Source organism: Sarcophilus harrisii, chromosome 3, assembly GCF_902635505.1.
Source record: "Sarcophilus harrisii chromosome 3, mSarHar1.11, whole genome shotgun sequence".
NCBI classification, from domain to species: Eukaryota; Metazoa; Chordata; class Mammalia; order Dasyuromorphia; family Dasyuridae; genus Sarcophilus; species Sarcophilus harrisii.
Window position 1 is genome coordinate 529,850,817 of NC_045428.1, and position 72,089 is coordinate 529,922,905.

The 72,089-nt window shown below is 35.2% G+C and overlaps 1 protein-coding gene across 1 annotated transcript; it reads right to left on the reverse strand.

Annotated features, from left to right (window-relative positions):
- Positions 1 to 8,437: 8,437 nt before the first annotated feature.
- Positions 8,438 to 38,507, reverse strand: SERTM1 (serine rich and transmembrane domain containing 1). Its single transcript, XM_031961995.1, has 2 exons — positions 38,247 to 38,507; positions 8,438 to 11,298 (listed from the first exon to the last, which is right to left on the reverse strand). Exon 2 carries the CDS (start codon positions 11,106 to 11,108, stop codon positions 10,785 to 10,787), a length of 324 nt encoding a protein of 107 aa, XP_031817855.1. The 5' UTR covers positions 11,109 to 11,298; positions 38,247 to 38,507; the 3' UTR covers positions 8,438 to 10,784.
- Positions 38,508 to 72,089: the final 33,582 nt, after the last annotated feature.

The following is a 72,089-nucleotide window of genomic DNA, read 5'->3' on the forward strand; positions in this document are numbered from 1 at the left end:
ACCTACCTTCTTTCAAAGCACATTATCAGATGGCACTTTATACAGGAAACTTCTCCTGAGCTCTCACTGAGAGGAAAAGTATTTAATACTTTTTTGTCAGCAAAATTACTTTCTATGAGTATTGGAGCACATACTGTTTGTTTATTTTCAGTAAAATCTATTTTTTTTGGCTGAGGCATTTGGAATTAAGTGACTTGCCCAGGGTCACACAGCTAGGAAGTGCTAAGTGTCTGAGACCAGATTGAACTCAGGTCCTCCTAACTTCAGGGCTGGTGCTCTAACCACTGTGCCACCTAGCTACCCTAAATCTAAAATTTTAAAGATCAGGAATTCTTTCTTTTTTGCCTTGGTATTCCCAATGCCTAGTACAGTGTCTGACCCATAGTAAGCATTTAATAAATTCTCGTTAGATTGAACTGAAGTGGAATGAGATATTAATGTAATGATTAAAAGATGTAAAAGAGACTTAGGTAATCAAGGGATCAGATAGCCCATAAGGTCCTTTTGGGTTTTGAAATTTTTAAGTTTTGTTGTAGTTATTGTTGCAATTGTTCTTCAAGTATAGGACTCTTTTATGACCCCATTTGGGGTTTTCTTTCCAAATATACAAGAATAGCTTATCATTTCCTTGCCGAGTTAATTTGACAGATGAGGAAACTGAAGCAAACAGGGTCAAGTGACTTGCCAAGGGTCACAAAAATATGTGTCTAAGTCAGACTTGAACTCAGAAAGATCAGACTACCTGACTCTAGGGCAAGAGCTTTATTAATTTCATCACTTATTGGCCTCTTGTTCCAATTAGCATTACAATAAATTCTTTTACCTGGCATTCTAATAATCAAAGCTTTCCATTATTTGCTGAGTGACAATATCATATATTCCTTAATCTCTCTGGATTTTAGCTCCCCTATATGCAAAATAAAGAGATTGGACTATATTACTGCTGCTACTTACTAGAAAAAAAATCTTTGTATTAAATAACATTTCTGCAGTACCTTGCTAAGTAATGTTTACGAAAATGAATCAGGAAAATTCTATAACACTGCTTGAGTCATTAGTGGAAAATTAAATGATGTTCAGTACAGTTTCAGTGTTTTGTGATTTTTGAGTTCTTTAAAATTTGGTCATCCATGTATGATATATAGAGTAACCTTTAATTAACCAGAATATTTAATTAACTGGAACAACTTCTTCACTAACAGTCCTAGAGAACAGCATTTATGTCATTAGAATTCAATAAAGATTGCCATCATTTTCTATGATTATTGAGAAAACAGAGACAGCCTTGGTGTAATGCATGGTGCTGTGGATAATGTGGAAGCAAACTAAGGCTCTTCTCCTTTCTCTTTTAGAAAAAAAGAAATAAATATTTCTTTACTTTTGATCCCATCCTAATGAGAAATCCTATAAATAATCAAACTTCTGGGAAAACAATGTCCTACAGTAAATTTCTTTTTTTATATCAAGAGCCCAACTATTTTCTTTGAGAAAACAGGATGGCATTTCAAGTTCTCTCTAAGGATAAAATGAGATACCCACCTAGGACAGAGGCCTTTGATTGATCTATTTAAGGCAGTACCAACTTTTCTCGTTTTGATTATATTAAGGTAATGATGAAACTGAGAGAAGAAAGATATCTTTAATTTCTTCAGTCAATGGAAGTATCTCTAAAGTTCATGTTTGTAGAGGTGTTAGGGAGAATTCTTTGAGAAAGGGTTTCTTTGTGTGTGTGTGTGTGTGTGTGTGTGAGAGAGAGAGAGAGAGAGAGAGAGAGAGAGACAGAGACAGAGACAGAGACAGAGACACAGAGAGAGACAGAGACAGAGATACAAGGAGTGCGGGAAGCAGTGAATGAGAAAGGGAACAAGGGAGGGCTGAAAGAAGAGGAAGGAGAGAGGGAAGAAAGTAGAAAAGAGGAAGGGAAGAAAAGAAGGAGAAAAAAGGAAGGAAGGAGGGAGAAAGGGATGAAGAATGGAAGGAGAACAGTAAGGAGAAAAAGAGAGAAGTGGGAGGGAGGAAGGGGTGAATAGAAGGAGGGAAAGAGAAAAAGAGGGAAGGAGGGAGGGAAGAAAAAAGGGAGGAAGGGCAGAAGGAAGGAAGGAAGATATGGATCTCTTTAACAATATACAGGATTCTTCAAAATAATTATTGTTGCCTCCATTCATAATTGAAAGAACTGATAAATTTCAGTTAGAGGTTAATGAAAATAAAGAATGTACATTTCTTCCCATCCAAATTCAAAATTTGGGGAGTTCCCCAAAATTTATCCATGGACCCCTTGGGGAAAGGAGATATCCATGGGACTCAGGTTAAGAATTCCCACTTTGAGGATATCGTTAAAGCCATCTTTCACTATTTGAATTTTTTGAATTGTTGATTTGAATGTTGATTGAATTGAATAGTTTAGAAAAAAAGATTCTCTATGATTAATTAATATTTTAAGTTGTTATTTTTCTAAGTTTGTTACTTAACCTCTGAATCCTTGCTTAATATTGATTGTGAAATTTTGCCTTGTTTATATGCATCATAAATTGTAGCTCTAAATTTGTGTTAGATTTTCAAATGCATGTAGAAATTCAATTTCTCTGTCTTTTGTCTCTCTTCTCCCTCTTTATTTTGAATTAATATAATATGAATGAATAAATATTTTTTTCTGGCTGGCTTGTGCCTTAAATTAAGAGCACAGAATTTTCTTTTACATATGGTATCTGAATGATCCTGGGCAAATAACATAACCTCTCAGTGATTCAGGCAATCTTCTAAGCACTGATCTTTATTGGTAGAGAGAGTTTCCTCTCTTTCATTTGCTAATGAAACCAGAGGGCTGAGAAAAAACTTTGGAAAAGTCTAATAAATATCTCCATCATTGGATATAATAGCTTAAACATTTTGGTCATCAGGTATACTTACACTCTGGAATGTTTTTACTAGCATTTCTTACAGTTCACATACTAACATGATGCTTTCCCACCAAAACCACAAGGCCTAATAGCTTTTTACATTATATAAGAATTAATAGAAGACAACCATTAGATTGATAGGGATTTATGATTCAACTCTAAAAGGTCACATTATTAAAAAGGTAAAGAATAAAAGAAGATGACATTCATGACTATGAATTGAGGATAGAAACTTCCCAAAACAAGCTTGTAATAAAAGGAGTGATCATAAAGAACAAAATACAAAATTTCAATTAAAAACTTTTTGCATAGATAAAATCTATGCAACTAGATCAAGAAGAAAAATGTTCAAATAAGGAAAAAATACCTTTGCATTAAAAGTACAAAATTGATACAAATACATAAGACCAATAGCTATTCCCCTGGATGTGTTTAAAAGATATGAACAAAGTTTTTAGAATACTTGCAAATTATTAACAATGAAAAGTGTTCTTGATTACTACTAATAGTGTTTGTAGATTAAAACAATCTGTAAGGCTGCCCTTACAGTTGTAAAGATAATAAAAAAGGAAACAGACTATGCTATGGTGATAATAACAATAATAAGCTGTTGGAATTGTGAGTTAGTCCAACCTTTCTACAAACAATTCCTAATTGTGGAAGTCAAGTCATTTAACTGTTTTTACCATATGACTCATCTATCCTACTGCTTACTGGGCATAGGCCTTGAGGAAGTCAAAGAAAGAAACAAAGATCCCATGTATTTCAAAATATTCATAATAGCAGGCTATTATTCATAATAACCAAAAAAATGGAAACAAAGTAGATGCTTGTCAAATGCGGGGAATAAACAAGTTGTGATATGTAATGAATCCAGAATGCAGAAAGCAGAAACAAAAAATATGTCCAAGGCTACAAAAATGCAAATGTAAACTTCACTAAAAGGCAGTCAAAAATGGGATGATCTGTGAGATGTTCAGTTTTGATCCAGGAGAACTGACAAATATTTCCTTCCTCTTGGTAGAGAGAGGTCATATGATCATAGCTTTAGAACTAGAAAGGACTTTAGAAGACACTTAGTCTACCTACCTTACTTTTACATTGATGGGAACTAAGATCTAATATTATAATGGAAGTATTTCTGACTTCAAGTACAGGGGTCTGTTCTTGGTACAGTGGAAGAACTGTCAGATATAGTTTCTTTGCATGTAGTTTGGTTTTGTTTAAATATTCTTCTTTGTTACAAGGGAATATAATGGATGTTATTTAATAGTAAATAACCAGAGTGTGCTCTAAAGGGAGATAAGTAAGGGAAAATTTGGGGCCACACAGGAGATACTATACAGTAGTGTAGCAAATACTAAAATTATAGCAATTCAATGTACCTTGAATTGGATTCTCTCCAGGACAGTGGGGCACATGCCAAGAAACTTCAGCTTGGCAAATTTGGAAGATTTACTTTTATAGTCTAATACCATTATCACCTGGAATTTCTAGGAACTTGCCAATCTTGCCAGAATATCTGTTGAAGAAAAAATGAATGGAAAGGGGAATGAAATATACATATGACAGAAAAAAAAAACAGGGAAATGAGTGAAAAAATGTAGACTTAAGTCTGGAGAATCTCTAAATGATGTCTGTGACCAAAATTTTAGAGAATTACAGAGGGATGATATAGAAGACTGGAATAAAACTACCAACAATATGCCAAATATTAAAAAAATAGGTTCATAAATAAGAAATTATTTAGTTTTATAAAGAATATATGCCCAATATCTTTGTTAGTTTTTTTAGGTGGTAATGTTTTAAAATGAAGTAATCATTTAATGCTTAAATTTTAACAGAGAGGTATTTGACTTTCATTTAAGTATCATATGAATTTATTGGGATAAATATACAGTCAATCCTCAACTTTTGTGGGAATAAGTTTCCTAGAAAATGATATGAAAGTCAAAAGTAGGAATGTTGATATATTGAACCTATGGGAAAGAGAAAATTAGGTTCCTGGGACTGCCAAAAACTGTAATCTTTCACTAGAGAATACTGAAAATACATTTTTCTGATATAGTTTTTATAACAAAACATGAATTCTGATAATATGTATTTTTTCTAGCAGAGTAACCATGAAATACCCCAGAAAATTCAAGGGAGAGGAGAGATGATACTGAACAAGAAGGGAAGGGACAGGGACAGAGATATCAGAACTCTAGATAAAGAAGTTAAAAGGGCAACCTGACATCTCTAATCTTCCTTTCTGTTTTGAGTTTGAACTCTTCCCCCATGAAAAGCACATGCCTTGGGCTGAATCCATGGCCCTGGTTTAGCTTAGAACTTCTCCCATGGCTCTTCGTGATTTGGATGCAATGATGGGAGTAACCTCCTTTGCTTCCCCAATTCCAGTCTACCTGGCTGGGATGCTCAGGATTGAGCCCAGGTGCAGCAGGGTAGGTGGGATATTTGCTCTGCCGTGAATATCTACAAGAGAGTGGGGTGATACCATTTCATTTACCCACAAATTTATCCATTTTTCCATTTTTTCAATTCCCTTATTACATACAAAAGGTTATTTTAGCATTTTCTAGGGCAGATTCATTGTGCATCACACCTCTTTCATTTTTTCTTTACTGTGCATAGAGGCAAATATGCTCAGTTGCCACCATGAAAGTGAAAATGAGGTTACTAATAAAATCACACAAATATTTGAAGTTGCAGAAGCTAAATGTTTGAATGTTAAGGATTGACTATATGTAGGTGTGAATATATATCTATATATTTATCTGAATAAATATGCTTACATATATATGTAGAGAGAGAAAATGCTAGTACCCCATTTTGGGGTTTCTTTGGCAAAGATATAGATATGGTTTACCATTTCCTTCTCTAGTTGATTTTACAGATGATGAAACTGAGGCAAACAAGTGACTTGTTCAGGGTCACACAGCTGGGAAGTGTTTGAGGCCAGATTTGAACTCAGAAAGATGAAGCTTCCTGACTTCAGGCCCAGCACTGTCCACCTAGCTCTCTATAGACAAATTTGTGTACATTTCTGTCTCTGTGTGTTTGATCTAGACACGTGATTGTGTCAGTGCAGGTAACTTCCAGTTTGGAAGTTCCTTTTACAGGTAACTTATAGTCTTAACAATTTGCTTGAAGTACTGAGAAGTTAAGGGTTTTGCTTATGGTTATAGCCAGTGTCGATCAGAGATAAGATTTAGGCTTAGTCATTCTATGGACTTAAAAACAAATGATTAACTGAAAATAAAATGCAAAAGTTTTGAAATATGAAGCAGAAGGCAGGATTGCAATACAAATTTACTTGGGGATAGAGACTAAAGGAAGAGTTGGAGAAAGGCCATGGGGTTCATTCTAGTATAGTTTTCTCCATTAGAAATTGGACAATTCTATTACTTTTTCTACTCTGTTATTTATAATTTATATTTTATTATAAATTATAATAATTTATAAATATATATATATATTTATACTTATATAAATATATAAATAAATTATATATAATTTATAAAGGGATAACAGAAACAGAGTGGCTAGGTGACATAGTTGATCATATGTCTGGCCTGGAGTCAGGAAGACTCATTTTCTTGGGTTCAAATCTGGCCTCAGATACTTACTAGCTGTGTGATCCTAAACAAGTCACTTGAACCTGTTTGTCTCAGTTTCTTTATCTTTAAAATGAACTGGAGAAGGATATGGCAAACCACTTCAGTATTTGCCAAGAAAACCCCAAAATGGGATTGTAAAAAGTCAGACACACCTGAAATAAGTGAACAATAGAAACAGAATTTCTTATTCCCCAAGTCACAAACTAAGCCTCAATGTGGGGTATTTGAACAGGGAGTTGGACTTGGGAGTCACGGAGATCTGGATGAGAATCTTGCTTTCCATTTTGACTAGCTTAGTTACTGTGTGCAATTCTCTTAGCTTCTCTGAATCTGTTGGAGACACTAATACTTTGAAGCATGTCTTTTGTAGGGCTGATGTGAAGATCAAATGAAATAGTATATGTAAAGCACTCCACAGTGCTTTCTTGGGGGGATTCTTGGGGAAAAAATGCAAAGGTATATGTTTGTTGCTTCTGTGTTACAAACTTCTTGGTGTCTGTTCTCTCTGCATTTCAGACTCCTACTTGAAACAGGGAATGCATGGGCAACATTAGCCTTGGGAACATAAGTTGGAGCTAATTCTAAGAAGAATTAATCTTATTAAAAAGGAGAGGGATTTCCTGAGAAGTCTAGTTTTTAGGGAGAGAAGATAATGCCTGATAGATCCTGCTATTAGAAGGACCAGAAGTAAGAGATTAAAATCTTTGATGCGGCAGATCTGGACTTTGTATCTTTCTACCCTAGTATTTATTCAAATGGTGTAGATGATAATGATATTTATTAAATGCCTAACATGTGCCAAGCACTTCACAAATATTATGTCATTTAATTTTCAAAACAACTCTAGGTGGTAGATGCTATTTTCCCTATTTTACAATTGATGAAACTGAGGTAGAGGTTAAGTGACTTAGCCAAGATTACAGAACTATTAAGTCTCTGAGAGTGGATTTGAATTTAAACCTTCCTGACTCCAAGTCCAGGCCCCTATCCACAATACCATGTAGCTGCCTGTAGATGGGAAATAGTAGCAGAGGGAGATTGCCTGTCTTAGACCCAAAATGTGTCTCTCTGGGGTGAAAGAGAGATTCACTAGAATATTGATTTGTTGTCTCTCTAGTGTATCCAAGTTAGGTTTTCCTCTGTTTGGAGTCCAAAACATTGGGTGGTCCTGAGTCTGGAGAAACTTAGAACCATGGCAGGGGGACATTATATTTGATGAAGAATTAATGGAATTTTATTATGTATATTTAAGAGGTTTTTGTGTTTTCTATTTTTATTTATGAGCTTCTTTGAGTTCCCTGAATTTTCTATATTTTGTTTTCCCTGCTTTGGGAGGGGGAGGCCCTTTTGTACCTGATAAATATATTATCTTTCATATTTGTATATGAACTGGAGTTGGATAGGAAAGGGTGGCCCTTTCATCCATATCTATGGACCCCATATTTGAACTATCTATAAGCAGATTGAGATTCCCCGAAGTAGTTCCAGGGGAGGACATAACAAGTCAAATATTTAGTGATATCCTTTTTAGGTCACCCCCATCAAATAGACACACTTGTAATATTATTAGTGGGCAGCTAGGTGGTGCAATGAATAGAGCTTTGAACTTGGAGGCAAGAAGATCCAATTCAAATCTAGCATCAGTTACTAGCTATATGACTGAAAAAGTCACTTAATTCTTTTTGCCTTAATTTCCTCATCTCTAAAATGAGCTGGAAAAGGAAATGGCAAACCACTCCATTATCTTTGCCAAAAAAAAAACAAAAAAAAAACAAAAAAAAACAAACAAAAAAAAACAACCCCTCTAAAATGGAGACTCAAAAAGTTGGGTATGACTAAAATGATTGAACAACAAATTAGTGGCAGTAGTGGTAGTCATAGTGGCAATAAACAGAATGAGTCAGATTTTAGATGGGCTCCAGTTTTTTATTTTATTATTGTTGTTTATCAGGTAAATGTCCAACCCTTTTGAATACAATCAATAATGTGAAAACAAACCCATCTCAAGTTGTATTGGTGCCTTGGCAAATGTGGCAAGAACAAATAGAAATTATTTTCTAATTATGCACAAATGTGCTGCTATTTATCACTAATGATGTTGACTGCAATGAACCATCATTATTGCTGACCACACTTCCTTCAGGATAGGTTCTGGCAATTCAAGACTTTCTTTGAACAGTAGTTTCTTTCTGTGAATAGCTCTTCCAATAGGAACTTTTTATCTATCTTTTGAGAAGGAAAAAGCAACATAGATTACTTTTAGATGACACTAAAAAAATTGAAAAAAAATGAGCTACTTAATTTAATCTTATTCCTCAGTAATTAAAATTGTCCCTTTGACATCTGCATGATCCTATGCCATAGAGATAACTTTGCCATATGGTAAACACATATGTTTGTGTGTTTCATCTAACTTAGATGAATTCATAAGTGGAGAGTCACAAAATTTGCATAAAACATTTTTTCTGTAACTTGAATCCCTCATTCATGGATTTTATGTGGTGATAGAGGTAACTTCTGTACAAGCTTATAAGATCCAAGGTAGCAACTATGTACAACTCATGGGTTATTTATGAAAATGTAGTCAGTTAAAGATAGCCTTGCCTGATTTATCCTTAGCTATATTTAAAATTAGGAACTTAATGGACCTCTATTTTAACAAGTTCTCTAAGTTTCCCATACTTACCCACATACAAGGTGTGTCTATGCCATGAAAATCTTGAATTGAACAAATTTTGGGGGCTATTCTCTTGACTAAATAGATTTGAGTGTCTAGCCAAACCAATGGTTGTGCTAGATTATAAAAATTCCTTTCAGATTAAAGTCTTAAAATTTTTTTAATGGGCAGGAATTGGTTGTGAAGAAGACTGTAAAAGTATCCATTGAGTAAGAAATGCCCATTTGAGTTGTCATGTACACACACATTACCTTCACAATGAGGTACCTGATAACAGTGATTAGTGGTAGTCCTGCATTTCTGAAAATCCTTATTCTCCTAAGAGCCAGATTTTGTTTTGGTGAAGTTTAATTTCTTTCATATATAAGACCTGTATTCACTGGCAGACTTCAGGGACACTGACTTGGATTGCATGATCTGACCATCATAGCCTAGACTTACTTCTGCCAGTACAACCTACACTTACAGACCTCATCTCACAATTCTGCTTCACAGTACTAGATAGTATATGACAACAGTAAAAAGGGAGGTAATACTCAATTTGAACTTTGAATGGGAATACATATATAACTTTTGTATTTCAGTTTCTAACATATTCAACTTAAAGTGAATCAGCATATACCTGATATCTTGTTGCCCTTACAGAATTCTGCATTAAGGTGTAAAGAATATAAAACTGAATACATGAGCACATGAGCACACTTCAATCAAATTGGTTGTTGCAAATCATGACAATATGATATGCTTACATTCTTCTCTATGTGCCTAATCACTGGTAGGAACAATAGGTATGAAACAAGAGTCCTTTTTTGATTTGTGCTGAAATATGCCTGAAATTGATAATTATCATTACAAACAATGGTAAAAATATGGAGCATTTGATCTGATACATATAAGTAGGGGAAAAACCCCCAAGAGTCTGAATACATTGAGAATGTGATGCATGGCTCACAGTCATTCCTATCTTGCTCTATGAGAAAATAATTTCTTCTCAATCCTTGCCAGTATAATTTTGACTCATCAAAATTAAATAAGCTATTTGGAGCCTTTCTTCAAAATTCTAGAAATTTCACAAGAGACATTCAAACTGAAATTGTTTTTCAGAATTATTTGGTTCATGGAAAAAGTTCTTTCAAATACTGGGGGGGGGGGGGAAACAGAACAATTCTAAATAGCAAAAAACACAGATTTCACTAGAAGGTTGGTTGGCTCTATTAGTCAGCTGGTTTTTCAGAAAAGATCCAGAAGCACAGAGTCCAATGTTCCACAGATGGAGTGAATTTCAGGTGAACATGTGAGTATCCAATGCCATGGAATTAATGGATCCCTCTACTAAAAGGCAGGTCTAGGTCTGCAAGGCAGCTTTGGGGTATGATAAACCCCATATCACTTCTAGATGCTTAAAGATGTTTGTATTAGCATTAGGTTCAAAGATGAAAAGCACTGCTAATTCAATGGGAGATTGAAACTAAGGGATGAGGGATAGTCTAAGAGCTCAGAGTCACCTCTTCCAGGTTGGCCTGAAAGAATCACCATAACATGCAACTAACCCCCTACAGCACCAAAGTGTTCTCTCTTCATTTTGATTCAGGAGGAAAGGTTGGAGAAAGTAGACCTCTGAGAGGAGATGCTACAGACTTCCAAGTTAGTGAATGAGCTCCCAGCATCACTAGGATACTCGGGATAGGACGAACTGGATGAGATGATGTTTTTAAGCCTCTGAAGAGCAATGATCAAGAGCAAGAGCAAAAATGCCAAAAGGCTGAGAAATATTGAAACATAGATGTACACGTTGGACAAATGGCCAGAAGATGAATCCACGGAGGTGGACAGGGAGGTGGGAAAGAGCTCCAGAAAAGTTCCATTCTCCACATTGCCCACAAGTCCAGATGAAGGGTCAGGGTCTGACATCTTTGTGGTGTGAGAGACAGAATGGGTGTACTGAAGATCAAAGCTAAAGTCAGACAGAGGTTAAAATGGGCAGATTCTATAGTTTTTCATCTTTTCCATGGAAATGCTGGTAGAATAGTGGATTGTTTTATCCAAGCTGAGGGTCTTGCTTTCCGGACAAGTACAGTGGAGGATTTGGTATCCGCTGGAACTGTAAGAAAACAAAAGGAATTGAGTACATGGCTCAGACAACATCTGAAGCAATTCTGAATTTGTGCTCCCCCTTTTTGGTGTTCCTAAATCAAACATGATTATTAAATCTAGTGGGAGAAAAACCAAAAGAAAACCCTTTGGGGGAACCTTTTCCCTAGGAGCAAGTATGATTTACCACATTATGAACAATGACATGACAATGAACTTTTATTATCTCTCTACAGTACACTAGGTGCTAGGTTTCTCCAAGTTGCTAAAGATAAACTTAAAATACATTTCTTATGTGTTCCATCTGTTGCAATTTCAACACATGCTGAATATGAATCTCTGTGCACAGGCCCCCAAAGATTCAAATCAAGGTCTAACTCCTCCAGGAAATTCAAATTTCACCAATTCTGAAACCCATCAACCCACCCCCAGACCAACTCTCCCCATCCACAAACTGGGGAAAATTGCATTTGCAATTTCTGTTGGGATCACAATTGCCCATCTTGTCTCTCTTATTAGACTGTAGTCTCCTTGAGAACAAAGACAATGTCTAAATGTTTCCACACTTTAATATGTGCCTCCAAACTACCAACTGATTTTAGAAAAAATCTAGGGGTAGCTAGATGGCACAGTACATAGAGAACTGGTCCTGGAATCAAAAGGCCTTGAGTTCAAATCTTGTTTCAGACACTTAATAATAGTGTGATCCTGAGCAAGCAACTTAACCTTGCCTTCTTGCCACAACAATGATAGGAGAAAAAAAAAAAAACAAAACAGAAAGAAGAGAATCTAAATTTCCTTTGTCATGTACTGGTTCTTCTAAACTCAAGGTATCCGAATCACTCAAAATTTCTCACCAATTCTATGAACCAGATTATCAGTTATCAACTTAACCTAAGGAAAATGTATACATCTTGCATCTTTTCATTGAGTCTATTTCCCATCTTCCTCTTCTTTCCCCTCTACACTTTAAAGGAAAAAAAGGATGATATTAGTGGTTTGAGCTTAAAGTATGGTGGAAATCAGGAGAAGAGAAATGATATGCAGTATTTCTTCTCATCTTGACCTTCCATAGGCCAGGACAAAGATGTCATAAATTGCTGGAAGAGACCTCAAAAGACATTGATTGCAATTTCATATTAGAAGTGAGGAAAATGAGTCTGGGAGATGCAAAGTGACTTGCCATGGGTCACTTAGATAGTAAATTTCTGAGACAAGATTTGAAGCCAAGTTTTTCTGATTCTAAGTCCAGAGCTCTTTCAGAATGCAATGGAGTAAAGCTGGTAATTATCTAGGTTTCTTCTAGGGACAGGATCTCTGGCATTCCTTAAAAGAGGGTACAAGAAACTCTCTGTTTACTTCAATGGTTCATTTAGGCCATTCGGACTAGAGAGTGAAGCTTAATATGCAAAGAGATACTTCTAGAGAAGATCAGTAGAAGACTCGTTTTTTCATATTCACAAAACATACTGGTTGGAATAAATTCAAAGGAGGGGACATACTAACACACTCAAGGGAGTTTTGGAAATTTTTGCAAATTATTTTAGATATTAAGAGAAAGGTAGATTTAGAGTATGTTGAAGGAAGAAAAAAAAGAGGTAGAGACAAATTATAATGAATTAAAAACAAGGAAAAGTAGAATGCAAGAAAGCAGTACATTATTATTCGTTTATTCTTGCCTAGAAGAATATGTTACATGTGATAGAAACTCAGATATCATCCTATAGAATATAGAAATGGAAATTCTGAGAAGAGCACACCTAAGATGATATAGAAGTTTGGAGCAATGAACATAGTCTCTTAAATGTTGGTTGGAGGTAATAATATCTGCATAAGAATCAGTAACAACAACAACAACAACAACAAAACAAAAAAACTTTAGGTAAAGGAGATTTGGAAGATGGGGCATGAAGAGTACCTTCAAGTATTTGAAGGACTCTCATATGGAAGCCATTCAACTATTTGACCCCAGAGAATAGAACTAGGAGAAACTGGTAGCAGTTGCAGAGTCAATTTTTAGATAGATATAAGTACAATCTTCCTAACAATTAAAATCAACCAAAAGTAGAATATATTTCTTTGAAAGGAGATCTCCATATGGGAGCTAGACCATTGATTGGCGATGTTGGAAAAAGAGATTCTTGCTTAGCTGTGAATAAAGCTAGACAAATTCTGAGGTCTCTTCCAAATCATACATTCTGTGATCCAGTGAGGCTATGGTCTCTGGTGCAAAGGAAAGAACTGAACTCATTAGAGAATTATATAATTTCAAAATAATTGTCTAACTCTCATCCCCTGAGGGACAATGCTAGAGGCAAAACAGCTCCTATGGCACCATTCATTTTTTCTCTGTCCTGCATTTTTCCTTTAAAACTTACATTTCCTTTCTGTTCTTCAAATCTAATTAAATATATGATTTTTCAAGAGTTTGACATTGACTGGTTATGACCAGAGCAGAGCTGTACTGATAATCCCCAGGAAGGAGCTGCCTCTAAAGGGGTCGTCCCTGTCAGGGCAGGCTAATGAGTCTTTGCAAGTTCCTCTGGGGAGGCCAGTGACAACATCTTGGTACTACCTAAAATAATTTGCCTCCTACAGCTCATTATGCTTTGCCTGGTGACTTAAATTCCATTCTACTGCCACAGGCCTCTAACAGTCCTAAATAAAGGAAGAATTATAGTTGGATATTGAATGTAATACTGACATGTGTGTGTGACAAGGATGCTTTACATGAGTGTAGCTGCTCAGCTGTCTAGTCTAGCTCAAACAGAACTGGGAGAAAACTGGGGGGAAATTTCTCTCAATCTTTTCATTTAACAAATGTGAAAAATGTGTTCCAGTGAAATGAAATCATTTGCTCAAGAGCATGTGTGTGTGTGTGTGTGTGTGTGTGTGTGTGTAACTTTAAATTACTTTAGAGAGAAAGGTTTGGGATTTAATATAATTTTCAAATCACCACTAAATTTAAAATTTCAGCAACATAAACTTCATTTCAATACATATATTATACATACACACAGACACACACACATATATATCAGAGTTTAGGATGAGAAGATTTGATTTCGAGTCCTTGCTAGCTACTTTATCTGTAAGGAAGTTATGATTCAGCTTCCCTCATATGATTGTCATGCTGAAAACAAATTGCAAATCTCAAAAGAATTATATGAACATCAGTTACTATATTATATTATTTAATACTATTATATATAATTCTTATACTATACTATATATTATTATATAATGCTATATCATATAGTATATATTATATAATGCTAAAACATATAGTATAAAGTATGTTATATATGTTGTTGTTGTTCAGTCTTGCCCAACTCTTCACGATCCCATTTTGAAGTTTCCTTGGCAAAGAGACTGGAGTTTGCCATTTCCTTTTCTAGTTCATTTTACAGATGAGGAAATTGAGGCCAATAAGGTTAAAGAACTTGCCCAGAGTATATGAGTACACACATCAATAAACAGACATACACACACACTCTAAATTTACACATCTTGTATGTATATACACATATATACACATACATGTACATATACATGTGTGTATAGATATAGATGCATAGATATATGCCTGCACACATACATAAGAAGTGCAGATTAAGCGAGTCCATCCCAAATATTCATATGGCCTATTTGTGCCTGACCTGTGATAGAGCCCAAGCCTGTATTGGTCTGATCAGTCATAATCAGACACACTGTAAATTGACTCTAACACAATGAAGTCATTTTGGTCCTCTTCAAGAACAAAGGAGACCAACTAATCAAACAACACTAACCAACCAACCAACCAACTATACATACTATATACATATATATAGTTTGAGTACATATATTATACACAATACTGTAAAATATACTATATTATATATTAGGTTATATCACATATATTGTACTATAATATATACTATGATATCTAATATAGTATATATGACATTATATATACTATACTATATTATCTTATGGTCTGTTAAACTTATCCTATACTTATCCTATAGTATATTACAATGTGATAATGAAAAACACTGCAACCTTAAAAGTGCAATATAAAATACAATATAAATAAATAATAAATTAAATAATAATGAAATGTATAAACTTTAAAATACAATATAAATATTAGTTATTTTAATTAATGATCTCTGTGGGGAAACCAAGACACAAAGAACTCTCATGCTATAAAGCAGTTAAGTTGCAGAGAACAAAGAAGCCTTATTATTTCTAGATTCTGAGAAAACTGACCAATAATAAAGTATTTTCTTCACAACAATAAATTCAAAGAGAATTTTCTGATTATCATTCAAAGGTTTATGAGAACAGCACATTATTAGTTAATGTTACCTAGGAAAATAGTATATGGGAAGCCCATAGAAAACGAAGATTTCCATAAAATGTTCTTTTTTCCAGATAACCTTAAAATGATACAGAATGAACACAGAAATATTGTGTCATGATTTTCCATTCTTTCCTTTAAATTACTTTAGAGAGAAAGGTTTGGGATTTAATATAATTTTCAAATCACTACTAAATTTAAAATGTCAGCAACATCAACTTCATTTCAATACTCTAGAAGAAAAGGATCCATGTATTATTAAAAATACATTTAATTTAGAAGAATTCAAAAACAGTTTTCTTTCCTTTTTCTTGCTCAAGTTGAAAATTGAATGTAGCTTCATTTTATTGTTTAAATATTATATCCTGCAGTGTATGGATAATAGGGATGTTCCAGAAATGAATAAAAATCTAATTTCCCATGTTTATGTGTAGGACTATATGAAGCACTGAGTTCAGGATGGTAGTGAAGAGGTGAAATGAAATCAATCTGCAGTTCCTGGGGATAAAGGACTCTTCAAATTGATCCTTTCTGCATGGTTCCTCCCAAGCAGACTGCATTTAAACCATGGATGAGACTTCATCTCAAATGCATATACTTGCCCTTTTTCTGCCCTGCTTCTCCAAATGTCTCTTTCCAGGTGACACATAACAGTCATGGCAGCAGGATTTTGATGCTATTTCCTAAGCAATCTTCAGAAACTATAGGTGTCAAGGTGATTGGGAAGGAGAAAGCTGCATCCCAACATTATAAATTGTAATCCATCTAAATGATTCATTACATGGTCAGCCAATTTTATTTTTTGTTCTGTATTCAACAAACTAACTCAGGAGCAAACAAGGTGTGGGAGAAATTAAGATCCTTTATTAAGTTTAGCTGGGGTGGCAGCAGGAACATGCTGCATCAGAGAGGAAATACAAAATTTTCTAAGGCAAATGACTATTCTGCTCCTCCTTCCATTAATAATCAGTGCCCCTTCTCCCTCAATTCCCTTATTGTAAGACAATAAATTATATCCTTTATGGAATTATTAAAAGGAAAACATTCCATACCATAGAAGAAAGTTGTATCCTCTTAAATTTAGGGATTAAAGCATAGAGAAAGGCAGAGACATTGCCAGCTCTTCTCAGAATAAGAAGTTGTCACAAAATTTTCTGGGACTCTACTGTTTAGGTACTACTGACAATCAACAATCAACAATGCAGAGATTGTAAAGAGAAAAACCTCTGCAGTTTATCATGCAGGATACTCTGAACACATACCAAAAAGCCCTGAGCTTTTGGTTCTAGGTTTTGGTTCTATAAGAAGGATGTGTATAATGGAATTTCAAGGAGGATTTGGGAAAGATAATGATTTGCATGTCAAACAACAGAAAGAGAAAATCTATATCAGGTAAAGCAGGAAACAAGCCAATGGTTGATAGCTCAGCTTGATTTTGTAAACTAGTTGTATGCAATTCTAATCTTAAGTAAATGGCAGCAAGAAAGTTAAGCCAGATATTCTCTTATCACAAAGTGAACAGAAAATGGCTGAAAGGCTGTGCCTTCTCTTGCAAAGTGATTCAGTCAAGAAATATAGCAATATGATTTTATATAGCAACAGCCAAGTATAGGTAAAGGAATCAGTTTGTGCTAATTGTAGGCAACAAGGAATTCTTTCACAATGTGAATTGTTTACTTTATTCTTTTTGCCTTCTTTTGTATTTTTTGGTTTATTTGACATGTCCTCTGGGTTATTCTCCTAACTCCCACTCCCACTAGTACTTTGGATACATCAGAGAACAGCTTACTATATCCCCTCCAATCAAGAGAGGGATAGGAGTAACCCCAAGGGTCAGGGCTTTTAGTACTGTTGCTCATAAACTTTTACCATTGTGCTCCCCTTTACCAATAAGCCAGTAAGAGAGTAAGAACAAATGATACATTGGTATATTCTGTCTCAGAAATACACATGGTCTCTCAAGAATTGTCTTAAGTTAGAATTAGTGAGAAAATGTGTAGGATACATGTGTGGCACAGGGGTAACTCATAATCCATATAGTTTTATAGCCTGGGATGCCTTTGTAAGTTCATGGCCAGCATCCTTCTCTGGTACAAAGGGCCATGTTCCTTTAAACTGCATTTTTCCTTGAACAGTCATCTTTCTATTTCCATGTTGATAATCTTCACACATTAAAAATATTATCTATGCCCTTACATTTCCAAGCATTTAATTTCTATTTGATTGATTAGCAGTTGATTAATTTTACCTTGGTATCTACACTCCCTCTCCTCATATTAATGAGAGAAAATGCTTTAGGCCCAACAACTTTATATATACAATTCCATTCCTGACACATAAGTGAAGATTCTACTCTATGGAAAACACCTGGCTAAGCTTGGAGGACCAAATAAAAAAAAAGCTCCTGCTTTCACAAAGCTAACTTTTTAATAAGACATGTAAGAGGCTAAGATAAGCCATCTGAACTCTTTCCCAAGTAGTAATTGAGGATCCATTCACATATTCTAGTCCTGTCGCTATTATGCATATACACTGACTGGAGTGAGGAATGTCATTTTTTGCTCTGAAACAGAATGAAGCTAAATGTTCCATATGGGAATTGACTTTAACATCCTGGCCAGGCCATTTTAGTAAGCTCTTCTAAAAGACAAAGCCAACATACATATCTGTCCTTTAAATTATCACAGTCATCCTCTTGCTTTGTGAGACTTGTTTCAGTTTATTTTCTATTGCTCCTTTCCTTTCAGTAGGAACTTGAAAGTCTTATTTTTTCAAAAGGAAATCTGGATGGACAGTTTGAAGAAATCCTTTAATGAAAGACTTTCTCCCAATAGATCTTCATTAAATATCCCCTACACTCAAGTGTTGTTTCTCCACACTCCAAATGAGCAGTGCTGGGAACATAAGTAAAGGTGAGCTAGAATTGAAAGAGATTAGATTGTATATATCTCAAAATATTTATAAAATGCTTTCCCCAGATGAACAAGTGGCACACCAAAGATAAGAAATTCTGTTACTTTAGTTCATTTCTGAGAGCTCTCATCTTGTAGAATTCAAAAAAGAAAATAGTTGAATTATAGTTGCTTATAGAATCTAGAAACCATGCTATGTACATGAGCGTTCCTGAATTTGGAGTAGGGATGCAAAGAAATCAAATTGAATTTGTTATCTAGGAGGTACATGTATTGTTTTTCTGATGTCACCCAAATTTTTTGGTGGGCTTACTTAGATTTCTTGTAGACCTTTGAGGAACTTATCTGAAAGAGACATCAAAGTGATATCACCCTATTACTCACTTTCTGAACATTCAACTTTATTTCAGCTCAACAGCATTCATTTAGTATTCCCTACATGCACAGGGCTGGGCTAAGTGCTGCAACAATTCTAAAAGGGTTTGCAGTCTGATTGGGAAAATAAAAAAAAAAAAAGCACAAACAACTATAATTCTTAGAATTGTAGCAAGAAAGGAAGAATACCAGACTTTGAGTCAAGAAGAGTGTAGGATTAGAACCCCACTTCAAATATTTATTGACTACAAGACCTTAGGCAAGTCCTAAAATCTCTCTCAATTTATTTTTCATTTGCAAAATGGGTATAATAACATCACTTATTTCTTAGGCTTGTTGTGAAGGTATAAATTACCTTGAAACCTGAAGTTATGTGAGAGCTCATAAGAAGGAGAGACCACTTCCATCTGAAGTCAAGAAAGACTTCATGGAGAATACAACCTTGAAATCTGGGAAGGACTCCAACAAACTGGGGATGTAAAAAAGGACAACCCATATGCAGAGGCAGCTTGAACAAAGGCACAGAGACATGAGAATATATGGAATATGAAACAGTAGATGGTCAAGTCTGGCCAGAATATATTTTCCTGAAAAAAAAAAAGATGGGTTTTCTTCAGAGACTTAATTAAGAAACATTAATGATATTTCTGAAGCATAGGAAAGATATAGAACAAAGGGAATTAATCTAATTGTTAACAATTGGAAGATTGGTGCCTTTAAATTCAAACTAAGAAGTTTAATGTTAATTCAGTGGCATTAGAAAGTCATAGTAAGCCATTAGGAGAGTTACATGATGGGAACTGGTCTTTTATCATGATTAATATGGCAGCAATGGAAACAATTAACTTAGTCTGAGTAAGAACCACTGAGAACCTGAACTAAGGTGGCCTAGTGGGAATGGAAAAGAGGGAACAGGAGGGACAGATGTTTCCAAAGTGGAAAAGATAAGACTTAATAACAAAGTGAGTGTGTCAGTGAGGGATAAGTGAAATGAAACCAAGATTTCCAGTCACATTTGTATCTGGGAGGATAGAGAAGTAAAAACATGGAAATGTTTTTGAAGAGATAATAATAATCATAGAATGATACAACTTCAGAGATTGGTTCATAGACTACATCTATAAAGACTCCTTTTTTCAATCCACCAGCAATGGAGTAAGCCAATACCTCACAAAATTCTCATTCTGCTTTAAGAAAAGTCCTAAGATATTTTTCCTCACATCAAAAAATTGGTCTCTTGTTACTTTAACCCAATGTTCTTGGCTCTACCCTTTGAGGCCAAACAGAACAAATTTAATCCTTCTTCCACATGAGGGCTTTTATTGATGACAATTATATCCCTTTTAAAGTCTGCTCATCTCCAGGCTAAACAAATGCAGTTCATATGACATTTATTCATAGTTCATCAGTGCCCTGATTGCTCACCTCGAGCCATATGTCAATAATCTTTCTAAAATGTGGCAAAGTGAACACAAAATTCATGATGTAAGCAGAGAGATGTTGCCTCCTCATTCCTAGACACTGTGCCTCTCATTCATTTTGCTATAATATCTAGGACTGTCAAAGTCCTTCTGAATCTTGATTCTATCATCTAATCTACTAGTTCTCCTTTTCTAGCTTTGTGTCATCTGCAAATTTTAAAAGCATGTATGCTATTTTTAATGCCTTTTTCAACATCATGTATAAAAATGTTATATAAAACCTATCATAAATCCCTAAGATACTCCACTAAACACTTGTTTCTAGGTTGCTATTTATTGATCAATTTAGTGACTACTCTGGGTTTGGTCAAATGGCCAGTTCTGAATCCGACTAATTGTATTATCTTTTAGCCCATGTCTATCCAATCTCATCAGCATGAATATCATGAGAGACTTTATTAAATGCTTTGTTAAAATTGAGCAATATAAATTATTCTATAAGGCTAACAATTCTTCTTAAAAAAGACTTAAGGTTAGCTTGCTATTAGCTTGGGCTTGAGGAAATCACCAGGCCTCTGTGCTCACTGCTTCATTTTCTGGATGTTTGTTAATCGTTTCTTTAATAACCCAGCCTTAATCAATGAATAAGTGTGACCCCAGTCAAACTGAGACATTGTGAAGACCTTAGCTTAAATAGGCTAAGGTCTCCCATTGCATCCAGGGCTATCTTCAGTCATCTTGATCTATATTTTGCCACTGGATCCAGATGGCTCTGGAAGGAAAAGTGAGGCAGGTGATCTTGTGATCACCTCCCTGATGTCATGGTCTTTTTTGAGAACAAAGGACAAACAACAATCTCTTTTAATAACACTTCCAAGAATTCTGTAGTGTACAGATTCTACAATGTATCGATTCCATTCTTTTCCTTTTCTCAAAAAAGTGAGATATTTATTGTATCCTAGTCCTATAATACCTCCTCCCTTTCCATAGCATTTCAAAGATCATTGATATTGGCTCAACAATTATATTTATCACTTTTATTAATACTCTAACATATATTTATGTCCAAGAGAGGAATTCATTAATGGCAGGTTACTGTTATTATCTCATTAGTTATCTCATGTTGTCAACCTTCCATTAGTCATTTTTGTTCTGTCCTTTCTAGTCCAAAGATTCCAAGTCCAAAAATGCCAAGTACCTATAGGAAAATAAGAAAATTAAGCAATTCTGCCTTCTTTTTGTCAATATTTCATCTGAGCAATTAAAGTCCTACTATTTAAAGAATTTTAAAAGCTGACATCATGAATTTCAATAGCTTAAGTTCAAATTGTATATAAGTGATCTTTTCCTGACTATTGAAATGTCTTTCCTTGGAACTGGATCAATAACTTTAAAAGGTAGATAGAAAGATTCTGCCTTTGTAAAATGTGAGGGGTGGAGATGGGGGGAAGAGAGGACAGTTTAATGCTCTATGACCTATAAAGTTTCTTCCAGCTCTAAATCTAGAATCCTATGGTACATAAAATTTCTTCCTCAAAAACACTATTGGGGTAGTATTTCTATCATGTGATTATGCCATTTTGGAGGAATCAGGGAGCTTTGGGCTCCAATTCAGGGAAAGACTGCTTTTTTCTGACTAATGTAATTACAATGGTTTCAATAAGAAATAAAATATAGAGCAATCTGAAGCTTACAGAAAAATACAAATTTGTAAGGGAAAGTCGGAGCGATGACCGTAACCTTTGGGCAAAACACAAGGTTGCTCCTTAAACACTTGAAAAATTATATTTAAAAAATAGCCCTACAATTATGATATAAAGATTTGTGGGCAAAAGCTATAATGAGTCTGTAGAAAGAAAGAAGGTAGGAAGTAATATTAGTCTTTCAAGATGTTATAGCATTTTTAATGAGAGCTTTCAGGCTCAATTTCCTCTTAGTCCTGAATCATACTCAATAATTTAGGAAGTGTATAAAGAGAAAAAATCTTTAATTTCTTACCAGTGAAATCTGATTATACAATAGCATAGTCTTCAAAAGGAAGTGTGATTATTTTGAACAAGATTGGACATGTCCCTGCTCTGGAAAAATGAACTGGTATTTGTCCAGTGACATTCTTTCTCTGCTACCTACCATTCAGGCTGCACAATTAAAAGTGAAATCATTTATACTAGCTATTTCCAGCAGAAACACAACTAGGAATTTTTGTACCTGATGCAAGAAGTAGAAAAAGGTATCTTCAATTAGGGACGAGGAAGGGTGTGGAGAAGATATATGGAGACTCTGGAACACCAGAATTAAGTAGAGAGAGGGAATAAGCATTTAAGCACCTATTGTATGTCAGGCACTGAGCTAAGCACTTTTACAAATATCATCTCATTCAATCCCTTATATAGTTCATCTGGGAGCTTCAAATTTAAGCTGATTCTATTAAGAATTTAATATGGATTTCAAAAAAAAGTGCAGTTTTAAGCTTTGTTTTCTAATCAAAGATTTCCAAGGGCAAGAAGAGCAAACATTAATAACACTTTCACTTTATGTTTTAAAGAACACTAAACAGACAAACTGCTTTCTGAGGTGCCTTAAGATTCTAGGCTGCTCAGTGCTAACTATAACTGGTTATTGTTTCTTGTTAGAATGTATCCTTTGTCCATTGGATAGCAACAGTCCATAATTCCAAAATTCATGGAAATTCAGGAATTTCTTAAACTTCCTGGGAGAGGGTTTAAATAAAGGTTAAATAGCTAGCACTGATACATTGCTTTACAACTGATAAAGAACTCTGTATCCACTATTGTGTTTTTTAATCATCATGAGAACTCTTGGAGGCAGGTAACACATATGCTATGATATCAATTATATAGATAAGGAAACTGAAATAACTTGGCCAAACTAACAAATGACAGAGCTAAAATAAAAACATAGATTTTCTGATTCTAAATCCAATGCCCTCTTAAATATATTACAGCTGCCTTTCAAGCTAGGTTCAACATTTTAATCTAATTTTAATAATCAATCTTGGGCATAGGTACAAATGAGTGTTATTCAGGGGCATTTGCCTTCCCATGGTCAGTACCATTCCACCACATTTTCAGCCTCTGAGTCATTCGTCAATTACTTGAACAAAATTCCAACTTTATTATCCCTCATTTCAAAAAATCATCAAATCATAAATTGGACGTGATGTTTTGTTTCTCTCTATATATGTGCATACAAGTACACATATGTGCATATATACATACACATAAAACATATCCATCCATCCATCCCACACATACATGGTGTTCCAAAAGTCTTAGAGTTGTTTTAAATATATAAGTATGGATAGATTAGATTGATATGTCTTGATATATGTGTATATGTGTATGTATAATTTTAAATATTATATAATCTTTACAATCTAAAAGCAAATGACCTTACATATGATCTTTTGTGCATATTATATCACATATATGGGATACATGTATAGATCATAACACATTTTAAATAAATATATTTAAATATATGTTAACTATACAAACAATGATTTCTTTGTGTCATGGAATTGTATCAATGATAAAAGTATTCTACTGGTGGGAAATAACATGTGCAAACATAATTAAATATAAAATCTATACAAAACAGATACAAAATAATTTGCAGGATGTGAGCATAGTGCCAACAAAGGCAGGGAGAGGGAAAGGAGAAGAATCAGGAAAGTTGAGTCTTGAAAAGTGCTAAGTGGTTATTCAAGAAATTAGGAGAAAGAGAATTCATTACAGGATTGGGGACAATCTGTAAAATAGCACCAAAGGGGAGATGGAACCCTGTGCATGGGGAAGAACAAATAGACCTGCTTGACTGAAATGTAGAATTCACGAGAGTGAGTATGGAAAATCAGTCTCCAAAGAAAAAGTACAACTAAAATGTGAAGGAGAATTAGGAGAGAATGTCTATTGTATATTTCTATCAGAAGAACCAGAAAAATAATTCCAGACAAGTTTTGCGGACTAAACTTCCTGGGAACAGCAGAGGGAGACATAAAAGAGGGTTTTTTGCTGAACTAAAATTAAGAATTACATAAAGAAGATCTCACAAATACAAGGCTTGATGAAACCAAGAGTGACTTAGTAGCAATAATATTGATCCTGGATTCAGAAGAACTCAGTTCCAGTCTAGACTGAAACATTTATTAGATACTTGAATTTGGGCAAATCACATAACCTACTCTGACTCTCAGAATTTTTTCATCAGTAAAAGGGGAAAACGAATAAGCTACCCACTTTAGAGTATTTTTATTAAGGAAAGAACTCTATAAAGATACCAATTGAGGGAATCAAGGAGGGCTTCCTGATGAGGGCAGCAACATGGAGGAAAATATTATATTTAATGGAATGTAAACTCCTTAAGGATCTGGAATTATTTCATTTTTGTCTTTCTATCTTCAATGTCTGGCACATAGTGAACACAACTATTTTTCATTGATGTACAAATAAAATTATGTTATGTTCACAATCAGCTACATGCTAACTATCCTAAAGACTCAAACAAACAAACAAAAAACTACTTCTATCTGAAATATCTAGATAATTGAGGGGAGTTAGGAGTGAGGATTAACTCAAGATAATTTCTTCAAATCTCTATTGTGCCTATATTGACAGAATCAAAGAAAAGTCTCCAATCTAGGGATGGTATTCCAGTTTCTCCCCTGTAAGCTATGTGCCAAGTTGCTATGTGATTGAGAGAAATTACCTTCATTAAGGTAATAGAGACATTTGGCAAGGGAAGAAAATCAGAGTGATTAAATGTAGGATACCATACTCATGCTTTATTTTCGTGCTTGAAGATATTTTCAGTCTTTTAATTGCTTGAATCTGAATGGTATACGAAAATAAATAGATATAAATATCTATCTAAAAATATACTATGTATTCACAAAATGTTTCAATTTAAGATTTGAATTTAGGATAATATCCATGACCAAGAATTATTAGCAAATTAATCAAATAAGATGTCACTTACATGTATATTATCAAGTATAACCATTTGTTTGTTTAAACCAGTAATATAACTTTCAATATAACCTAGATTCTCTTAACTAGTGTGAATTTCTTAAGCTGAATATTTCTCAAGACAGACTCAGGCTCACAGAATATTTTCACAACTAATGTAGTTGAGATCAAGGTTTAAGAATAAGGCTTACTAAAGCTAATAAATTCTTACCATTCATAATGGAACCACCTACAGTACCCTAATTAATTAGGGTGTTAATTGTTCTCCCCTCTGGGATATTAGCCCAATTTTTAGGATAATTTATATATACAAATTGTCTTAAATAAATTATCTCATTCTTTCATTCTTCTAAAATGACTAACAGACAAAGCATGGTGATCAACTGTCTTTTATCAGGAAAAATTAGGCTCTCCTAATTGATGCTAAAGGCATCAAACAGTTCAGGCAAAAGTGAGTATATATAGTTTGGGGCTGCTAAAGTTAGTGGTTCATATTTAGTACAATAGTCATGAAAAAAATAGGATACAAACTTCAAAGTTTGTCCCCTGAGAATACAAAAATTGTACACTGGACATACTTTGGAATAAGCCAGCAAAACCTAACAAGCCAGTATTGACCTAGAGAACCTATGGCCTGATTCATTAGGAAGGATAATCAACCAAGTCCAGGGATTCACTGTTTCAGTAAACCCATGACAAGTGCTAGTGCTCAAGTCTTAGGAGAGGAGTTTTAAGGGCAATGCTTTCTAGAAAATTCAATTTGTCCAGGAAATTGATTAAATGGATTTAGGGCCGTTAGATGACACAGGGGATAGAGTTCCAGGTTTGGAGTCAGGAAGACATCTTCTTGTGTTCATATCCAGCCTCCTATACTTAGTAGTGTGTGACTCTGGACAACTCATTTAACCCTGTTTGCCTTAGTTCCCTCATATGGAAAATAAGTTAGAGAAGGAAACGGTAAACGACATCAGTGTCTTTGTCAAGAAAAGGTCACGAAGGGTTGGATATAACTGAAAAACAACTGAAATGGGAAATGTGCCTAGAGATTGAAGAGATGACTCACTAGCCATCTAGGAAGCCTTATTACTTATTACTCATTACCTCTGCCAAAAGTAATTGAATCCTGGGTCTGAATTTGGAGTTTGGAAGATTTGCATGCATTTACTATGCATCAACCAGTGCTCTTCAGAAAACACCAAATGCATCTTCCTCTTGTAATTTCCTTTTATATTTCAGGGTAGAAAAGTCCTACCTGGTCACCAAAGCAGTAGCATCTCCGTGGTATGATGGTAAATACTTAATGGAGGCTCTCTGGAAAAAAAATGTAGTGACTGCACATATATAAACTATATCCAATTGTTTGTTTTCTCAATGAGAAAGGAAGAGGGAAGAGAGAGAGAGAATTTGGAACTCAAAATTTGAAAAAAAAAGAATGTTCAAATTGTTTTAACATGTAATTGGGAAAATATTAAATAAAAAAGAAAAATATAGATAGTAGGCAGCACCAATTTTTAAGTTTATGTTATTAACATTTTCTATATCACTTAAGTACAAAACCCAACAAAATAATATATTCAGTCCTGATTTGTAAGGCATAAATGCTCATACTGAAAATTTAATAATCCTAGTGAATTTCTGTTAGCATCTTGATTTAGGTGGCATGGGGCAATGGTTCTAATAGAAACTAATTAAGTGCTATAGAAACAGCTTAAATGCTGGGTGAAGGAAGAGAATAGAATCTTGGGCTTAGAGTCGGGATGAGCTGAGTTCAAATTTTTCTCAAAAATTTATTGTTGTATCTATATGTTCTGGACCTTGGCTTTCTTATCTAGGAGGAGGTTGAACTTGATTAGTTTCTTTTAGCTCCAAATCTTTGGTTTTTCCACTCCTTCTCCACTTTGTATTTGGTATATATTTGGTATTCCACCTCTCATATATATTATTGTCTATATGATCCTGAATAAATTACATAAACTCCTAGGATATCCAAGCAATTCTCTAAGATTGTAAAATGCAGAGGAGGTGACCTATATTCATAAGAGGAGTTTCCATTTTGGAAGTCCCCGATTCCAGTAAAATCATGAACTCCCTCTCACCCCAAGTTAATATACACACGTAAGTGTACCAATAATTGCAATACATTATAAGGTCCTTAGAGAAAGAAGCTTTCATTTTTATTTTTGTATTTCTAGTAGTTTTTGTGTTTCCCATAGTTCCTAGAACAGAGTAGGTCCACAAATAAATGTTTCCTAAATTGCTTGCCATCCACAAGAGCTAACATTTAAATAACTCTTTAGGGTTTATAAAACGCTTTACAAATATCTCATCTTATCCTCACAGCAATGACCAGGGAGGATAACTCTCACTTGGGAAGTATGTGCTATTATTATCTCCATATTACAGATGAGGAAATTGAAGCAGATAAAAATAAAGTGACTTGATTAGAAACACTCAGCTAGTAAGTATCTGACTCTAGTTTTGAGCCAGACAAGGACTTCTCTGACTCCAGGCTCAATGCTCTATCCACTGAATTGTCTGTCTGCCTAGAGAAATAAAAGGGGACTTCATAAACCACAACCTTAAAGAATATGTCTGTAACATACCAACTGCAGTGGAAAGAGCACAAAGGAAACAGGAATATTCAGTGAGATCCCATAGTGTAGCTGCTCCCTCCAACAATGAAGATCACAAGGGATCCTTAACCATGCCTGTGCAATGCTTGACCATGTCCTCTTGGAAATCCAACACAGGAAGTTCACCTAAGCTGCTTCCTCTAAATCTCTTGACTTTGTGAGGATATTGAAGGAGCACTAGGCCTATCCATCAGTATTTCTTTGATCTTCTTATGTAACTAGACCATCATTTTTTCGCCCTCCCAAGTCAGGGGAAAAATGATGGTCTAGTTACATAAGAGTACATTTATTTAAGTAAGTTTAAGAGGCAGTATGATGTAACAGATATAGGATCAACCATGGCACTAGATTTCATTTCTGTCTCTGACAGTGACTATATGAACTTGGACAAGTCACTTAACCAGTGCCCTGGAAACTATTTGGCTATAAGGTGCTACATTGCAGATCTATATTGGTGAGAGTTTCACTACCAAGAGTTCCTTACACCAATGCAATCACAACTTCTATATAGGTTCTATAAATACATCGCTATTTTCTTGTTCAATGGCTACTTCCATTTGGGTATTTATGTGAGGCTAAAGTTGTCACCTTTGAAATCATTTTGATTCTTAAGACAGGGAACAAAGTCATATTTTATCTCACTAATTGATAAACACTTAAAATACTAAAGTTATGGGGAAAATATATCAATAAAACTTCCCCTGAGGTGATATTCTATTCAAAGAGTAAGTGAGATTTGTGTATATAGGTAGAAAAGACAAAAGCTACCACTTCTATAGTAAAATGTGTACTGTCCAGTCCTGTACTAGCCTAATTCTGTGAGCACAGATGAATCAGAATCTATTAAGAAAACATGTAACATAAACCAGTTCTAGGATGAAATTCTTAGGAAGGTCTCAGAATAAAATGTCTTTCCTGTGCATTTATGGATACTCTATCTTAGGAGGGGACAGGATGCACTTCATCAGGAAAACATATTCTCATTTGGAATTTCCCACAATCCTGCTAATCTCTAGCTTGTACCAAGAACCAGTTCTTTGTCTCTTCCTGCACACTCCCTGGCAAAAAGATATCAAATGTCTGGATAGTAAAGATCCTGCCTACATGTTCCTTGTAATATGAAACAAACTCATATGCAATGCTATCAAGAAAGAAATTAAGTTCTCAATGGCCTATTGTCATTTCAGATAACAGTTCAGGATCAGAATGTGTCAGAAACAATACAGAAGCAATCAACAATTTTAGATTCAAGTTCACCATAAATGTATTTCAAATTTTAAAAGGAGGAAGGCTAGGGTAGAATGGGGTAGGAGGGAGGCAGAAAGTCAGAGGTGATCTGCAAAATATAGATTATTGCTCTTGTAACTTGTACATAGCTAAATAATCACAAATTCTAGAAAATAGAGCTGTGATTTTCTTGGGAAAAGTCCAGACCTTTAATTTCACGAGGTTGGGAGCTCCCTCCATTGGTGAAGACTAGGAAAGCATCTGTAATTTTAATCTTTGCTTCCTTCTGCTACTAAATGGTTGCCATGCTTACACAGTTTTTATATGTCAGAAACAAGAGCTTAATTCAGGTTTTCCTGATTCCAGAGCTAGTTCTTCTATCTACTATGTCATGTGACCTCTCTGCTGTGATTTTTATCCACAATAAAATCACGGGTGTTTTTCTCTTACATCATAGAACAGTCTGACTCTAATTCATTCTTCCTCAGAAAGAGGAATTTCTGTCTTTTGAGGCCATGTTACACAAATCCAAGGCTTTCTAATCCCTCCCCACCTTTACTGCGTTTGCCTCCAACTGGCCTGTCCCATGAGTCTCTCTCGATTTCATCTGATTGGATATCTCCTTTGAGAGACACATGGAGCATTATGTCTCAGAGATCAGATTGCTGGCTTTCTCTCTCATTAATACTATTAAGAACCACCATTGGAATAAACATTTGCTTTCTCTTTCAAAGTATTATTTATTCTTAAATTCTGGTCCTTCTAATGTTAAATCCTTTGTAACATCACTTCCTTTCTACTTGCCCATAGTGACCTTTAATAATGTGAGCTAACATTTCATTTCTTAAACATAAATTCCACTCATGGTTATCATGAAAACAGAGATGAAACAGGCTGTATGATTTGGGGGGTTACATCTGAGGGATTCATGCATGTAATTTTTTATTCATAAACTCATATTCAGATTATAATGCAAATGTGATGCAAACATTAAAGTTGGTGAAAAGTGAAAAATTCATCAACTGCTTGTTCCCTTTACACAAAACTGAAGGATCATTTTGACTGATCCTTTCACTGGATTGGATGAATTTTTGATGGAACTGTCTGGTTACTTTGGCATCATGTAATCAACAGCTACAGTGGAAAATCACATTGACATATCTAGTCCTTTTGTACTAAGTCTCTCTCATCTCAGGGACTCAGGTCCAGAAGTGAAGGAATGCCAGATTAAAAGAGTAGGAAACAGGAATATTCAGTGAGATCCCATAGTGTTCGGAAAGGCTTCCTCACTAGCATCAGGGTCTGGCCCAAAGATGAGTAGTACAATAGCCTAAAGTGTGGTGGTCCTTCCTTACAATGATTAATTCAGAAAAAGAACTAGGTTCTCTACAATTCCATCTTATTTCATGAATTCAAGATTCTAGATAAAGAATCTAGAATTAGCTGGTTTTGAAACCTGATTCTCCACAAGCCCTCCTAATGTTTGGAAGATGCTCCTTTCTCTCCTCTGTGTCTCTAACTTCCTTTGAATCTAAATGCAGATGTCATCTCCTCCATGAAGTCTTCTCTTATCCAATGCTTTTTCAATCCTCAGTTTCTTTTCTATTAGAGTTATTTTGAGAATATATTTTGCTCTCTAATAGGATATAGATTCTTAGAGAGAAAGCAGCTATTTTGATCTTGTCTTTGTATCTCTAGTGTTTTGAATATAGTAGGTGGTTAATAAATATTGAATGGAACTACTTCACAAAAACTCCCATATGATGAAGGAGGAATCTATCCTTGGGGAATGAAAAACAGGAAATACATATGGATATCAGAGAAATCCAGTTTGCCTAACGTAATTGATGAGTGTAGGATTGCACTTGGTAGTAATTGTCAAAGCCAATGTATTTTCTAGTTGATAATTAAAAATTGTTTGACTTGTGCATGAGATTCATTGGAATCTCCTTTTAGCAGTGATACTATAATAGAATTTAAATTGCTTTAGGGCAGGGACTATTTCCATTTTTATCTTCATATCTCTAGCACTTAGCACAGTGCCTTGCATATGGCAGATGTTTAATAAATGTTTGTTAAACTGAGTTGGAGAAGGGAATTCAACTGACTTAAAGCTGTTATATAATATTTTTTATTATATAGATTCAAGGGTTCATGATTTTACCCCTAGTATATTTTAATAAATTAATACAAACTGATTAGTGAAAGGCATTGTTCTGGTCAGCTTTTATGTAACGGGGACTAGGGATTTAAAAATAAATCAAATGATGAACATTTATTAAGTTCCTCCTATGTGCCAGGCCTGTGCTAAGTGTTGAGGATATAAAAAGAGGCAAAATTCAGTCTCTGTCTCTGCCCTGAAAGAGTTTATAATCTAATAGGGAGAGATGTTTGTGTGTAATAACTATATACAAACAATCTATATATGAGATATATAAACAAAAATGTGAAACTGCAACAGCATATATTCATTACAGTTGGAAAAAAAAAAAGAAAAAGTTCAACTACACCCTACAGGATACTTGTAGGTACTTGTAGATGTCAATTTCATACCTCCACTATTTTCCTTTATCTCTTCTGCCTTTTGAGCTAAACTTCTGGAAAAGACCTTCTATAAGACGTCTCTTCTTGCCTTTCCCATCTTCTTACACCTTATTCCCTGACAGGCACTTTCTGATTCAATCTGATACAATAGCCGCCTGACTGTCATATGAATAGGATATTCCATCACTTAGCTCTGGGCATTTTCTCTGGCTATGTCCTATGCCTGGAATACTCTCCCTTATCCATTCCAACTACTAACTTCCCTGGCTTCCTTTAAGTCTCAACTAAAATCTCATTTTCTGCAGGAAGTCTTTTCCAACCTCTCTTATTTCCAGTGAATATTTTTTCTGTTAAATTATTTCCTATTTATCCTGTATATAGCTAGTTTTATATATTTTTGTTTGCATGTTGTCCACATTAGATTGTAAGCTTCTTGAGAGCAGAACTGTCTTTTGCCTCTTTTTGTTTCCCTAGTGCTTGGCACAATGCCTGACATATAGTAGGTGCTTAATAAATATTTACTGATTGATTGATGTTCATTAATTCAGCATGTGTTCAGTGAGCATCCATTATGTATAAGGGATCATCAAAAATTACTTCACATCATTTCACTTTTTTATTTAAGTATTTTGGTAAAGAAACCAAAATAATTTTGAAAGGCTAATGAGTGGGTATAAGGTCAAATTAATCAGCTCAGGGGTAAATCTACATCGAGTTTAAACTCATATATCTAATGTGGAAAATGAGGCAATATGTGAAAAGTGGAATCATTTAATAGCAGAGTTAGAAGGGATCAATCTTTATCTAAGAAAACATTCTTCTCTGCAACAGACATGACAAGTGCTCATCTAGCCTTTGCTTGAAGAGCTCCAGGTTGGATAGCATACAAGTTCTTGAAGTATGTTAGTTGGAGGTCCTGGAAGAAGTGTACAAATGAAAAAAGAAGTAAGCAGTTCACAACATAGAAGACCATCATAAGTGAAAGCTAAGCCCATGTTCATGATAATGTTCTGGAATATCAAAAATTCACTGGGACAGTAAATATTTGCATAGGTATGTCCTTACTTGAAGGCAGGGAAAGGGCAGTAAGAATATGGCTACAAAAATTCTCAGTGGCATCATTCTGAGAGTGATGTACAAAAGTGAACCTGAGGTTGTAATAGATGGGCAGATTCATTGTTAAACATGAGCTAAAGGATTTCTTTGGACAGCATTATGGACTGTACAACAATAATCAGAATAGAATCTAGTTTTGGCAAGGCAATGCAGAGCTGCTTGGACCAACTGTGCGTGAGACAGATGGAAACAGTCTCAGAAGATGAACATTTTAATTAAAAGTTTTTTCAAAAAAAATTGAGGTCCTAGATGATCTTTTTCACTGGAGGGGAGCAAATATAAAGAAAACCCATTACAACCTTAGTGCTGAAGGATAAAATATGTCTGCCGTGTGCAAAGAAAGGAGATTATTGTTGTATCTAGCATTTCTATCACAGGACACCAAATCATTACTTCCACAACCATTGCTACTTAGAAAAATTCCCTAGAGGACAGAATCCAGAAAAACAAAAATATGAAGAAAAGAAAAATCTTTTCTTTGGAAGTTTCATTCATCTTGTAACTATCTTTGGGTATTGTTATTCTAGCAAAATTCCTCATGTAGCATGAATTACTTTTCTTTAAAATAGCAACTCTATTAGCAATTTCTGATCAGGAAGACCAGAATTCAAATGCTGCCTCAGATACTTACAAGCTGTACCATCTCAAGCAAGTAATAATAATTTTTCTTAATCTCAATTGCCTCATCTCTAAAATATAGATAATTGTATCTATCTCACAGAGTTGTTGTGAAAATCAAATAAAACTATATCAAGATAGATATATTTTGTGTACATTTATATGTAGCATTAAAATAATATAAAATATAATGTGACAACATTTCCATTGTAAAATGTAAATGATAGTACATTTCCTAGATGTCTTGTTACCTTTATCATATACACATAAAAGCACATATTTTATCTTCAGGTCTCCATATTTTTTCCTTAGAGATGAAAACCAAAAAAAAAAAAAATGCAGTAAGTTACTCAAGTATTTTTTTAAAGATCCAATTATGCTCATTTCAAATATCCAGATATTTGTATTTTTCATTTGCATTTAATTGTTTAGCATCACTGGGCTAGATTAAAAAGTAGAAACTTGTACTTATGACACATAAAATGGATTACATTACTACTGAGGTTAGGCAAGCCAATAAGTTTTCAATACTTCATTTTGTGGAGCTTCTCAATAATATATTTATTTCTCTATTATCCTTGTTTCTTAAAGATACAATCAGTCATTAAAATGGATACAGAATCAGATGGCAAAGACATATAAGTTCTGGTAAGATAGTCTTGAATCTGGGGTAGAATTATATTCTTAGTTGCTCACCTCTAGCCACTTAAACCCTGAAGGTGGTTTAAGGTGAAGCACACATTTCCCATACCATTTTGTATTATCCTGCTTAGAAGTATCACAATAGTTGAAATGTGGCCAAGAGAAAATTATGCTTTCTCTACATTCTAGTGTCTTGCCTATAAAAATGACAGCATCCCCATTCAAGGTCACTGCAAAGATTAGTAGCAGTTAGAGCTAACATTAGCAAAATGTTTGACCTGATTGAATAGTATAAGTACTAAATGCAGAAATTAATTCAAATCTTTAGATTGTCCCAGGGGTTTGAGCATTTACTAAGGAAACAAGTCACTTGTCACTAATAAATAAATGAGAGTTAAGATACCAAATAACCACAAACTGGACACTAGAGGCACAATAAAATACTATGATGTCAAGTGACTGAGAAGTAAACCATTTAACTGGCAATAACTAACAAATTAACAAGTCTTTCTAATCAGTGAAATATTCTTGTGACAAATTAATTAGGAAGGCTGCTATTTCAGCTTCCCCGGGGAGCTGAATCTATATATTGACCTCTCCCTAAATGAATTCCATTTAGCTTCTGAACTGATGCTATCGTAGAAATATTCTCTGTTTCCTGAATACGACACAATTTCTTGCAGCTATGTGCTTTTGCTGTCATCATCGAGTTTGTATACAATCTTCTAACAATCTTACGAAACCTACTTTTCAAAAAGTAGTTATATAGTTTTTCCAAGCCTTTTGAACACTAAAAATAATAAAGAAAATTGGTAAAAACATAATATGAAAAGAGACTTTCATTTTCATATAGATAGTAGAGAATAGTACACTTTAATAGTAATAGAGAATTTGAAATGTTTAGAATTTAGGAAATGTTTATCATAATCTTAATCACCCCTCTCAATAAGCTCAGATATTTTGCCATGTTGGCAATTCTTTGACTGGTTTTGCAATAATTTCATATTTTCATAGTGAAGAAGTACTTGTTCAAAACCTCCTTTTTGCCCTGTCTAAATGGAACATACAATTTAAAGTATTTCACATTCATATTCCAAAGAATTCTAGCAGAATAATTTTTGTCACATGTCATGGTATATCATAGAGAAATAAATTTGATCAATGCAAATGCTACAATACAGAGTTACAGATGAGATGAATCTGGAGTCTTGGATTGTGGAGCTTGTCATTGAGTACCTCAAGCAGCTTAATGAATACAGAGATTAATGATTTCCATCAGCCTCAAAGACTTTATCATGTGTTGAAGTATATTACATGCACTTATCAGTCTTAGTAACTGGGACTCTGGCAGCCTAAATTATGAATCAGAATGATGAATCCCTTCTCGACTCCCTCCCAGACTCCCACTTCATTTATTGGCAAATTCAAGCATTTAAACTCATTGCTACTACTCCCCTAGATTTTCTTCTTTAGTGTTTTCTACTAGAAAGTCTTTGAAAGCACCTGCATTGTGACCCCCCATTTATTACAAAACAAAGATTATGTTCTCTCCCTAAAATATGTGCATGAGAAAACTGAGAATGTAGTATTTTTTAATGCTCTACTTTATTGATTTTATTTCTATAAATGTAATAACTCATGTACTTCAATGACCTCTTTGAATCCAAAAGAAACAAAACCTGTAATTATGTATAGTAATTACTTTGTTTTGTCTTTCCAATAAAAGCTAATGACACTTAAAGACATATCTATCAGAACTGCTTTGAGACCTTAATAAAGCATTTCATGTGTTGGGTCTTAAACTAGATAGAGAGTAATAAGTTACATGCCTAAACCCAAGAGAAAAATGAGGAGTATTAACTGGGAAGAGGAGACATTTAGGGATACCTTTCAAATAGAGTTGATTAAAATGATAGCAGAAAACTAAAATTTTTATTTTAGGGATAAATATTTCCTCTTATAATAGTGACAATGAACCCATTAAGAATAATTTAATTATGACCAAGCATCTTTGTATTCCAAATGAAAACAAGAAATAAAGTCATCAGTTGGGAGGGGAGAAGGAAAGAAACCAGCAATAATTAAATTACCATGAGATATGGCAATAGTTTTGGAAATACTAAGATTAGGGCAGAAAGGTAATCTTCATACTGTTAGCTTCTTTAATGATGAAAATCAGTAATATTTATGGAGGTCTCACAATACCTAAAGTATGATGAGCATATAACATGCACTTTGCAGATGTTAAAGGCTAATATACCCGAAATACTTCTATGATAGTCAAAGGTTTCACTTCTCTTAAAAGACCAGGTTTCAGAAAGTAGCTTCAGTATGCAGTAGTATTCAAAAGCAGTCCCACTTGCAAAATATCTCCAACAAAGACATTTCTATTATTAATTGAAAGCAAGTAGGTGATGAGAAATTGAGGAGGGGGGACAGGGGCCTCTTCTTTCTAAGTACAAAATAGGATTTTTAGTGAACAAAGAATATAAGTATTCTTGCATGTCAATATGTGATGAAAATGGATTATAGAATGAGAAATTTTAAAAAGCTACTGCTTCTTATTAATAAAAATTTTCTTAAAAACAATCAAGGAATCATAAGCAACTCCAACTTATTATTTGAAAGGAATAATTATTTGACATTTCTTTTTTCTTTTTTTTTTCCTTTTGCTCTTTTTTAAGAAGAGTTGGAGAAAATTCAAGTGAAAAGCACCTGAGAAGAAACATTCAAAAAAGACTGAAACAAGACCTTCCACGATTTAATGGATTCTCATATCTCTGTACTGATGTAGTCATAAACCTATAAAAGGAGCAAGTCCCATCAGACGACCTCTTCACATCCCTACCTGTCCCAGTTATTTATTTATTTAGCAGGAACACCACCATCTCCCTAAGCCAATCCATTTCTTTAAGTAAATCAAGCAGAAAAAGGAAATTAAGAGGTAGATCTTGTTTTTAAGGTCAAAATACCAACTCTACCCATTCTACTAAAAGACAAGAGTTACAAGGAAAGAAATCCCCCAAATCAAGTTTCCAACAGTCTTTTAAAAAGAATATCAGGATCCTTCTACTTCCCTAGTTTCCCCGCTCCCAAAATCAATACGCTTTAATTATAAGCAGTTTGAAAAGGAAATGGATTACAGATCTTAAATTTCAGGACTGGGGGTGAGGGACTGCTGACTCTGGGAAAGGGCGTTGTTTCCAAACGGGTCCTCTAAGAACCTCCATACAACTATTGCCGGGGACCCCAAAGAGTCCAGTATCCAAGAAAACTTCCTGGTAACGAGAGCAGCTCTACTAGCCATCTAAAGCCCTGCCTGAGATACAGTTTTACGGTCCAAAGCAGGCGGTGTGTGTGAGCATGGGCAAATTTTCATAAGAAAGAGATGAGGGAAAAACAGAAAGAAAGAAAAAGATCGCCCGCAAGAAGGAGCTTTGAAAAGTAGAAAGCGCTATACAAATACGAGGTGTTATTGATAAATATTAGGATATTGGAAAAGAGGGGGGAAATCTCTATTCTATTTCCCTGTTACTTTGAATCTAAATAAAATATGTCCTGGGATGTCTTGTCCTGTCCGAGTCCAGAAATCCACTGCCCAGTGCCCGACCCCTGAACTGCCTCCTTCAACTGTGATATCTGCGATAGAAAGGACTCAGGAAAACCCGGACTCTCCCCCCGCCCCTTTCCTGAAGAGATGAATGGTCTGTCTTCCAAAATACGGAACCTCTGGGGAAGAGATCTAAGGGCTGTTGGCTAAGACAAAGTGGACTAGGAGAGGACAGATGAATACAGGACAAGTGACACTTTCGACAGGTCTCCCAGAGTGGGAAGCCTCACATCTACTGGTGGCTCGCTTTTAAAAAATCCTGGAAATGAGTTATCTCTCTCCAACCAAGTGGGGAATGAAGAAGGAACTTGGGATGGTCACTCGGAAGCCAGGCTGCTCCTAAGGGAGGGGTAGGATCTCCTAAAGGAGGATGAATGCCCATGATGTCCCAGGGATGTCAACAATGACCCGCTGACCGGATACCTAGTTGACTGTTCCTTACTACCCTTCCGAACCTTCCATTCTCTCCCATCCCCTGTTCAGCTTTCTACTGTTGGGAGTATTGGGAACCGGGATCTCACACTAACCTGCAATCTGGAGACCTCAGTGGAAGGTCGGGGAGGGCACTCCCCTGGCGGCTTTGAGAGAGAGCGGCGGCTTGCTTCTATCCCCCAGCTACAGGCTGAGAAACCTTCCTCAGGGAAAGTATGGTGCTCTAGGGCTTAGTGAGGTGCTGAGAGTAAGAGGCTTTAACCAGGTCTGCTCTGGTTCAGTCAGTCTTCCAGCCAGTACAGGAGCGGTAGGCAAGGTGGCAGCGGTAGGGAGCTGCGCTGCCCAAAGACTAAGAGACAGAGGGAGGAGTTTTCCCCCGCCCACTCTCCAATCCCCACAACCAATGGCCCTGAACCTCGATGCTCCCCCTCCCTGCTAGCTCCTTCTACGCCGTGCCAGGCTCCCTCACTGCTAGGGACTGGGCTGGGCGCACCTAGCAGTGTCTCTGATCTGGGGAACAGTAGGAAGCTGGGGCGGGGGAGGGAGGGGAAGGAGGAGAGCGAAGAATCTTTCTTTTCTCCACTCCTAGGTTGGAAAAGCCCAGAGTACATAGAGGCGTCTGCCCATAAAACCCCATCTGGAAAAAGCAGGTTGGGGAGGAACTTGGGGTGGGGGTGGAGAGAGGTGGAAAGGGAACAGAAAGACTTGGAGGTGGAGTGGGAACAGGGTGCTTCCCTGCAGGTGAGAACCTCCCCCCGGCCTCTTCTCTTAACCTAGGTCTTAACTATCCAGAGATATTCTTTCTCCTTCCCCTATCAGAGGTAAGGTGGGCTTACCTCTCTCTGAATGAGGGTATAGCCCTCTTTCTGTTCATTGCATTACAGCATTTTGTCCTGTGAAATTCAATCCTAGAAACTCTGCTCTTTGAATTTCCCTTCTAGGGTTTTCCTTGCAATCCATCTTGGCATCCTGGAATATTTCCAAACTGGACTGTGTGTTGTGTGAGATGTTACTATTGCTATGTAACTCAGTAAGGCTCTATTCTGTACATGTGCATCCCTCCTCAGCTCATGTCTATGGGCAGTCAAAAAACGAAAACAAAAAACAGACCATCAGAAAGCAAAGCTGAGTTAGTGCTGCCACCAAGTCTTGCTGATCAATACAGCAATCTGTATAAATCAAGGAGACTGGCATGGCAAGCCCTATGGGTAACTGTTATTGTGAATACTTTAGTATCTTTGTTCACCCTGTTTTTGTGTCTTTAAGGGAGTTTCCGTTTGAACTCTAGGATCCTGTTGTAGAGTTGGGAAACAGCTTTCTTACTCCTTTTTCCTGGTGTCTCTTTCCACAATGATCTTATAGTGTTTGTACCTTCTTTGGCTAACCTGAACTGTCAGAGGGTAGACTTTCCAGAACTATCCTGAAATCATCTTAGAACAGGTATTTTAGGGTTACTGAGATCATAAGATCATAGGTTGAACTGAAATTGACTATAATTCAAGATGAGCTGGTGACCTGTAGGTTAATCTTCATAGCAGACAATTTTTAGGGCAGGGGAAGGAAACTTGAAGGTTATAGAGACCAAAGAATTGCCTATTTGGCATGCAAACCTCAAAATTGGCAGTTCAGCTAATTAGAAGCATGACCTATACTTGGTTTTGGCAGTCTTTTCTGCCTATGATCATCACAATTCCAAACCTCTCTTTCCTACACACTTGGTTGCAAGGGAAAGAGAACTTATTTCCATACTTTTCTATAAGGGACAAGATCTGGGATATGGAAGATTAGTCAAAAGTGTCCCTTGTCCTGCACCTTCAGGCCTTCTTTCATTTATGTTTTCTTTGATGACAGAATAGCCTCCAGGGTGTTTGCTATCTTCTTTTAAAGATAAAGGCCAATTGACTGAGGTGGAGCATCCAACCACATGCCTTTCCTCTTTTAACCTCTCTGAGCCTTAATTTCTCTCTATTACTTATTTTATGAGACTTTGGGAAAGTCATTTTTCTGGGGCCTCAGTTTCCTCATCTTTAAAAGGAAAAAGTTAAACTAGATGCTCTCTAAAGTTCTTTTCGACTCTTTGATCCTGTGACTGTCTCCTTCATCATTACCTCTTGGTATCTATACCACAGGTTTCTGCAAAGCAAATCTTTTATTTTAATAAATATTCTTCATCTGGGCTAGAGTTGTACTTCCCAAGAGTAGGTTGACCAAATTTTCCATAGATATTAAGCCCTCTCCAACTTCCTGGGAAATTATGGGTTACTTGACAGAAAAATGCATGCCATTTGAAGGTAACCCAACCTGAATCTGTGCTAAGGACTAGGTTTATGTGAGGCAACTGTATTTCACCTTACTCTGGTGGTTTTATAAATTGATCTGATCCTTCTTTTGGTATTGCTACAAATATTCCTTCATTGCACATTGGCATTTCATGGCATAATATTTAACTAAGTCAATTCCTGGATGGCAAAAGCAGAATATTTTTATCTCAGTTATCTGGATATTTCAGATTGAGATTAAGCAGATGATTTTAGTTCTTAATTTTATTCATATGGAAATTCTTTAAATGGTAGCATTTTTCTAATGCTACCATTAGCATTTTTTGGAATTTTGGAAATTTCAGATTCTTTTTAAAAAGACATGAAGGTTTTTAGGCAGGGGTCCAAGAAATTTTACTCTTTACTAAGTATTTTTTTTGAGCTCTTTCCCTTACATCTTTCCATACATATGATCAGTGCACAAAAATACATTTGTCCACTTTCCAGTTCTTTTTTAGACATAAAGTTCTGATTCAATTCAATAAAATTTGCATAGTGTCATTTATTTTTAGGATCATGGGGAATACAAAAGTGAACGATAGTTTTTTTCTTCAAACAACTTAGTCTAATAAAAGGAATAAGATAAAATAAATATGTCAGGATATAAGTGGGATAACATTGTTTAGTAAAAAGAGAACTGAATTAGGAGTCAGAACTTTGGGTTTGAGAATTCATTCCCTAGATTTACTCAGCTAATTGTGTATCTTAAGCAATTCAATTTAACTAAGTCCAACAAACATTTTAAGTACTTGTTATGCTCAGAAGAATCTAAAGTTATAGAAATAGCAAAAGAATAATGCATAATGAGTCTGAAGAGGCTGTAATGTATTACTAATGACTGTTTACACACAGACACGAATATAAGTAATGATATAAAAGATATATTCAAGAATAAATTGATCCCTTTATGATTTCTATACTTTATTCTCAGTTTTGCCCCCGGAACCAAATTGCCCTTCAAATGCTTAAAGATACCTTCCCCTACCTCTCTTACCCAATCTTTTCTTCCCTAGGTTAAATATAATTTTTTTCAACCAATCGTTATATGAAGTGGACTTACAGCCCATTATCACATTGGCTACCCTTCTCTGCCTTACTTATCAATGTTCTTGTGTGAGAAATGTGTGTATTAGTAAATCAAAAAGTAGGGAGCAGGGTATAGATTCTTAAAGACCCAGGGCAGTCTCAGAATATAGACAGGGGTTGTACAGGGACATTTATGGCAGGTGATTGTATCATGTTCTGTGTTCTGTTATTCCTTACTCCAATTCCCGAAACAGAGAAACCAAAATTTGAAAATTATAACATTGATTGATTAATATTAGTTGTTTGCATGGTGGGAGCAGTGGGAAAAGGAATTAGGGGGGTTGTCAAGACATGGGGCCACACTTGAGTCTCCACTCAGTGGGAGACCAAATGCTTAGCAAGAAAGAAAGGCAACATGAGTCTTTTAGGCTAGAGATGGCAGATCATAGACAAAGGTGTCCTAAAAAGGTAGGTTACTATAATGATTTCTCAATGAAGGTGTATCCAAAAGGGGTGGCAGGGGTTCAAAAGCAAACTCCACCAGATATGAACTTGTATAAATTCAATTGCCTGCCATGTATCTTTTTATTGGAGAGTTATGGTGGAAAAGGCAGTATTTGAGCACTTTGAGATAAAGTTACAAACAATAGTCATTTCTGTGGGTTGCTTGCATGAATCTTTTGCCCTTCTCTCTTTCATTTCATATAATAAGCAGTGTCCTCTCCTGGCCTTCCACAAAGAAAGAAGCTGCCAATCCAACCTAGCAAAGAACCACACAAAGAGATTTAATTAATGGGGCAGGTAATAGGAAGATACAGGAACTAATATCCTTCTTGTGTTTTGCACAAGAAAGAGAGACATAATCCACCATAGTAAAGAGTTTTTTAGTCTGGTTCATTAGACAGCTCCTATATATTTCCTCAAGAGCTGCAAGAGAGTTAAAGAGTCACCAGAAGACTCCCTTCAGAAAAGCACTTGATCATCTTTAGGTGCAAGTTGGAGGAAAATATTAGTGCCACAGACATGTCACTTAGTGGAAAACACTGCCTAAAAGGCTCAGCTGGTCCCTGGTGCACTTGTCTCATCAGCTCTGTTTGTGTTGGCCAAATGACTTACTGTGGGTTATAAATCAATGATGAGCGATGTGAGGAGCAGATGGGTTGTTTAATGCATCCTCCACATCTCTGTCTTGTGACTGGCTGAAGTCCATGTGCAATTTTGAAAAGGATGTTTGAAAAGGATATTCATCATTTTAAATTGCTCTGTGGGAGCTGCACAGTTCATAATGTGCCACTTAGACACTTCTCAAAGATAGGCTTTCCTTGATGTGGTTTATACAATTTCATAACAGCAAAAGGGCAACTTGGGGTGTTAGGATATAAAAATACTTTTGAAAGGATTAGCATGAAATAGGGGGGAAAGCCCAAGAAGACTAAGTGGCTTTTGATGAATCCCTGCTTAAAATGGCCAATGCTGTGAACTCCTGATATCTAGTTGAATTCTTTCAAATGAAGTTTCCCCAAGAATGGTATTAAAAAAATCACTTGGGCACTAGCCTTCAGTATTGATGAAATCCATGAACACATCTAGTAAATGAAGCACAGATAAGAGACATCCATTCATCAGCAACTCTGAAGATGATAATTTACAAGAAAATAATTGTGCTTTTCAGCTAAGATTTTTACTGAAGCTGTTCCCTTACAGAGACAAATCTATTATTGTTCCTCCCCTTTCTGTTGCTCTATTTACCTGGAGGGATCAGTGGAGGAACTGCTATATTTGGAGGACACTGCATTGAAATTTAAAAAGATGGTGGGTGAAGGGGATCATGTAAGTCCAAAGGCTTATATCCTGTGTCATCCTTACCTGTGTCTCAAGCAAAAATGCTATAATGTTAAAAGATAAAGAAAGAAAGAAAAATTGGTATTTGTGATGACTGTGTGTTTTAAAATCAGCCAGAATCAGGAATACAGTTTAAGGGAAAATCTTTGATCTTTATTCTTTGTAGAGATGAACAGGGATGGTGATAGCAATGTGAACAGCCACAACACAAACCCAGCCAGCAGTCTCTCTCCGCCTCTCTTCCTGCCCCTCTACTTCCACCTACCAAAATCATCGCTACGTCATTTCCTATACAACACATCAGGACTTGCACAAAGAGTGGACGGTGCCATTCTTTCTCCAAGCATATATATTAATAGAGTATGGTCCAATTACTATTTCGCCTCACTTGCTTGGGACCTCAGTGCATCAACTTAAGCTTCAGCCCGTTATAGGTATTCAAAATATAATCTCAGATATTAATACCAAAGTAATTAAAAAAGGAGAAAATAGGGAAATATAAAGCTTCCACAGAAAATAAAAGAAGGAATAGTGGTTGAAGAAAAGATTTGCCAAGATATAGTTATTTATTTTTTCATATTTTAATTTTTTTTCCTTCTTGAAAGGTCTGGGAAGATATCTTAAATTGACCTCATTTTTTATAAACAATCTCTAGGTCATAACCAAGTTTCCTTAGACAATCAGAAAATGATTTCTGTGCAACACTATAGTTTATTCAAGGACTTTTCTTATTTAATTTAAAGCCTATAATTGATTATTTGATTGAATCTAAATCATATAATGAGATTGTAAGACTTTTCACCTCCTTAAGTATCAGGACTTGTATCATTTACTGTTGATGGGGTGGAATGATTTACTCAATCAACACCCACTCATACAAATTAATTAAACTATGTTTGTGAGAGTGAGTGCAGGCAGGAGGATATAAGGGGTGGGTTTCCCAAGGTGACATTTAAAATGTGTGACGATTTAAAAGGTTTGAGGCATTGTATCTGGGTAATTTAATCATTTTATTAATAAGCCAGCAGATTATTAATAAAAGGCTATCTCTTTTAGACCAAGGACAATCATGGTGGTTTATATACCCTTCTGGGCTCACAGTTTATATATATTTTAAATAGATTTTCAATGAGGCGCTGCAAGTGATATCATGTCACTCTTGGACAGAGAAGGTATCCCAGATCAATCTTAGCTTTTGAGTAGAGGAACAATCTCTACTCAAGCTTGAGCAGAATGGTAGTAATGGGCTTCCCCATCTTAGATTAAATTCCTTGTAAGGTTGGGTATGGTCTGACCAAAACTGAGGAAAGATAATTCAATCTCATTATCAGTAAGGTCTTTCAAGGGACTGAATTTTTTTAATCAGGAATTTAGAGGAAGGGGAGAGCACTGAATCTTCTCAAGATATTGGTTACTAATAATAATTTCTCATAGATACCACAAAAGCACAGTAGCCTGTACCAGATTTAGTATCCTGTTTTCTTTAAGTTTAAAAGAAAAGGAAGATATCATTTGAATAATTAGCTAACCAGTGAAATATGATTATTCAATATACATGTAAGAGTATGATATATAATATATTCTAAAAATCACTAAAATAAGAAAATCTGTAATCTTGGCTCTCATTTTCCCCATTCTCGCTTTTTAGGTCTTGTCTTCCCATTAATAGCCCCCTATAGTTCTTATTTTTCTACAGCTGATCAAAACTGTGGCCATGAGTATTTTATTATTACAGAGAAAATAAATGTCCCTTTTAAAAAATAATCCATGGAGGATCCAATGACCTCTTGACCTCCCCACTTTCTCTAGAAAGTGAAAGAACCAGAAAAAAAAGGAACCATTTATTGTTGTTCAGTTGTGTTCTACTCTCCATGACTCCATTTTCAGTTTTTGTTGGTGAAGATATTGAAGTGATTTACCATATCTCCTTCTTTAGCTCATTTTATAGATGAAAGAACTGAATATAGAGTTAAGTGATTTGCTTAGGGTCACATAGCTAGTAATTATCTCAGTCTAGATTTGAACTCATGAAAATAGGTCTTCCTGATTGTAAGTCCAGTGTCCCATCCACTACACCACCTAGCTCTTGTGTATTAGACATTCCTTTTTAAGAGTGAGTATCCTTTATTAATAAGAGACAAAGCAGATAGTAAAGGTAGTTTGTCTTGTCAGTTATCAATTCTCAGTCTTTTGAATATGTCTGTGATCCATACTAGTTTCCCAGTGGGAGTGCTGACTTTCATAGTTTCAGAAGGCATCCTTATATCTCTGTTCTAAGTTTAGAACTTAGCTAAGATATGGCCTTAGTCATATTACACAAAGACCGGTGATTGTCGCAGTAATAGATAATCACAATGAAGTGTCATTCTGAACATAACTATCTTATCCATTGTGGTAATATTGTCAATGCATTTGTTATTTCTCTCTCATGCTTCTAATTTTCTTCTGTACTCCATATTTCACGTGTCATAAAAGACAAAGGAAAGAAAGATGTATGTCAATACACAGGGATATATTTCAGAAATGGCAGGAGCTCACAGGAAAACTTGCCGTGTTTGTCTAAAACAATTTACTGAAACCAGCATTAGTAGTAGCCATGTTTTTATTCTTTAAATAATCAGGTAGTTTTTGAGATAATAGCTTTTTTATTTTAATACCTTGCTTTCTAAATCTAGGGATTTATAGTGAGAGCAGATTTGTGTTTTATAAATATATTCAAGAAGGGAAATTCTGCCTAGATATGCTGTAAGATATGCTAGTAAGAACAATAGTTTTGGAGCCAAAAGATCTGGATCCAATTCACAGCTACTATACATACTAGTTGTGTAGCCCACAATAAGTCACTAATTTCTCTGAACCTGGTTTTCCACATTCATAAAAAAGAAATATTTGTACTACCTGTATTACAAAATTTTTTTGAGAGAAATGCTTCATAAGCCTTAAAATGATACATAACATGAATTATTCTTAATAAATCAATTTTAACCTATATCATATAGAACAGTTTCTTGCATTTGTGTTCCTGAATGGCAACTAGGAAATTTTCTATGTCGTTTACTTTATCATTGTCCATTTCGTTCATCCCTTTCTTCTCTTCCCCCTCTCCTTTTGTCCATTTATAGTAATATCAAACATTTGCATATTCCATAAAGTTTACATTTCTTCTGTCTTCTTAGCAACTCTGACAGTTATCCTGATTTTGAGGACAGGTGATTTGCCCAAGGGGAAATACAAATCAGCATCTGAAGCAGGATTTTAATACATTCAAGTCTTCCTAACTTCCAAGTTCAATGCTGCTTCTACTATGCTAGGCTATTTCTCTTTTTGCTTTCTTCTCTCTTCTAATTTTTCTCTTTCCTTTAATGCATCTGTTTCCCTCATCTTATCCAAGTCCCCTTTCCTTTCTCTTTTTTGTTCTCTACAGATAGAGTCTATAGCATTGCTGTACCAGTGACACCCACACTCACACTGTCACATCAGGAACATCAGGGCTACACAGGTTACTGGTACTGGAAATAAAGTTAACAGTTTGAATGGCACCAGGAAACATGGGAAATCAGTGCACATAAAAAGCACAGATATTCAATTAGTGGGTATCTATTAGGTACTTAAGAAGTGCTAAGGATACAAGAAAAAAATTCAAAACAGGTCTTCTCTACAATAGGAGAGAAAATATGTACACATTATATAAATATATAAAGGGTAACCCAGAAGTCTTAGTGCAGTTATGATCTAATAAAGCTAGAACTTGCATTAAGAGATTTGGGACATTCTGTGGAAGACACATGTAAAGTAGATAAGATTATAGAGCAATGCATGATCAGGAAGGGTCTTTGGCAAAAAGTTATTCTTAAATAGAGTCTTGAAGAAAACCAGAATTCTAATCAGCAAAATTGAGGAGAGAGAACATTATAGGCTTGGGAGGCAGTTAGTGCAAAGGGCTAAAAATGGGAGATGAAGTATCACAGGTGAAGAACAGCAAGTAGATTAGCTTGGATGGATCATAAGACTACATGGAAGGAAGAAATGATAATGTAGACTGGAAAGATTGGAAGAGTTATAAAGTACTTTAAATGTCAAATTTCTGTTAGTATTTGCTGTTGGAGATAGTAAGATCCGGTGAACTTTACTGAGTAATGGAGGTGACATGATTAGACCTGTGCTTTAGGAAAATCATTTTAGCAGGTATGTGGAGGATGAATTAGAAGGAGAGACTTGCGATAGGGAGACCAGTTAACAGATTATTGCAATAATTCAGGCAAAAGATAATGAGGGCCTCCACAAGGGTGGTAACTGTGTGACTATAGAGAATGAGATGTATACAAGACATAAAAATTACAAGATTTGACACTTTATCAGATATGAATAAGAAATTATGAATGATATAGTGTTTTCAAATCTGAGTGATAGAAAGATAATAGTACCCTCAACAGCAATGGGGAAATTCAGAAAAGAAGGGGGTTTTGTTGGGGAAATGATAAGTTCCTTTTTGGATATGTTGAAGTTGAGATATCTAAAGGATGTTCAAATTGAAATATTCAGTGTGCAGTTGGTGATAGAGGTTTAGAGTTTAAGAGGTAGCCCAGGGTTGAATATATAGATGCCCTGGGAATCATTTGCACAGAGATGATAACTGATATTTGGGAACTGAAGAGATCACTGAATAAAATCACTAAATAAAATAAAAAGAAAAGATAAAATGGGACAGGATAGAGCTTTGGGGTACATCCAAGCTTATGCTATTGATGAAGACCCAGCAAAAAAGACTGAGAAGTGATTCAACAGAGAAAAGGAGAACTAAAAACCCAGAGAGGAGAGTATACACCATGAGAAGATTGTCAGCCTCATCAAATCCAATAAAAGAAAATGGAGTATGAAAACTGAGGGGAAAATTAGGATTGGCAATTGAGGAAAGTGATAATTTGGGGCATGAGAGATTCAGTTGGATTATCACATCAGCTGTAAAGAATTTAGAAGAGGGAAAGAAAATGAAGATACTGGTTATTTGCAGCTTTTTCAAGGAGTTTGACTAAGATGGGAATGAAACATAAAATGATAGCTAGATGTTGGAAAAATAGGAAGATGTAGTATTTGTAGGCAGCAGGGAAGGAGAGGAGTAAAATTGAGGAGAGAGAGAGAGAGAGAGAGAGAGAGAGAGAGAGAGAGAGAGAGAGAGAGAGAGAAGGAGGGAGGAAGGAAAGGAGGAAAGGAAGAAAGGTGGAAAGGAATGAGGGAAGGAAACAGAGATGGAGACAGAGGCAGAAACAAACAGACAAACAGACAAGACAGAGACAGAGAAAGTGAGAAAGATAGAAACAAAGAGAAACATGAAGAGGCAGAAAGACTGACAGAAAAGAGACAGATGAAGATGCACAGAAAGACAGGATGGTGGGGGAAATATAGACGAAAAAAATTCCAAAAAATGCTGGAAAAGAAAGGAGGAGATAAGATCAAGTGAAGATTTAAAGGATTTTATCAAAGTTTTATCAAAGAGTATAGAAAGGAGAATTTAGTGAGGATAATGTCAGAGGAATGTGAGATGAGTAGATGGACAGAAGAGGTAGCTCATAATCAATGAGCTCAATTTTTTTTCATTAAAGAATGAAACAAGGAGCTCAACTAGAGGGTGAGGAAAGAAAAGAAAGTATGTAACAGTTTCTGTGGAAAATAGGATAAAAAAATCAATGAGGGAGGAATAGAAGGATTGCTTTGCTATGGAGATGGCACAATTGAAATTATGGACCCAGATATTTGTAATAGACCCAGTTAATATAACTGTAACTTATATCTGTTAAGTAGCATGAGGGTAGGGATAAAAGAAATGGATAGGAAAAGCAATATATAGTTGTGGTTTGTAAAAGCAATCAGTTAAGGGAGAAAAGTATTTGTGAGTAAAAAATAGTGTAAAGTTGATGAGAAGATAATATACCCAAAGCAGACATAATGGTTTGGGAAAGGATCAAAGATTGGAGGGATTAGATAACACAGTAAGAATGAAGAATAGATTCAGGAGTAATAAGGTATAAGAGATCTAGAATGATAAAAGATTGTGAGCAGATAGAGGAATTTTTGAACATGGACATGAAATGTTATGGCTTATGGCAAAAGTTGTCATATGGCAAAAGTTGTTCTATAATTACTGCAAATTCAGTTGAAGGGAATCACAGGAGGCTCAGAAGATATCCTAAACCAATTTGGTGAGTTGCATTTGATATCACTGGGAGGAGTCAGAGAGTAAGAGGCGGCAAGTAGGGTATGTGGCGATGAGGTGGGAAAAGGCAAGGTGCTTCTAGAATCACATAGTGTGGGGCTAGTTGAAGATCACAACATGTGTTTTTAGTGATGAGGAGAAAATATGTAGCCTAGTTGTTGGTGCCTTGGAGCAAAGCCATAATCACTTAGCCCTAGTTACAGCTCTGCTGGTATTATTCGTACCTTATGACTTGTGCCAGCAGTTGCCAAACTATTTACTATTTTCTATATCAGCTGCAACTTTGTATTTCTACAAATAAATTCTCATCTAATATTTCACCAGTTCCATTATATGGTATGCTTCCTAAAACAATGTTAATAGCTGACACTGATCAAGAAACCAAATTTGTTCCCCCCCCCATCATTGTCCTTGATTGCCTCTCTCCGAGGATGTGCCTCCAAAAACAAGACTGAGCAATTGTGAATCTTATCTCTTTTCTTAGCTTGTATTATCCTTTGACTTCTTACTTCTGTGGAAAAGTTCAGATTCAGGATTTATTTTAAAAACTGGATTTATATTTCATACAGATGGTAGTGGGAGCATTCAAAATTAATTCAATTAAAAAACCAAAGGGATGATCATCTTTCCTGACAACAGTGAAGGCCTGCCATACCCACATTATTAAATTTGGCTAATTATCTAAGATACAGGAGATGTTAGTGATTCATGAAATTAATAGTAAGAGAAATGTGTTTCCTAATTATGTGTTGAACTTTTATGCAATTTTATCCCAACTCCTACAGTGTACATGTACAAGTATTTGGGGGGAGGGAGGTTGTTCAGATGAATAAGTAGTGGGTGCATATTTAAATGATGATGATTTTGTTCAGCAAAGCAGAAGCAAACAGGATATATAGTGTTAAGTAGCTTCTGATAATAATTGATATTTTCCCCCTTCATACTGGCTCGGATGTCTGTATCATACTACTCATCGTGCCATGTGTTTACTGCCAAGTTTGCTCAGTGATATTGAACATAGCAGCTGCTGAGAAGTATTGAGGCAGATCACGACTTCGGAAGAGACCTTGGCTTGATGTCTCAGAGCTCATACAGAATTCCTGGGAGTGGGATCAACGTATGCTTTTATCGGTGTGGCAATTTCTTCATTATTGAAATAGATGATCTAGAGAGTGACAACAAAATGCAATCAATCACTCATTTTGTCTATATTTTTTCTAGGTATCAAACAATCAGCAAGCAGTTATTACTATTTTATTATAAAACCCATTCTAGAAACGGTGCCAGGTGCTATGATAGATGCTGGGAATGCAAAGTCAAAAGTGAAAACAGTTCTTGCAAAGAGAGACAAGTGTGTGATGAAGCTAGTGACCTGTCTCCTTTTAAGATCCTCTAGATCTTTCCTGGATCCCATTTCTGTCTCTCATTCTCAGTATCTCTCAGAGTTTACAATCTAGCTGGGAAAGACAATAAGTAAATACTTAAACATTCTAAAAATAAAAAAAATAGTTATGAATTGAGGTATGGCGGGGGGGGGGGAGGAATTAGCAAATTGTAGAATCAGAAAAAAAGGCTTATATAGAAGGTGATGCTTGAGTTGTCTCTTGGATGAAACAATTCTGATAAATGGTGATGAAGACAAAGTGTCTTTCAGATGTGTTCTATGGGTGAGGAACATCAAGAAGCCCAGATGGCGTGGACCATTGAAGAAGTAATCAAATTAGATCATGTGTAAATAGAGTAGATTAATGCTAGACAGTGAAAGAATGGTGGAGAATTTTCAATAAGGCTAGAAAGGAAGGTTGAGACCAAGTTTTGAAGGGATTTAAATGCCAGAGGAGTTTATATTTTATCCTGAAATCAATGGAACCCTTAAAGGTTATTGAGAAAGGAAGTTGAGCAGAATTACCTTATCCTTATGGGAGAATTAATTCACTTGGTGTTGTCTGTTATATATTTTCATATGTATACATTCTTTGATATTTGTTTTGCTGTTGACTTGAAGAAATGAGTTTATTTGCTATTTGGCTATGTGTGTTCATTGTAGAAATAGCATCTGATGATAAGGGAGGTAAACCTTTGATATATAGTCTGATACACTCTTTTCCCATTAAGGAATAGCAATAAGGAAAATGGATTGAACCTAAACAATTATTTCCCCTAGATTTAACAACATGTACAGGAACAGAGAACTATAATTCTATTCCAGTACCCTCTCTCTTCTCTGAGAAGAGTGAAGAAGCCAGCCTCTGGTTGTATCCTCCAACTTCACTTCTAGGCAGGAATCAATCTCCTTTGGAGAAGGGTGGGGAAAGGATATCCTAGTAATGCCTATTCTTACTTTCTTGTGAGCCACCTCTAGACAGACCCATGTGGATATACATACATACTATATGGGCAAAACACAGCATTTACATAAAACACAGTACATATATGTGTGTGTGTGTATGTATTAATATATATGTATCAATATGCATTGATACATAAATATATATACACACAAATATACACACTATAATTATGCATACAAATATATATGTATACACACACACACATACACACATCTCTGTAGATTGTCCATCTGGATACATGTAATAATCTGGGCAACAGACCACTTGGTTTTTCCTGGATAGATGTTCAGGTCAAACTGTTTAGAACAGTTATAATTCTCTTCCAGGAGGTACTGCCATGTTTCAGGGCTTGATGCACCCAGAATGACATCATCTATAAATGGGAGAATCCATAAGACCTCACCATCCATAAGAAGTCCACATTGCACTTGAACCCAAAGCTGGATCTCCTTGATAGCAGTGGCAAACACCTTTAAATGTAGGTAGAAATGACAAAAGTTGGCAATTGATTGATATGGAATAAGGGGAATGTGGTGAGAATAACTGTACATACAAAACCACATGACTAGAAGGATGGTAGTGCTCTTGACAGAAAGAGAGAAGTCCAAAAGAACTCCAAAAGAGGTTTTTTTTTGGGGGGAAAGATGGTGAGTTTTATTTTTGATACTTTGAAATTTTCCATACCTATAGATTATCTTGGTTGAAATGTCTATTATATAATTGGTGATATAAAAGCAGAGATCAATAGATAGTCTCTGGAGCTGGATATACAAATACTGGAGTCATTTTCATAAAGATGATAATAATAATGATGATAGATAGATAGCATCTATATGATACTAAATTTTACATAATGCTTTATACTTGTATCTCATTTAATCTTCCTGAGAGACTATTATAAACCTCATTTTACAGAAAAGGAAACTGAGGGAGAGAAAATGGTATAAAAAACCTTATCTCTATACATGTGGAATAGGTTGGCACAGCAGGTAGAATTTTAGACCTGGAAACAGCAAGTACTGAACTCAAAACCAATTTCACACTATTATTTTTTATGTGATTTTAGGTAAGTCATTTAACTTTTCTTTCCTTCAGTTTCCTCTTCTGCGAAAATGGGAATAATAATAAAACCTACCTCTCAGGGTTATATGACGAGAAAATGAAAAATATTTTTCTAATGTACTTTTTGCAAATTTTAAGGCACAGGGAAAATGCTAGCTTTACAATTGATGAAATTATTCTATTTGTCATAGATCTGTAAATTGTTAGTGCTGGAAATGTACCTTAGAGATTACTTATGCTCTCTTTATAGATGAAGAAAATAATCTTTTTAAGTTTATTAAAGCACAAATAAAGGATTGTAAAGAATTTTGACAAAAAACTTTAAGAGAATTATATCTAGATGATGAATTCAATAAATAATGCAATTCAACAAACTTTGTTTTTCAAGAAACGTTTATGAGGTTGATGATGGTTAAGTGAGAAATATGCAATTAAAAAAATCCCACAACACACATTTTCCCCCTCTGCTTGCAACAACTATTCTTGCATAATGCAATTCATAGTAGATGAAAGATTGTTGGAAGATTGAATACTTAGAACCTCTCTAGTGTTCTAGTGGACAACAGGGCTGTCTTATATAGCTCAAAACAGCACAAAGCAGAAAAATATCATTAAAACATTTTGATTTTTAATTTTCACTAAATAAAGTACTGCAGCTAAGTGGACAGAGTGCTTTACTTAAAGAAAAAAGGCATAGATCTAATTTACTTCTGTGTGATCAGAAGTCATTTAACATAACTGAACCTCATAATTCTGCAAATTCATTTTTGATCTTTTCTGTATCATAGGATCATAGATTTATAGATGGAAGGAATATTAGAGGTTACTAGGTTCATTTAACAGATGAGAAACTAAGGTCTTATAAAATTATTGAATTGTCTGTACACAGATAGTAAAATGGCAGTCAGAAATCCAGCTAATGCCTCCTCATTTCAAATCTAACTTGGAGTTTATACATATAAATAGGTTATGTTAAAATGGCAAATCATTGACAGAGTTTCATTAAGTTGTATTAAAATAAAAATTTTATTTTAAACCCTTATTTAATCTACAATTGGAGGGCATAAGCATGGCTATATCTATAAGGGTCTTGTGATGGATTGTTACCTCATTTAATTACAATGGTTTATCTACAGCCATTATGAAAAAAGAGATGTTAAAATATATTGTATCAAATAATGATTTCCATTATTTTGCTGAAGATGTCTGTCTTCCAAGGAGTCATTTTGAGATGTAACATTTCTAATGAGTTTGATAGAATAGCTGGCACTTCATTATCCTAAATGTCATTTTTATTATATTAACAGAGACTTTGTTCACAAAATTTATGCTGAAAATGCAACTTTATGCAGCAGCATGAGATCAAAATGGAATGATTAAAACAATAGGAAAACTCCTTTCATATAGAAGTTCTTATCCTTTGTATGTGTGTGTTATGGACTCTCCAGACAATCTGATGAAATCTGCAGGGCCCCTTCTCAAGGTAATACTTTTAAATGCCTAAAATAAAATATAAATACATTAAAGTATAGTTATCAAAAATTCCTTGGTACTTAGTATGATATCTATATTTTATATGAAATATAAGTATAATAAATGTAAAGTGGAAATCTTACTACATACATTATTTTGGGAGTATCATTTCTTGTGGTTGTAGCTTTTTTGCTATACATGGAGACAAATCAACTGAGAATAATCTTTCAGAATAATGAGTATTTAAAAGTTTTAAATATTCTCAATGTTTTGGGTGACTGAATAACCATTCATTAAGAGGACATCCATAAGACATCAACTCCTATAATACCAAATCTATATATGCAGCTATTTATTAACTAATTATTCTCATTAGTTGTTAAAGAAGTTTGGACTATGTGATCATGGAGCTAATTATATTTCAATCTTTCATTTTAGAGGATCATCATAAACATCATAAACAGTTAATGGAAGATTATTCAGACTGACTGTTCTATGATCTACATAAGATCTACAATTATCTAGGTATCTAAAATGTCCTGGTTCTGTTTATTGAACTGATGCATTTCATACACACACATGTATATTATATTTTTTCAGTTACATCCAACTCTTTATGATTTCATTTGAGTTTTTCTTGGTAAAGATACTCAGGTGGTTTGCCATTTTGTTCTCCAGCTCATTTTATAGATGAAAAAACAGAGGTAAACAGGGTTAAGTGACACAGCAAATCAGTATCTGAGGCTGAATTTTACCTCCACTCTTCTTGACTCCAGGTCCAGTGTTCTATCATTATCTATATCCAGACAAACTTCTCACTTTAATATATTTAAATAAACTGTACCGAAGGATATGCCATAATTTTCCTAATAATTAATCATATTCACTCTTTCAAAAAGCCCTTTTATATCCAATTTCCATGTCATTGTTTCAACAAGATCCTACTATATGTTTAGAACTGCTTTAGCCACTTTTGGGAGGAAATAATAAATTTTTATCAAATGATTGATGCCAAAGCTTACAAGATACCATGGATTCAATAAATATCTTTAAGTACATAATTCCCAAGGTCAGTAAAGTGATACAGAATAAAGAACACTGGACCTGGAGTCAGGAATAGTCTTCTTCCTGAGTTTGTATGAGACTGAAAAACAATTTAATAAGCATATAATTCTCAGACTTATTTATCCATCCTTCATCTCTCTTCTGAGTTACAAACCTAGATCACCAGCTTTCTGCTGGACATTGCCCAGGCTAGCCCCTGAAATCTATTTTCCAAATTCTCAATCATATCTCTAGTTTTCTTAAATTATCTATATTCCTCCTGAGGCTTCATTCCCCCCCCGCCCCCGTATTCTAGCATCTACAATAATATTTGGCCTGGTACTTAATAAATATTTTTTGATTTATAGGTTTATAGAAGAGTGCATATTAGTAGAGCCAAGTGATTTGAATTTCAGGCTTAACTCTACTATTAGCTTCATGACTTTAGGCCAGCTCCTTAAACATCTCTAGGCTGCAATGTCTTTGAGTTCCTTTTACCTTTTTCTGCTTCTCTTGAGTCTTATGGTTGGAGATCAAATTTTTTGTTTAACTCTGGCTTTTTCCTTAGAAACAAATGGAATTCCTCTGTTTCATTAAATGTCCACCTTCTTCCATGGAAAAAAATGCTCAACTTAGCTGGGTAGTTTATTCTTGGCTGCATTCCAAGTTCTTTTGCCTTTTGGAATATCAGATTCCAGGCTCTTTGATCCTTTAATGTTGAGGCAGCCAGATCTTGAGTGACCCTTATTGTGGCACCTCGGTATTTGAATTGTTTTTCTCCTGGCTGCTTGTAATATTTTTTCTTTAGTCTGATAGTTCTGAAATTTGGCCACAATATTCCTTGGAGTTTTTATTTTAGAGTCTTTTTCAGAAGGTGTTCAATGAATTCTTTCAATGCCTATTTTACCTTCTGGTTCTATTACTTCTGAGCAGTTCTTTTTGATGATTTCCTGTAAAATAGTATCTAGGCTTTTTTTTCATCATAATTTTTGGGTAGTCCAATGATCCTCAGGTTATCTCTCCTAGATCTATTTTCTAGGTCTGTCGTTTTTCCAAGTAAATATTTGACATTTTTCTAATCTCTCATTTTTTTGGTTTTGTTTGACTGATTCTTGATGTCTCAATGAATCAGTCATTTCTATTTGTTCAGTTCTGATTTTTAGTGAGTTATTTTCTTCTTAGCTTTTTTTTTGTAACTTCTTTTTCTATATGTCCAACTGAATTTTTAAATGAGTTGTTTTGCTCTATGGAATTTTTTCACATTTCACTAATTTTTTTTAGTGAGTTATTTTCTTTTTCCAATTCACAAATCCCACTTTCTTGGGAATTCTTAACCTTTTCCAATTCATAAATTCTGTTTCCCTGTACTTCTTGGGAGTTTTTTGCCTTTTCCAATTCACACTTCAGGAAGTTGTTGCTCTCTTGCATGGCTTCTCTTTCCTTTCCCCATTTTTCATCTACTTCTTTTTTAAGGTTTTTAATAGTCTCTTCTAGGAGAGCCTTTTGTGTTGGGGACCAACAATTGTCTGGAGACCGTCTGCTATTAGTCTCTTCAGGGTTGAAAAGCTGCTCTCTTTCTGTATAGAAGCTATTGATCATCATTTTGATTTTTTAACTCATTTTGTTAAAGCCTGTAGGGTCTGCCTTCAGGGCTAGGAGGTTACCAGCTTCCTTTGCAGAGCAGTGATAGGTGTATGGGGGTAGCTGTCCTGCCAATCAGCCCCAAAAGTAGGGAGGTATGGGAGTGCTCTGGGAAAGAATTTCCCCTAGAAATAACTCAGGCCTGCACTGAGGAGCTGCAGAAGTGCCCTGTAAAGAACCCTGCTGTGTGGGTTAATGACTGCCCTGGGGCTAGACACTGAGCAGTGAAAGTTTCACTACTCAAGCCAGATCCTGCCCTGGGGCTGTGGGTATTAGCAGTTGAGCAGTGAATAGCCCTGCAGGGACCAGAAGTGTGTCTGCCCCAGGAAGCACAGTCCCCTGTGAAAGTTCTGTTGCCCCAGGCCGAGCATCCCACTGAGCAGATTAGAGGCTGCCCCGGGCTGTACCCCACTGCCATGCAGATTTGTAACTGCCTCCACAAAAGCCCCAAATTGTAGAATGTGGCTGTAGGGCTGTGTTACAGGTCTGCTTGAGTCACTTCCAGTTTTGGATAGTGATCTTGTTAGATTCTGGCAGTTTTTAGTGAGTACCCTCTGTCTTTGGCTTTAATTTCTCTGCTGGTTTACTGCTTTATAATTAAGGCAAAGCAGTAGTGAGAGTCGTCTCTAGCTGCAGAGGTCACCCCCGGCCTTGGTCTGCTCCAGATGCTAGTTTCTCCCCTGCCTACACTAGTCTGTTCCTGGCCCCTTGGGACAAAGCTTTCCTGGCAATCTTCCAGATTATTTTGGCTGGTGAATTGTTGTGCTTCTAATCTTCATGGGTTTTACCAGTCGAGTGCTATTTTTGAGGCTGAATTTAATGTTGGGCATGAGGGCATGAGAGGAGCTTAGAAAGTCGCATGTGCCTTCTCTGCCATCTTGGCTCTGCCACTGCTGCCATGTCTTTATATGTAAGATGGAAGAAATAGATTAAGAACCGTTCTCCCTCTAAAGTCCACAATTTACATTGTGGGTCCTAGAACTGGATATTATTCTTTAAACTACTCTATCCTGAAGACATGAGACAGAATTTTTTCTCAAGCATCTCCCTCCCCACTCCCTTCTCTCTCTCTCTCTCTCTCTCTCTCTCTCTCTCTCTCTCTCTGTCTCTCTCTCCCCTACTCCCCCTTTCTTTCTCTCCAAATTCCTGAGAGGTGGGATCTAAATCTAGAACTGGAATTGACCTCAGAAATTATCTAGTCACTAGCTTCTTAAACTGTGATTTGTGACCCCAAATGAAATCTCAAAACTGAGCTTCATGAAATTATGATGTTATCAGTAAATGTTTGATTTGTATACCTATTTTGTATATCCATAAGCTTGAGGTCAAATAAAAATTTCTGAGGTGAAAAGGGGTCATGAGTGGAAAACATTTAAGAAGCTCTGATATAGGCCACCCTATTTTACAGGTGAAGAAATTGAGGTCCAGTGGTATTAAGTGACTTGCCCAAAGTCAAATGGATTGCAAATGGCAGCCAAGATTCCTACATTCTATATTTTTTAATTCACCAGTTTATCCATTGTACTACACTGTTTAAAAAAAAAATCTTGAGTTGAAGCTATGGTACAAGGCATAAAGTGCTAGATCTGGAGTCAGGAAGACATGAGTTCAAATTTGACCTCAGACACTTACTGTGTGATTTTAGACAAGTCACTTAATCCTATTTGCCTCAGTTTATTCATCTGTAAAATGAGGAGGGAGGAGGACTCCAAATGGGGTCATGAAGAGCTGGATATGATTGAATAATATTTCAAATGAAGTTAAAGCTTGATTCCAGATGTAAATTAAGGCACAAAATTATGTCCTCTAAGCCATGCTGGCCTAAACATTGCTTCTCTAACATAGCGATAGGTAGAAAGGAAGAGTATTTCAGAAAAAGAAAAATGGCAATGATTCACATTTGTAGCCTACTTTAACGTGTAGAAAGCAATTCAAACAATATTCCTCTTGATATCTGAAACAACCCTGTGAAGCATAAGTATATTTACAGATGAAGAAAATGAGGCTCAAAAGAGATTAAATGATGAGTCCTAGGTCAAGCAGGTAGGAAGTGCCTACTCAGGTTCCTTCTTAGTCAGAACTGATGAGGATAGCCATAGAAAGACTGTGTTTATTTGCTTGTGTCTTCAGTTTTATTTGGGGGTATTTTGGGGGTGGAAGTGGGAGAGGCTCTATTCTCTAGGAGGGACTGATTGAGAAAGGATAAATACTTTGCTCATCTAACAAAGATGATGGATAGTACCTATAATATTATTTGTAAAATGTTTAGTTGAGGACATTTTATATAGTTAAGACTTAATCAATATTTATTTTCTTTTCCAAGCCCCAAATACTGAAATAGCCTTAAGAGCAAAGAATTCTTGGATTTTGCTATTCAACTCATCTTTTGTGAAAAATATTTTATTTCAAACATAACCACAAATTAAAGGGAACTCAAATTGATGTAAGAAATGACTCATAAAGAAATAAAAACCCTTCTGATGAGCCTGCAAGGGGAAATTTCAGGCATATCTAATCTGTTTCTATATGCTTTCCTAGGCTGTCCCCAAATCCCCTTTTGTGAGAAATTTACCTGAAACTCATTTTGTAACATTAAAAAAAAAACTCTACGCCCAATAAATTTCATTCTCCAGAAAGCCATGAGATTTCTATATACAAAAAAAGAAAGAAAATTATACCTCATAAAGTCAATTAGTTCAGTTCTTTCAGATGCATTCAATAAATACAAGTGGGATGGAATTGAAAAGCCTTGTGTGAAAACACAAAAAAGGTATGATGGACAGAGGGCTTGCTTAATGCTCTCATAGCTGCGTGACTACAAAATAAAGGAATTACCTTTCCAGAAAGTCACCTGAAACAAAGAAACATTTCTTATTGAATTATTATACAGCTGAAACTTGGGGATATAGAATTCTGAAAAGAAATGATGTGTTAGTAAATTTGGATTCAGAAGCCAAAAAACCCTCATAATACCTGGCCATGTTAAAAGCATAGGGATGATGTGTCTACATTTGGAGTCAATGAACTTGAGTATGAACACCATCTCTGCTGTCCTACTATCTATATAACCTTAGGAAAGTTAACTTTTCTTCATCTGTGAAATGAGAATGTTGGAAGGCCACTTTCAGTTCCTAATCTTATGACTTTTTTTATGCTCACCAATTGACAATTGATTTTCCCCCCACTGAGTTGACTTTTCATTTTGCCTGTCACTAAAAAGACATGTTACTTAGTGGGACTGTCTCTGTAATTGGAGCCTACACACAACAAAACTTGGGGTAAAGAGAGAAATTACTGGGAATGCATATTATTTGGTGATTAATTTCTAGACTTAGATTCTTTGAGATATATTTAATATAAATTCAGCTCAATTCAGCAACTATATAGAATAACTTCTAATAAGAGTTCTTTTTTCCACTTTTTAATTTTCCCCAGTTACATGTAAAACGACATTTATTTTGGTTACATATATACATTCTTTTATTATTTATTTCCATGTGAATCCTATTGAGAGAGAAAAATTAGAACAAAAGGGAAAAAAATCACAAGAAAAAAACACAGGTCAAAAAAAGGTGAATGTAGCATGTGTTTATTTACATTCAGACTCTATAGCTCTTATTCTGTATGTGGATGGTGTTTTCCATCCAAAATTTATTGGGATTACCTTGGGTCACTAAATTGCTGAGAAAAACCAAGCCTGACATGGCTGATCATCGCTTAGTCTTCTTGTTGCTGTGAACAGTGTTTTCCTGGTTCTGCTTATTTCATTCAGCATCAGTTCATACAAATCTTTCTAGGCCTTTCTAAAACCAGCCTGTTCATGTTTAATAGAACAATAATATTCCATTACTTTCTTATACCTCAACTTATTTAGCTATTCCCTAGTTGATGGGCATTGGCTAATTTTGTTACCTTTTTTAACAGACAATTTTGGTTAAGCAGCTTGTTCAGGGTCACAGAACTAGTAACAGGTTTTGTCTGAGACTGAATTTGAACTGAAATTAGTGCTCTACCCCCATTGTGCCATTTAGCTGCTCCCTACTCATTTTCTAATTATTTACCACCACAAAAGAGCTGTTACAAACATATTTGTACATGTGGGTACTTATTCCTTCTTTTATGATTTCTTTGGATAAAGATCCAATAATGGCACTACTGGATCAAAGAGTAAGCACAATTTTATATCCTTTTAGGTATAGTTCCAAATTTCTCTACAGAATGGGTTTACAGAGAAACTTCTCTCAACTCACTGAAAAGTGGGAGAGGAAAAGCAAAAAGGGAAGGGGTAGGCTAAATAGAAGGGAATACAGAAATAGTAGGGGAAAGATATAAGAAAGGGGGAGGGACTCCAAAAGGGGAGGGACTCCAAAGGGGAAGGGCTGCTTGAGGTGAGTGGTGCTCATAAATTAAATACTGGGGAGGGAGGTAAGGGGGAAGGGAAAGAGAAAAATATAATCTGGGGATAATAAGATGGCAGGAAATACAGAATTAGTAATTTTAACTATAAATGTGAATGGTGTGAACACTCATAAAGCAGAAGTGGCTAGCAGACTGGATTAAAAGCCAGAATTCTACAATATGTTGTTTACAGGAAACACATTTAAAGCAGGGTGATATATACAGAGTAAGGTAAAAGGCTGGAGCAGAATCTATTATGCTTCAGGTGAAGTTTAAAAAAAAGCAGGGGTAGCCATCCTGATCTCAGATCAAGCAAAAGCAAAAACTGATCTAATTAAAAGAGATAAGGAAGGAAACTATATCTTGCTAAAGGGTAATATAGATAATGAAGCAATATCAATACTAAACATATATGCACCAAGTTGTATAGCATCTAAATTCCTAAAGGAGAAGTTAAGAGAGCTGCAAGAAAAAATAAACAACAAAACTATAATAATGGGAGGTCTCAACCTTGCACTCTCAAAATTAGATAAATCAAACCACAAAATAAATAAGAAAGAAGTTAAAGAGGTAAATAGAATACTAGGAAAGTTAAGTATAATAGATCTTTGGAGTACACTGAATGGAGACAAAAAGGAGTATACTTTGTTTTCTACAATTCATGAAACCTATACAAAATTTGACAATATATTAGGATATAAAGACCTCAAAATCAAATGCAGAAAGGCAGAAATAGTAAATGCATTTTTCCAGATCATAATGCAATAAATACTACATTTAATAAAAAGTCAGGAGAAAATAGACCAAAAAGTAATTGGAAACTAAATAATCCCATCCTAAAGAATGAATGGGTGAAATAACAAATCATAGATACAATTAATAATTTCATCCAAGAGAATGACAATAATGAGACAACATGCCAAAATTTGTGGGATGCAGTGAAAGTAGTAATAAGAGGAAAACATATCGCTAGAGGCTTACTTGCATAAAAGAGAGAAAGAGAAGCTCAATGAATTGGGCTTGCAATTTAAAAAGCTAGAAAAAGAGCAAATTAAAAACTCCCAATCAAATACTAAACTTGAAATCCTAAAAAATAAAAGGAGAGATTAATAAAATTTAAAGTAAAAAAAATATTGAATTAATAAATAAAACTAAAAGCTAGCTTTATGAAAAAAACAACAAAATAGTAAACCTTTGATAAATTTAATTAGAAAAAGGAAAGAGCAAACTCAAATTGTTAGTCTTAAAAATGAAAACGGAAAACTTTCCACTAAAGAAGAGGAAATTAGAGCAATAATTACAAGTTATTTTGCCCAAATTTATGCCAATAAATTTGATAACCTAAGTGAAATGAATGAATACCTATATAAATATAGATTGCCCAGATTAACAGTGGAGGAAGTAAATTGCTTAAATAGTCTCATTTTAGAAAAATAAATAGAACGAGCTATTAATCAACTCCCTAAGAAAAAATCCCCAGGACCAGATGGACTTACATGTGAATTCTATCCAACATTTAAAGAACAATTAACCCCAATACTATATAAACTATTTGAAAAAATAGGGAATGAAGGAGTCCTACCAAATTCCTTTTATGACACAGATATGGTACTAATACCTAAACCAGGTAGGACAAAAACAGAGAAAGAAAATTATAGACCAATCTCCCTAATGAATATTGATGCAAAAATCTTAAATAAAATATTAGCAAAGAGATTACAGAAAATCATCCCCAGGATAATACATCATGACTTACATGACCAAGTAGGATTTATACCAGGATTGTAGGGCTGGTTCAGTATTAGCTAAACTACTAGCATAATTGACTATATCAATAACCAAATTAACAAAAAACATATGATCATCTCAATAAATGAAGAAAAAGGATTTGATAAAATCCAACACTCATTTCTATTAAAAAAAAACCACCAGAGAGTATAGGAATAAATGGACTTTTCCTTAAAATAGTTAGTAGCATCTATTTGAAAGCATCAGTAAGCATCATATGTAACAAACTGGGACAAACTGGAACCGTTCTCAATAAGATCAGGGATAAAACAAGGTTGCCCACTATCATTATTACTATTCAATATTGTATTAGAAACGCTAGCTTTGGCTATAAGAGATGAAAAAGAGATTAAAGGAACCAGAGTAGGTAATAAGGAAACTAAATTATCACTCTTTGGAGATGATATGATGGTATACTTAGAGAACCCCAGAGAATCTACTTAAAAGCTATTAGAAATAATCCACAACTTTAGCAAAGTTGCAGGATACAAAATAAATCCACATAAATCATCACCATTTTTATACATCAATAACAAACTCCAACAGTAAAAGATACAAAGAGAAATTCCATTTAAAAACAACTGTCGATAGTATAAAATATTTGAGAATCTATCTACCAAGGGAAAGTCAGGAACAATATAAGCAAAACTACAAAACACTTTCCACACAAATAAAGTCAGATCTAAACAATTGGAAAAATATTAAGTGCTCTTGGATAGGCTGAGTGAATATAATAAAGATGACAATACTACCTCAACTAATCTATTTATTTAATGCTATACCAATCAAACTCCCAAGAAACTATTTTGACCTAGAAAAAATAATGACAAAATTCATTTGAAAAAACAAAAGATCAAGAATTTCAAGGGAACTAATGAAAAAAAAAATCAAATGAAGGTGGCCTAGCTGTACTAGATCTAAAACTATATTGTAAAGCAGTCATCATCAAAACCATTTGGTACTGGATAAGAAATAGATTGGTTGATCAATGGAATAGATTAGGTTCATAGGACAAAATAGCCAATAACTATAGTAATCTAATGATTGACTAACCCACAGACTCCAACTTTAGGGATAAGATTTCACTATTTGACAAAAACTGCTGGAAAAATTGGAAACTAGTATGGCAGAAATTAGGCATTGACCCACACTTAACACTGTATACCAAGATAAGATCAAAATGGGTAGATGATATAGACATAAAGAATAACATTGTAAATAAATTAGAAGAACGTAGGATAGTTTAACTCTCAGACCTGTAAATGGGGAGGAAATTTGTGACCAAAGAAGAACTAGAGATCATTATTGATCACAAAATAGAAAATTTTGATTATGTTAATTTAAAAAGTTTTTCTACAAACAAAACTAATGCAGATAAGATTAGAAGGGAAGAAATAAACTGGGAAAACATTTTTACAATCTAAGATTCTGATAAAGGCTTCATATCCAAAATATATAGATAATTGACTCGAATTTATGAGAAATCAAGCCATTCTCCAATTGATAAATGGTCAAAAGATATGAACAGACAATTTTCAGATGAAGAAATTGAAACTATTTCCAGTCATATGATAAGGTGCTCCAAATCATTATTGATCAAAGAAATGTAAATTAAGACAAGTCTGAGATACCACTACACAACTCTCAGATTGACAGGAAAAAATAATGACGAATGTTGGAGGGGATGTGGGAAAACTGGGACACTGATTTATTGTTGGTGGAACTGTGAATGAATCCAACCATTCTGGAGAGCAATTTGGAACTATGCTCAAAAAGTTATCAAACTGCATACTCTTTGATCCAGCAGTGTTACTACTGGGCTTATATCCCAAAGAGATCTTAAAGAAGGGAAAGGTATTTGTATGTACAAAAATGTTTCTGGCAGCCCTTTTGTAGTGGCTAGAAACTGGAAATTGAATGGATGCCCATCAATTGGAGAATAGCTGAATAAATTGTGGTATATGAATGTTATGGAATATTATTGTTCTGTAAGTAATGACCAGCAGGATGATTTCAGACATGATTTGATGCTAAGTGAAATAAGCAGAACCAGGAGATCATTATACATGACAACAACAAAATTATATGATGATCAACTATGATGGATGTGTCTCTCTTCAACAATGAGATGAACCAAATCATTTCCAATAGAGCAGTAAAGAGAATCAGCTACACCTAGAGAGAGAACTATGGGAAATGAGTATGTACCACAACATAGCATTTCTACTCTTTCTGTTATTTTTTGCTTACATTCTTGTTTTCCTTCTCAGATTTTTCCCTTCCTTTCTAGATCTGATTTTTCTTGAATAATAAGATAACTCTATAAATAGGCATATATATATATATATATATATATATAATTTAACATATATTTGAACATATTTAACATGTATTAGACTACCTGCCATCTAGGGGAGAGGGTTGGGGGAAGGTTGGGAAAAGTTGAAACAGAAGGTTTTGCAAGGGTCAATGTTGAAAAATTACCCATGCATATGCTTCGTAAATAAAAAGCTACAATAATAATAATAATAATAACTATGTAGCCATTTTGAATTTACTTTGGTATGGGATATGAGATGTAGGTCTATGCTAAGTTTCTGGCATATTTTCCAGTTTTTCCTGCAATTTATCAAATAGTAGCTGCAGTCTTTTGGGTTATCAAATAGTAGATTAATATAGTCATTGATTATTCTGTCATGTATATCTAACCTATTTCACTGATCCATGAGTCTATTTGTTTACATTGTCAGATGGCTTTTTTTTAAATTTAATAGCCTTTTATTTACAGGTTATATGTATGAGTAACTTTACAGCATTAACAATTGCCAAACCTCTTGTTCCAATTTTTCACCTCTTACCCCCCACCCCCTCCCCCAGATGGCAGGATGACCAGTAGATGTTAAATATATCAAAATATAAATTAGATACACAATAAGTATACATGACCAAACTGTTATTTTGCTGTACAAAAAGAATCAGACTCTGAAATATTGTACAATTAGCTTGTGAAGGAAATCAAAAATGCAGGTGGGCATAAATATAGGGATTGGGAATTCAACATAATGGTTTTTAGTCATCACCCAGAGTTCTTTCTCTGGGCATAGCTGGTTCAGTTCATTACTGCTCCATTGGAAAGGATTTGGTTGATTTCACTGCTGAGGATGGCCAGGTCCATCAGAACTGGTCATCATATAGTATTGTTGTTGAAGTATATAATGATCTCCTGGTCCTGCTCATTTCACTCAGCATCAGTTCGTGTAAGTCTCTCCAGGCCTTTCTGAAATCATCCTGTTGGTCATTTCTTACAGAACAATAATATTCCATAATATTCATATACCACAATTTATTCAGCCATTCTCCAACTGATGGGCATCCACTCAGTTTCCAGTTTCTAGCCACTACAAAGAGGGCTGCCACAAACATTCGTGCACATACAGGTCTCTTTCCCTTCTTTATGATTTCTTTGGGATATAAGCCCAGTAGTAACACTGCTGGATCAAAGGGTATGCACAGTTTGATAACTTTTTGAGCATAGTTCCTAATTGCTCTCCAGAATGGTTGGATTCGTTCACAACTCCACCAACAATGCATCAGTGTCCCAGTTTTCCCGCATCCCCTCCAACAATCATCATTATTTTTTCCTGTCATCTTAGCCAATCTGTCAGATGGTTTTGATGGCTGCTGTTTTAGAATAGTTTTAGATCTCATACTGCCAAGCCACTATCCTTTGCAGTTTTTTTTTTCATTAATTTCTTTGATATTCTTGATCTTTTCTTTTTTCCAGATGAATTTTCTCATTATTTTTTCTAGCTATATAAAATAATTTTTTGATAATTTGATTGGTATGGCACTGAATATGTAGATTAATTTAGGTATAATTGCCATTTTTATTATAATAACTTAGTCTATCCATGAGCAATTGATATTTTTCCAGTTGCTTAGATCTGACTTTATTTGTGTGAAAAGTGTTTTGTAATTATGTTTATATAGTTCCTGGGTTTGTCTTGACAGGTAGACACCTAAATATTTTATTTTGTCTACAATTTTTTTTAATGAAATTTCTCTTTCTGGCTCTTACTGCTGGGCTTTTAGAGTGACACATAGACTTATTGTGTAGGTTTATTTTACATCCTGTAACTTTGTTAAAGCTGTTATTTGTTTCAAGTAGATTTTTTTATTGATTCCCTAATATACCATTATATCATCTGCAAAGAGTGAGAGTTTTAGCTCCTTATTGCCTACTCTGATTCCTTTCATTTCTTTTTCTTTTCTTATCGCTAAAACCAACATTTCTAGTAAATATTGAATAACAGTGGTATTTCACTCTTGATCTTATTGGGAATGTGTCTAGCTTTTCTCCATTACAAATAATGCCTGCTGGTGGTTTTAGAAAGATGCTGCTTATCATTTTAAGGAAAATTACATTTATTCCTATGTTTCCTACTGTTTTTATTTATAGGAATGGGTTTATATTTTGTCAAAAGCTTTCTATGCATCTATTAAGATTATCATATGATTTCTGTTGATTTTGTTATAGACATGTTCAATCATGTTTATAATTTTCCTTATAATGAACTAGCCCTGCATTCCTGGTATAAATACCACTTGGTCACATTGTATTATTTTGCTGATAAGATGTAATCTCTTTGCTAATATTTTATTGAAAAATATTTTATTTTGCATCTATATTCATTAACATATTGTTGGATTCTTGTTTTTAATACATTCTGCTATTCCCTTTCCTTTTATGGGAGGGAGAATTCATCCCAGACACATTCACAGTTTCTATTCATCCTATTTTCTCCCCTGTATATACTTTTGTCCACTTTTTCCTCCATGCCTCTCCTTAGTAGTGTTTTTCCCTGACCCACCCTGCCCTCAACCTTCTCTCTCTTCTATCATCCCTCCTCTCTTCTCTTACCCCTTTCTCATAGTATTTCTTCCCTCCCTTCTACCCAGCCATTCCATTTTCTTTCCCCTTTTTCCTCCTACTTCTTTATAGGGTAAGAGAAATTTCTATAGACAACTAATTGAATATGTTATTCCCTCTTTAAGCCAAAACTGATGAGGTTAAGCTTCAGATTTTGCTCATCCTTTCTCCTTCTTTCATTCAGTTATAATAGGTCTTTTCTGCCTCTTCATGGGATCTAATTTATCCCCTTACCCCTTAATGTGTTTTTCTTTATTATCACATTAGAATCAATTTTATCCACACCCTTTGTCTATGTATACCCCTTCTAACTACCCTAATAAGAGATACAATTCTCAAGAGTTACAAGTATCATTTTCTCATCTAGGGATGTAAACAGTTTAACCTATAAATAATGTTCTTTTTTCTTTCCTGTTTACTTTTCTATGCTTCTCTTGAATCCTGTGTTTGAAGAACAAATTTTCCGTTAAGTTGTGGTCTTTTCCATAGAAATGATTGAAAATCCCTTACTTCTTTGAAGATCTATCTCCTCACCCAAAAGATGACACTCAGTCTCACTGAGCTAGTTGATTCTTGGTTGTAATTCCAGGTCCTTTGTCTTCTGGAATATGGTATTCCAGGCCCTCTGATCCTTTATTGTGGAAACTGGAAGATCCTGGATAATCCTGAGTATTGCTCCTAGATACCTGAATTTTTTTTGGCACCTTGCAATATTTTTACCTTGAGATTATAATTCTGGAGTTTTGCAACAATATTTTTTGGTGTTTTCTTGTGGGATATCTTTCCAGAGGTAGTCTATGGATTCTTTCAAAGACTAATTTGCCCTCTAGTACTTGTATATCAGGATAGTTTTCCTTGATGATTTGTTGAAAAATGCTATCCAGGATCTAGTTTTGGTCATGGCTTTCAGGTAGATCAATAATTTTTAAATTGTCTCTCCTGGATCTATTTTCCAGATCACTATTTTTTTCCCAAAGTTTTTCTAAATTTTTCAATTGTACATTTTCCTCCATTTTTTCATTCTTTTTAGTTTGTTAGACTTATCCTTTATGTCTCACAAAGTCATTAGCATTCATTTGTCCAGTTTTAGTTTTTAATTTATGATTGTCTTCAGTTAGCTTTTGTATCTCTTTTCCATTAGATTAATTCTACTTTTCAAGGTATTGTTTTCTTCATTGGGTTTTTTTTATTTGGCCAATTGTATTTTTTTTTTAAATTAGTTTTCTTCAGTCAATGTTTGTCCTTTCTTTCCCAAGCTATTGGCTCTTTCTTGCATATCTCTCATTTCTTTCCCAGTTTTTTCCCTTACCTCTCTCATTTGCCTTTTAAAATCCTTTATGTGTGTTTTCAAGAAGGAATCTTGATATGATATGATATGATACGATACCAATTCATATCATCTTTAAGGTTTCACATGTGGGCATTTTGTTTTCTTCTGAGTTGGTGTTTTGATCTTCCCTATTATCGTAATAGCTTTCTATGGTTAAGGTTCTTTTCTCTTTCTTGCTCATTTTCTTCCTTCCTTCCTTCCTTCCTTCCTCATTCCCTCCCTTCCTCTGTCCCTCCCTCTCCTCTTTCTCCTTCCTTCCTTCCTTCTTTCCTTTCTTCCTTCCTTCTTTCCTTCCTTCCTTCTTTCCTTCCTTCTTTTATTTCTTCCTTTCTTCCTTGCTTCATTTCTCCTCCCTCCTTTCTTTCTCTCTCTCTCTCCTTCTCTGTCCCAAACTTCTTGTGCAGCTTTGAACCTTGGCTTTGTACACTGGGGTGCCTTGTGTTTGGTGCCTTGCTCACAGCTGGGGGTATCCTGACCTAATCCCACCTGTTGTTGCTTAGTTTTCTGGGGTGATGTCTTATCTTCTATGTAAGAACTGCAGTCTCCCTGACTGATCTACTCGGCTACTGAGGTAGGACTGAGGGTCTTGTTTGCTTATCTGCTGTGAATAAGATCTTCTCACTGGCTTTCTCAAGACACTGTCTAAGCTGGGCTGAGCATTCTTTTTATTCCAGTGAAAATGACCTTTCTTGAAGTCTTTTCAATTTATCTTGAGTGGAGAATAGTTTAATTCTCTCTTTTCATAGGCTCTGTCACTTCAGACTCCATTCAGAGGCTTGATTTCAGGTGATTTTCAAGGGAAACTCTAGTATAAGACTTCTTTTCAAAAAATAGCCTTTTATTTGTCAAAATACATGCAAAGATAGTTCATTCATCCTTGCAAAATCTTGTGTTGCAAATTTTTCTTCCTCCATTCTCTCCTCCTCAATCCCCTAAACAGCAAGTAATCCAATATAGGTTAAACATGTGCAATTCTTCCAAACATTTATCCACATTTATCATGCCACTTATTAAAAAAAAACAGATCAAAAGGGAGAAAGTGAGAAAGAAAGAAAAGGCAAACAAATAACAGTAAAAAAGGTGAAAATACTATGTTATGATCTGCATTTAGTCTCCATAGTCTTCTCTCTGGATGTGGAGGGCTCTTTCCATTGCACATTTATTGAAATTGCCTTAGTAAAAGAGTTCTTGACAAGGAATTTATAAGCTTGTTTTGTTGTTGCTTCAATTTTGTTAACTAAATTTCAATACAGTTAATTTCCTTTATGATTTTTTATATTTTAATGCATTTAAAACATGATTCTGAGGATACATATGCTCTGCGAGACTGCCCAAGAAAGACATGATACCCCTCCCCACAAAAAAAAGTTTAAGAATGGTCTAGATGTAATGCTGGAGAAACTGAGGCAAAATAGAGATTAGAGGTTTTTAATATGTTATTAGAGGGACAGTTTGGACTGGGGGCAAAAGAGGATCAATGTTGACCCTAGCCAGCTTGATTGGACTCTTGTCTCAAAATATCCAGCCAGGAGCAAGAGATTCCAGAGACTCTTCTAGGACTCCAGCAATCAAGGGAAAAAAGGCAGAACAGGGTAGACCACTTGTGAGAGGGAACTTCCAGGAAAGGACCATAAATTCAGTTCTGACAGGTTGGGAATAAGGAAGGATCATAAATTCTGATAAGTTGGGAGGCTAGGAGACACTAAGTCTGGTTCAGAGTATGTCATCTAGGTATCTGAGATAAGCCATCTGGGATTTTATATGACTCTTTGGAATGCTAGTGACCAGGGCTCCCAGCCCTAATTATCTCAGTCCTAATAGCCAGGAAGGGGTATTGCCATCAGGGAGACTGAGACAGAACAACTTAGGGAAACTGAGGCAGGGAAACTGAAGCATATCATAGAACAGAACTTCTTAATCTTTCTTATCTTACAACCCCTTTTCATCTGAGGAAATTTTCCACCATATATATATATGTAAATATATACATATATTTACATATATATATATGGTGGAAAATATATATATATATACACACAATAAATCATAACTTCATGATTCCCACTTTAAGTTAAATAACCCTATATGGGGTTGCAACTAACAATTTAAGAAATTTTGGTTCTAGAATGAACGACTTTGAGGCTTGCCTGTTTCTTTGGCTTTGTTTTGTTTGTTTGTTTGTTTGTTTAGTCATAACTCCATTTGATGTTTTCTTGGCAAAGATACTGGAATAGTTTGCTATTCCCTTCTCCAGTTCACATGAAGAAACTGAGGCAAACAGGGTTAAGTTTCTTGCCCAGGGTCACCTAACTAATAAGTATCTTAGGCTATATTTAAAGTTAGGAAGATGAGTCTTCCTAACTTTAGGTCCAGCATTCTATCCACTTCACCACCTAGCAGCCTAATTTGGCCAAGTGTACCACAAGCAATTCTCAGAATGATTAATTTTGAAAACTGTTTGTAGCATACTCAGTCAAGTAATTCTAACGCATTCTTCATGTGGAAGTGGACTGGAAAAAACCTC

Bases quoted from the DNA above. Each gene is read 5' to 3' on its own strand.
- SERTM1 (XM_031961995.1), bottom strand. From the start codon at position 11,108: ATGTCAGACCCTGACCCTTCATCTGGACTTGTGGGCAATGTGGAGAAT.